Source organism: Danio aesculapii, chromosome 2, assembly GCF_903798145.1.
Source record: "Danio aesculapii chromosome 2, fDanAes4.1, whole genome shotgun sequence".
Classification (NCBI taxonomy): domain Eukaryota; kingdom Metazoa; phylum Chordata; class Actinopteri; order Cypriniformes; family Danionidae; genus Danio; species Danio aesculapii.
The window spans coordinates 29286470-29358558 of record NC_079436.1 but is presented as its reverse complement, the minus strand read 5'-3'; the positions used below and the strand labels follow the sequence as shown (position 1 = coordinate 29358558).

Sequence of the window (72089 nt, the reverse complement as noted above, 5' to 3'; positions counted from 1 at the left end):
GGAAATTTAGGCTTTGATGATGAAACTTAAACATATTTTGGAGTTTAGTATAAAAGTCTTAAGTGTACTGTAGTGACATTTCCTAATTGGATGCTCATCTCTGAAGACATGTTTCTTGTTTAGGATTGTGGCTTTTTTTGTTTTCTTATGGGTAGCAGTTTTTTGATAGTTTGCTTGGTTTACAACTTTGCAACAACATGTCATCTCACAGTCATTAAATTATTAGTAGATCATTGTCATCTTAATATCAGTAGACCCTTTTCACATTTCCGGGTTTCTCAGTAGCAGAAGGCAGCATGGGTAAACTCAGAGCGCAGTGAATGGGTACAACAAACAATTTTTTTCACAATCTTATTTGTTGAAATAATAAATTAAAAAGTAAGATGGTGTTATCAAGACATTCAGAAAGAGGGAAAAAAGTGTGAGACTGATAATGGCAGCCAGAGTAGAGAATAAAGTCAAATTTACTCTCAACCCCCATCAGGGCCGGAGTGGGACTCCTTTTCAGTCCTGGTGTTTTAAGCTTTAGACCGGCCCACCTCAGTTCACGACTGACTGTATTAAAATAAGGTCATTTCCAATTCAGTTTCTAATGACACTATCACGTCTTTTCGAAGGAAAGCTGCTTTAGAACTTCAAATGTTTTTCATTAATATGAGAACATTAAGGGGTAGCTAAATCTCCAACACTATTCTCTAAAACATCACAATGTCCTTTCCTGCAATATCTGAATATATATTCTGTGCAAAATTCTTCATATAAATCCAGTCCTTTGTAACGGTGGTCACACAAAAAAATAAAATAAAATATGTACACCTACATGAGTAACCCAAACAGTAATATGTCTTAACACTAAAAGTGAAGAAAAAAAAACAAAAAATAAATTACTCGGGTAAGGTTTGCACTACGGTCACACTCCGGTGTAGATCATTATAGATCATTTATTCAAACAACTTGACTGTCCTATCAGTGCCTGAAGCAGCAACAAATAATAAAACTAGCTACAGTAACTACATTTTAAGATACTAAAGAAGAAAATCGGCTTTTCTGATTGACTTTATTAAATGAGGATATTCATTATTTAAGCAGAACAATGTCTTTTCTGGCACATAAACAGTGAGTGGTTTTGAGTGAATGAACAGATACAATATTATTTTGAGTATAAGTCGTATTTTGAGTAATAGTATCAAACAATATTTTATTCATGACAAAATACAAAAAAAAAACATTAATTTATATTACAGGCTCAAAGAACTTGATCTTGAATACCGTTTATAATAAACTTGATAATTCAATGTTACATTAATGGAGAGAAAGATCATGGGCTCTGTTTTAACAATCTAAGTGCAATATCTAAAGCGCATAGCGATTTTGATACTTTAAGGACGGAAAAATATGCTTTGCACTGCGGCACATGGTCTAACAGGGTTGTGCTTATTCTCTTATGAGTTATGGGTGTGTTTTGAGTATAATGTGCATTAAACCAATCAGTGTCCCATGTCCCATTCCCTTTAAGAGTCAGTTGCTTCGCACCATGGCACATTTGCTATTTACAAGGTGGACTTTGTAAGTGGAAAAACTGAACACTTCTCTAGCGAGAAAACAGTTAAACAGATCATCTGCATCAAGAATGAGAAAGAACGAACCTTCTCAATTGGAGCTCTTTACTTTTTCTTTACTTTACTTTTACTGTTTACTTTACTCCTTTACTTTCGTGCAGTTTTCACTCCACGAAAGACACTCATCAGCCTATATATTTTATTTAGTTTGTTAAGTGCAAAGCTTTCTTTCAAAACTATTTCTAATTCTAATTTCCAGCAAACAAGTGTGAAGTGTGGTCAAAAAAAGGTATATCAAAACACACGTAATGCATATGCATATGTAATGCATATGTAATGCATATGCTTCCAATACTCAACACGTAATCAAATCTAGACTTGTTTTTATTAAAACAAATATGAGCATGCATATAATAAACAATACTGATAATAATAATAACATTATACAAAAGCAAATTGTCATGAATACACTGAAACCCCCCCCCCCCTCCCCAATGAAAAAGGCATGGAGGTAGTGGTTTTTATATTTATGTAGAAAATAATAATTCTCCTGATATTTTAATCCTTTACTATTTTTCATATGTAAAGATATTTGTGGATTGCTGTACATCATGTGTGTATTAAGCATTGTGTAAGCGTTTGGACCTGCATAGATGCATAACTAACGCGCTCTGCGCTGGACTTTAGACCTGCTTTTAGTTGGTCAATGGCGCAGTCTATTTCAATTCCTCAGAATAGTAATGCGCCAACAATGCACTTGGGGCAAAACATGAAAATTTGAGTTGCTCTGATCCGAAAATAGCCACAAATCTCGCCATCCATGTCTTGCGCCTTATTGTGCCCCATTTATTTTTATATGCAAAAAAGTTTTAAATTCATTTTAATGCATTTTTTTTGACAAGCTAACGTGCTCGAAAAGACCAGGCCACGCTTTATTTCTCATTGAAGGGCTGTTATAAAACAGGTGTGTCACAGGTGCACCTCTTGCTAAAACTGCTGTTTGGAGTTCAGCTGAATAAGAAAAAAAATCTTAATAAACGTGGACTACAGTTGAGTGCACAGTGCCACAAGAAAATAGACTTTAAAATTAGGTGGCTGCTCATGAAGGCAATTGGTGCTGCAGGTTTTTCAGAGGAATCTCTTTCTGCACATTTGGTTCCTCTGAGGGTAGAGAGAGCTCTTTGGATTGTGTGCCTGTGGAAATGTCATGTTCTGTATCTGCAGCGGCGTGGCAGGATTGCTGCTGTCTCTGGGATAAATCTCTGTTTTAACAGACCTGACGGAGGGAATGGGTGACAGCAGGGGACAGTGCTCTCTGTCTTCAATCTCATACCTAGGCAGTGTGAGTGAAAATCACTGAAGTGAAGGAAAACTATTTCGGCATTTGAAAAGTCACTGGAGACTGATAACATAAATAAGCACTATACATAAAAAATAAGAATCACTTTTGTCAAAGCAACAAAAAAGCAAATTGCAATCAGTGTTTTAAAGAGGTAATACAAATAAGCAATGTATTTTCATTGTTTATATAACAATATCAGTGGTATAAGTATTATCTTTTTGAATTATTAGCATAATATTACCGTTTTCAGTAACTGTTTTCCAATGTTATATTATTTTATGTATTTATTACCTTTAAATCAAAGTTTTGTTTTCAGTACACATTACTCCTGTTATCAGTGAAAATCTGTTTCTTTTTATGCTGGTAACAGCTATTTTGCTTATTCTTTCGTGGAAAACAGTTTACTTTAATGTTTTACAGTAAACAGTTTATTTAAATACATGGATTACCAGTTTAATAACATAGTTTATGATTTAATGGGTGTTTTCCCTTTATTTACACTTTGGGATTACAACCCCAAATCAGAAAAAGTTGGGGCAGTGAGGAAAACGCAAATAAAAAAAAGAAAGTAGGGTAACACTTTATATTCACCTTTATTTGTATAGCGCTTATACAATGTAGATTGTGTCAAAGCAGCTTCACATAAAAGGTCACAGTAAATAGGAACAGTGTAGTTCAGTTTGTAGTTATAATAACTACACACTATGAATCATTTATTAAGGATTAGCATCTTGTGAATTTATCATCTGTGAAGCATTAACTCTACATTATTAAACGTTAGTAAGCAGCTTATAACTGCAGCTACAAATGCTGTATTCTTGATTTATAAGCACATTTATAATCTGCTTAATAATTATACTTTTATTCTTTATGATTGGTTGATTATTCATTACTAAATTAAGTATTGCATTATTTACAAACCATCTGTATTTAAGAGTAGTTGGAGGTTTTTAAGATCATTAAGAATGAGTTAGTAAATGATTAATAAACTATTGAAATCAACATTTATATATCGTATTATTCAGTTATATAGTAATGGTTATTTGTATGTTAATAAATGCTTTATTAACCCAACTTCATGCAGTTTTGTGACCTAATCTAAAGTGAGGACTATTTGTGCTTTATAAATCCCTTATAAAAGACAATTAAAGGCTCAGTATCAAATGAACAATAATCTGCAATTTTACCTAAAAAGTAAAATTACTGTAAATTTTAAACATTGCTGAATAACAGAAGTGTCAAAATATGACATCAAATTGGATAAAATAACCACACTACAATAATGTAACAATATAAAAGGATGCAATGTTTACACTGTAGAGTAATTTTATTTTAGATAAGATTGCAAAGATAATTTTTTTATTTGAAGCAGTTTCATTTGTGTCTCTTCAAAATGAATAGTAATGAATAAAGTCGTTTATGTTCTTTTTTCCTGTTTAGAATTTAACCGAGCCTTTAATTGTCATTTATAAGGGATTTATAAAGCATGAATATAAAGCATATCCTCACTTTAGATTAGGTCACAAAACTGCATGAAGTTGAGTTAATTAAGCATTTATTAACATACAAATTAACTATTAATATATGTCTGAATAATAAGATATACAAATGTTAATTCGAATAGTTTATTAATCATTTAATAATGATCTTAAAAAGCAACCAACTTTGCTTAAATGACTTGTTTATTAATAATGCAATACTTAATTTAGTAATGAAAAATAAATCATTAACAAAGTATGAAATTACAATCATTAAGCACATTATAAATGTGGTTGTAAGTCAAGAATACAGCATTTGTTGCTGCATTTATAAACTGTTTACTAACGTTTATTAATGTAGAGTTAACGCTTAACAGATAATGAATTCATTATTTGCCAATGCTTAATAAATGGTTCATAGTGTGTAGTTATTATAAAGTGTTACCGAAAGGGGTGATTTCCAAATTTTTGAAACAGGAGATTTAACAGGTGACTGTAATTATGATTTGGTACAAAAGCAGCATCCAAGAAAGGTCTAGTCCTTTAGGAGCAAACATGGGCCGAGGATTGCAGTTTGCCAACAAATACATAAGAAAATGATTGAAATGTTTAAAAACAATGTTCCTCAAAAGAAGATAGGAAGACATTCAGATATTTCACATTCAATGGTGCATAATATAATAAAAAGATTCAAGGAATCTGGAGGAATTTCAGTGCGTAAAGGACAAGGGCGCAAGCCCAGGCTAAACTACCGTGATCTCTGATCCCTGAGGGGGTGCTGTATCTACAATCGTCATTCATCTATAAGTGATATCACCACATGAGCTCAGGACTACTTTGGCAAACCTTTGTCAAGTAACACAATATGTACATCCACAAATGCCAGTTACTATGTTAGCAGTGTCCAGAAGCGCCGTCGACTTTTCTGGGCTTGAAGACATCTGAGATGGACCATTATACAGTGGAAACATGAACTGTGGTCAGATAAATCAGCATTTCAGGTATTTTTTGGGAGAAATTGACGCTGTATGGACCAAAGAAGAAAAACATAATTCAGATTGTTACCAGCAACAAGTCCAAAAGCCAGGGTCTGTCATGGTATGGGGTTGTGTCAGTGCTCTTGGCAAAGATAACGCACTTCTGTGATGGCAACCTTTATACTAAAAAGTACATAGGGATTTTGGAGCACAATATGCTGCCTTCAAGAAGACATCTTTTCCAGGGACGCCCATGCATATTTCAACAAGACAATGCAAAACCACATTCTGCACACATTACAAAGTCCTGGCTGGAGGAAGAGGATACAGGTACTTGACTGGCCTGTCTACAGTCCCAACCTGTCTTCAATAGAGAATGTGTGGTGCATTTTGAAGCCTAAAATGTGACAATTAACACTCCATACTGTTGCTTACCTAAAGACTTGTTTAGAGGAAGAATAGGACAAAATTACACCTGAAACATTTCATCACTTTGTGTCTTCAGTCCCTAAACATCTTTTAAGTGTTGTATAAAGGAATGACAACAATTAACAGTTGTAAATGCTTTACTGTTTTGCAAAAGCCAAAGCCAAAATTGGAATACATGTTTATGTAAAAAAAAAATATTAAAAAAGATATATAATTGCATGTATATAATTATAAGGATTAAATAATATTTGTTGTATTGTCTGCAAGTCAAAGTAAACTTTGAAATCACAACTTCATTTTTATTTTTATTATATTTTTTCATTTTTATTCATTATTCATATTTGGGGCTGTACATCATGGGACATTTACATAACCAGACACTACAATGTATCATTTTAAACTATAAAAATAAAAATAAAAAAAGTGACTTTGATATAAAAAGTTGTCAGAGCAGAGATCAGGGTCCCATAATGCAATAAAAAATGGAATTAAAGTGAGAAACATCTAGAATCACAAGCTAAGACAACTGTTCATTTATATATTTTAGGGTATAGTGTACAATAATATAGCAAAACCCAGCCTGCTTTGTAGCTGACAGACTGTTCTGTACAAAATAAACACAAAATGATTTAGCAGTTATACTTATACTATTTTCTAAGTATACTATGGAATTTTGATTAAATTAAATGACATGCTTGCTATGTGTTTTACCACTGCAGGACTAGCCTGATAACTGTTCATATTTTGAATTAATATGAAAAAAAAAGATTTGTCATGACTTGCAGTGACAAACTACAAGAAAATCATTTTGGAAGGTGTTTGATATAATAGTAGTTGATCTGAGAAGCCTCAGTCTCTGTACCCATTAGCTACCATGTGCTTTCTAAACTGACCTAATTAGAGCAGTGACAGTTACTCAAAACTTTTGCCTAACCGAACTGTCATTCGCTTCAAAAGATTTACCCATTACCCATCACTGCACTTTTTTCCAATCATCACATATTTTTCTCTATAGTCTTTTGCATAGGTCACTGTCGTTTCACATACAGAACTCTGAGATGATCTGCAGATAACATTCATCACATACAAACTTTATATTTGGATTTCACACACACACACACGCACGCACGCACGCACGCACGCACACACACACACACACACGTATATATATATATATATATAAATATAGTTTATGTCTAAATATAGCAAAATGGCCGTTTATGTTTTTTTAATCACTGTTAGCTAGCTATAGCTTAAAGTTAGTTAGCTTAGCTATAATTTTATATGTTATATATAATTGTATACTGTATATTTAAATATATGTGCATATTTATAATTCCTATGGTTAAAAAACAAATTATGTAAACAGACATTTTTGCAATATATAAAGTATATAGAAACATATGTTGCATATATTACATATTTTATATATGTGAAAATATGAAGCTATATGTCATATAATTTGCATGTATTATGGTTTTTCCAAAATATAGCTAAGATTATTCAAATTACATAATTATTAACCAAAATCTATGCAAACTTCACTGACTCTTTTCCCTTTCGTGTTCATCTTAAATCGTAAACAAAAATGAGTGTAACTTTCTATGAAACTAGCTGAGAATGGCTTGATTAGCAACAACAAGATCAAGTGATGTGAGAGAATTTGATGATGACAAAGAGAATGCAACTAATCAGCAAAGTGAACAGTGAGGGTCAAACCCCTGTCTTAATCCCCCCTATATAGAGAGGGCATCAGCCAAACTATACAAGCGTGCTCATGTGCTGCAGTCAGGAATAGTTTACAATGGCTCCACAGACAGGCAGGTCTAAGCTGTAAGCATATCTGAATGAGTGTGAATAGTTACATTTTCTAATGTTTCGTAGTGACACAACAAGATAATTGCAAGCCGATGTCAAAACCATTTAGACTTATAAAGTGGCTAGTGGGAATACCTGAATTAGAGCCCACTGGATTGGTGGCAGAAGGCTTCTGTGGTGGTCTGGATCTCACCAGGTTTCCTTCACTTCCAGCCCTCATCAGCCTCTCCCCGATGACCAGCATGTGTGAGCGGTTCCCTGCAGGGTCCTTTCGGGACTGCTTTGAGGGTTTGACCAGCCGTGAAGGTTTGGACATCTCTCCAGGTTCTCCTGAAGCGCGCTTTCTTCCTCCTCTTCTTCTTTTTCGTTATCCAGAAGTATCGCTCACACCTCCAATTCTATCCCAACTTTGAATCCAACTAATTCACCAGCTCTTCTTCTTTGTTCAATTTCATTCTCGCTCTGAGGAATTCTGGAGAGTGAAACAAGTTGAGGAGTTGACCATCTGCACAGCTTGAGGCACTACAGTGAAGACACAACTGAACGCTTGAGAAACTGGACCATTGGAAGGGCTGTGGTTGTTTAACTCTCCTGCTATGCAGAAACGCTCAGCATGCTGATGTCTAATCACTTCTCCCGCTTTGGAGAAATGATCCTACTAATAATCCAGCACCGGGCAAGCATCAGGCTCTAATCTACTTGTGTAGTTGCTGGTGAAAACAAAGTGCTCTTAATGCAGCTGTAATCTCTGTGTTTAGTCGCCATGCAGATTTAACCAGGGAGGCAGCAGGGATGATCACTGCGTGTCAGTTGCCTTCCTACTGCTGTGCATGCAGACCAGAGCCACAGCTAAGCCACAATCGGGCAGAGAGAGAAAGAGAGAGAGAGAGTGGAGAGAGAGGAGAGAGATTTACTCCCATGTGCATGGCTGTGATAGGCTAGGAGTTCTAGTTACCTCCCTCCCTATTCCTATTCCTATCTATTCTTATATAGTTGGTTACAGTCTGTCTCTCAGTCTGTCTATCTGACAATACTCAAGTAGGCATAGAGTGTCTAAACATTGCTCAGTTGTCACTTACGGGCCAAGGTGTGGCAAAAATATCCCACCACACCATTACAGCACTACCAGGCTACTTTCAATACAAGGCTGAATAGATTCAATTCAATTTAGGTTTATTTCTCTGGCACTATTACAATGTAGATTGTGTCAAAGCAGCTTAACATAGAGTTCTAGTAAATTAGAACAGTGTAGTTCAGTTTTCTGAGTTGAAGTTCAGATTAGTTCAGTTCAGTGTGGTTTAATTTTCACTGCTGAAAGTCCAAACACTGAAGAGCAAATCCAACGATGCGCAGCTCCACAAGTCCCAAACCAAGCTAGCCAGTGGCAACAGTGGCGAGGAACAAACTTCACCAATTGACGAAAGTAAAGGAAAAAACCTTGAGATGGGGCCAGGCTCAGTTGGGCACGACCATTTCTCCTCTGGCCAAACTTCTTGTGCAGAGCTGCAGTTTAGGCACCGGAGGCTGAAGAACGCTGGATGATAGATCCATGCTTTTGTGTAGTTTCTGACATTTTTTGGCCCTACAATATCCAGGTCTCCCCCCTGACGTGAAGCAAATCTTATCAAAATATGAAAAAAAGAAAAAGCAAGTTAGGTATGTTGTCTAAACCAGAAGCTGCTGAGACTTCTTTTTTCAGTGTGCTGATGTACTGAAATAGAATATTGAGTAGGAAGCGGAGCTTTCTGTCTGCAGATCATTTTCTTGTAGCAAACTAATGGTAAGAGGGTGATGGTTGAAGTCTACATAAACCGGAAACTGTGACCATTTTTTCGTATTGTGATGCAGTTCCTAAAGAAATGGAATATTAAATGAGAAAACAGTGGGCATAGCTTGTTTTTTTTTCTAATGCGAGTTGAATGGGTAAGGTCAAGATCGGGTGAGATCGAAAAATGAGTTTTAGAAGAGTTATTACAACCTAACAGACACCTCCTGCTCACCATTTCTGTTTGTTGACATAACTGACAGTTGAAGGGACATGGTTAAGTATGTTAATCATGCCCAATACCTATGATATACATAATCTGACAATTTAATTGAAAAAAAAAACATGAAGTGCATTTAAGATTTTAAATAAAAATAACAAGGGCAAACTTTTTTTCTTAATGCCATGCACAGTTGGACTGTTCACCACAAAATTAGCAACGTGAGCTAACAAAATCATATTTCCTTTGTACTTTAGGAGTGCTTTCACACTAGCACTTTTGGTCCGCACCTGGGTTCGTTTGACGTCAAAGTATGGTATGTTTAGCTAGTGTGAGCGTGTCTTCTGAATCGTACCCTAGTTCACCTGAAAGAGGTGGTCTGGGGTACGATTCGCGCAAACTCTGGTACGGTTTACTTCTGATATGAATGCAATCGTACAAAATAACAGAAGGGAACCGCCAACTGTACAACAAACTATCGTTTTCACAACATTCATTCATGTGTGTTTGTCTGTGTATCGCCTACCTTGGTGACAAGTGGGACTGACCCAGTGCAAACGGTGATGTCTGCTTGTCTCCACCAAAAACGAATTCTGCCGACATCGCATGAGGTTCTGAACAATTAATGTTTTTGAAGCAGATAGACGCAAGTGGCTCTCTGTATTTTGGTTTGGTAACAAAACTAAAAAAATCAGTAAAAGCAGAATCACCTTTACATGCAGACCTCTCCATTTTGGCGCTGTGCTTTTGTGGCCGTCACACAGTCTTTATTTGTTCGAGTGGCTGACTGTAGTATTGGTAACCTAGTAACCAACAGCAAACAAGGCAAGCATAATGAAGTCACGTGGTTATAATGTCCTTTTACGCATAAATGCAAAGCCACTTCAAACAAGTGTAAAAGCTAAAGGATTTTTTTTATTTGAAAAATGTACATTGACACAGGGTGATGGAAACCTACAGTAGCGAATCCAAAAGTTGAAGCATAAATTTACTCACCAGGTGACCCTTTTTCAATCTTCAGCCGTACAGTTTTTGTTAGCTTTCTGATTTGTAGCCTCGACAACTGACAGGGCTTTTACCAGTGCATTCTTCTGCTGTTGTAGCTGATTGAAAGTTTGATGTGCTCTGCATTCAGAGATGCTCTTCTGCAGATCTCAGTTGAAATGAGCTTTTATTTGAATCCCTGTAACCTTTTGGTCGGCCATTCTGGCCAGCCTCTTGTGATATGAGGCTTATAAATGCAAAGGATTACCTAGGCTGCTAACTGTAAACATGTCTGTTGATCAATATGTATAGTAATGTGTTTTCGCGGTCAAATCTAATAATAATGCAAAAATACAAAGTTCTTTCATGAAATGAGTGGCTTGCTAATCCTATCCAATCTGTATTCAACTACATGGCGCAGGTGATTGGTTGCAGTCGCATTAGCAGCCAGTGAGCTTGCTCCTCTACATTTAAATATTTCATTGTTGCATGTTTTAGCAGCACGTTTTCTGATACCCTCCTCCACCCCAACTCCACCTGTGTGTAGATCTGCTATGGGGGTTATGCAGCAGCAGTCAATTATAATCTCCAACAGGAAGTCTGTTAATATATGACAGAACAGTAGCAATTCTCTGTTCTTGCTCTGCATCAAAAATCAAAGCAGCAGCAGGATAGCAGATCTATGTTGCCAAAAGCAAACACATAAACGGTGCCATATACTGTACATATTTATACTTCTCATTCTCTCAGAGAGTTGTGAAGACATAACTAAAGTAGTACAAGTTATAAACAGCGAAAGTCAGTCCAAGGCACTCGAAAAAATGTGGAAAAATATTGAAAAGCCTTTATTGACATGGCTATTCCTTTAAACTCCACCAACGCGCTTCATTGACTTTTGCTGCTATTCTAAAGAATCCCTTACCCAAAGAGCACAGATGCATTATTTAAGCTACACCTGAGCACTTTCTGTTTGACTTTGGATTGTTTTCAAACATAACTTGTATTACAGTGTTAGCCAGCCATTTACAGTTGGTCTGTGTCATTTTAAAATACTCAGACCAGCAAACTTGAGACATTCAAAGTCACTTAAATCCCTTTCCTTGCCTATTATGATGCTCGGTTTGAACTTCAGCAAATCGTTGAGTTGCTGATCAGATGTTTCTGTTAATGTGCAGTTGAAGAGGTTTACCTAATAAAAAGTGTATTTTTGTTGTATGACAATGGAATTGTTTAGCTGTTTTTATTGCATTTCAATGACAAATAGCTCCTCGTTTTTTTTTTTTCAAATGTGCCAATCTATGGTGTTGCAAATAAATTTGTATGTAAACTCACCGGCCACTTTATTAGGTACACCTTACTGGACGGTTGGACCCCCTTTTGCCTTCAGAACTGCCTCAATCCTTTGTAGCAAAGATTTAATAAGGTACTGAAAATATTCCTCAGAGATTTTGGTCCATATTGATATGATAGCATCACGCAGTTGCTGCAGATATGTCGGCTGCACATCCATGAGGCGAATCTCCCGTTCCACCAAATCCCAAAGGTGCTCTATTGGATTGAGAACTGGTGACTGTGGAGGTCATTTGAGTACAGTTAACTCTCTGTCATGATTAAGAAACCAGTCTACTGGAAGTAGCCATCAGAAGATTGGTACACTGTGGTTATAAAGGGATGGACATGGTCAGGTAGAACAATAACAATACTCAGGTAACAATACTCAGGTAGGCTGTGGCGTTGACACAATGCTCAATTGGTACTAATGGGCCCAAAGAGTGCCAAGAAAATATCCCCCATACCATTGCACCACCACCAGCCTTGATACAAGGCAGGATAAATCCATGCTTTCATGTTGTTGACACCAAATTCTGACCCTTCCATCTGAAGGTTGCAGCAGAAATTGAGACTCATCAGACCAGACAACATTTTTCCAATCTTCTATTGTCTAATTTTGGTGAGCCAGTGTGAATTGTAGAACTGTTTCCTGTTCTTAGCTGTAGGAGTAGTACCCGGTGTGGTCTTCTGCTGTTGTAGCCCATCAGCCTCAAGGTTGGACGTGTTGTGCGTTCAGAGATGCTCTTCTGCATACCTCGGTTGTGACGAGTGGTTATTAGAAGGTCAACTCGAACCAGTTTGACCATTATCCTGTGACCTCTGGCATTAACAAGGCATTTGCACCCACAGAACTGCTGCTCACTAAAAATGTTCTTTTTCGGACCATTCTCTGTAAACCCTAGAGATGGTTGTGCATGAAAATCCCAGTAAATCAGCAGTTTCTGAAATACTCAGACCAGCCTGTCTGGCACCAACAACCATGCCACGTTCAAAGTCACTTAAATCCCCTTTCTTTCCCCTTCTGATGCTCGGTTTGAACTGCAGCAGATAATTTTGACCATGTCTACCTGCCTAAATGCATTGAGCTGCTGCCATGTGATTGACTGATTAGAAAATTGCGTTACTGAGCAGTTGGAAAGGTGCACCTAATGAAGTGCACCTAAAGTGACCGGTGAGTGTAAATTTTGATTCATTATCTAAGATTTAAATGAGAACATAATGAACAAACAACAGAATCACTATCCCGTAAACGAGGTGCACAGATCCCCACTCTGAGGTACTCTATATTTAGCCATTAAAATTCATTTCGTTTTAGCACACTTAAAAATAGTGTTGTTAATGCTTACCCAAAATAAAGTGAGAGGTAATGTGACAATGATTCTGTTTTGCACCTCATGTTGAACGTCTGTAACATCACTCCATGCATTCCACACAGAAGGTTCATAATTGATTTTCTCACTTTTTTATGCTGACAAATGTCTGCCACCAAGTTTTAACACTAAGTGTACAGTCTACAACTTGTCCTAAAAAGCCTGAAATGCCCCAGCAGATATTGCAAACAATGTATCTATTACTCAAAACAATAAATGTTGCAGCAAGAAAAGCATTCCTCTGACTAAAGCTATTATTCTCTCCAATTCCCCTCTGGAGTGACTCTGAACTAACCCAGAGCAAGGGATGGAGAAGAGTGATGAGACTGCTGAATGATTGTGCTGCAGGAATAAGAGGGTCTTTAACAAGAACTATCAGCTTTTGGGGAGTATAATAATACAGTACAGAACCAACTCATAATAACATATGCTGTGTTTAGAGGAAAATTTCAGCATGAGCCAGTGTTTGTAATTTTGATGACTACTTATATGAGAGCTGTTCACATGTGTGTTTATATAAGCAGTGAGATATGCATTAATTAACAGTTTTGTTCTGTGCATTTGTTTAGATACTTCTTATATATATTTGTTTAGATACTTCTTACATACTCTGCTGCTGCAGTACCGATATGAATATATATTCTTATAAGGGTCTATGTAGTAAGGTAGTTTATCGGTAGTAGAACATAGCTACTAACTAAAATTATGTTTCCATGTATACTATATTCTATGCTAAAAGATTTTTCACGTGTTTAGTATCAAGCTAAATTCAGTCAGACCGTTAAAGGGATAGTTCATTCAAAAATGAGTATCATTTATTCATCCTTTCTTGTTTTAATGCTACATCCCCTTCCTCCTCCCACCAAAGGAACATTTTTCATGGTGTTATCTCAGCATGCACAAAAGAATGTTAAAAACATGTCAAAAATGCTAATCGAATAGATGTCTATTGACTACCTTGATGTCAAATTGACATCTAACACTGGCACCAAAAGATTTATTCAAATTTATTCAAAGATTATTCCTTGGATTTACTCAAATTTTTTTACGTTAAGGGGTTGTAAACAATTTATTTGGGCTGAATTTAAACAAACAAATTAAGTTGAACATTGCTCAATTTAATTTGTTTGTTTAAATTCAACAAAAATAAATTGTTTGCAACAGTTTTGCATGCAACACTTTTTTCAATGCAGGACTGTACATTTGGAATTGAAACTTTCAGATAAATAAAAAATATCTAATGTTAAAATAATTTTTGGTGGTAGAAAGGGCATCAATGTGTGGATATCAAATAGACGTCAAGGTTTTGACATCAAATTAATTTGCATTTTTGTGATTTTTATGTTGTTTTGACATCAAGGTGCCAGCTAGGATATAATTGCATAGAATAATAACCAACATTAAATATAAAGACCCAGAAGTATCAAAGAAAGATTACATTCAGCACTTGCCATACATTGCAATTCATAATATCCTGTCTTTGTGCAGTGGTTCACTTCGACTCAGGTAGACAGTTCAAAAATCAAATTAAATTGAAGCGTAACATAAACGATCCATGTATATACTTTTTTGAAGTAAATACCCTGTACACTATTGTGTTCATTAGAACAGCAAGTTCTTGGGTTCATCTGTCAACTGATGTTTTGATGTAATTTCTGTGGATTTCATTGCTTTAGAAACCATGGAATGTTTCTATTGCATAGAAAGTCATTCCTTACAATGGAAAAAAAGGTTATTTAAATTACCAAGGTGTTCATAATATGACAAATGGTTATTTTCTAGTGTATTGTAAAAAAAGAAGAAGAAAAAAACCCTACTCAAAACAGAAGCATCACAAATGCACAGTCATACACACAAGACAATTGATCAAGTCAGGATATTCTTTAAACCATACAATGAATTTTCACCAAACCTTAAGTACATTCTCAGAACACAAGGTATTCAGTGTAGCATGACTTTCATGAAAATATTATTGCCGACTGTTGGCTTTTTAAATTAAGATGGTGAGTTTTTATAGAAAGTCAGGGCATGCCATTAAGTTGCAGGAATGCTTTTGTAAATTTTTCATAACTGGATAACTATTGAATATTAAAATAGTCAAATAAGGAGGTTAATCAGGACTAATACAACCAGGAATGACAACAAATCTCACCTTTATTGATGAGTTTTTAACATAAGAGGTGGTGGCCAGTATCATAGGGTTTCCATGGCTCATGGAATTTCTGGAATAACATGAAATTTTAAAAGGTTTATTGCAAGGCATTGAAAATTAGGATTTTTTTGTCCAAGCCATGGAATGTCAGGGGCTTTTGTGTATTTTATATTTTAGTTTCCTTTTACCAAACTGGCATTTTTCTAAATCTTTTCATATTTTTGTTCATACTGTTTCAGAAGTTTTGCCTATTGCTCTCATGAGCTGGCAGTCAATTGTCAAATGCAGTCATCAACCTGCACTTGTTAACCAAGACAAAGTCCCTTGTTTCGTTTAATTTCTTTTCAAATTGTGAAATAAAGTATACTTTGTTGCTCACATGATGGCTATTAAATTCATGAAAAATGTTATGCAAAGCACAGCAGTTCTTCATCAGCCTCAATTCATTGTAGGTCATGAAAATTCAGCTTTTTAGTCAATAAAAAGTCTTGGGAAAGTCAGGGAAATTGACATAAGAGTGGGAACCCTGTAATTACCACCAAAATATGTAGAGATTCATACTCTGAACGTTCAACAGAAGCACAAAAATTTGGGGAGGATTTGAAGATCTGTTTGTGTGTGTGTGTTAAGCACATCCAGTTGTAAAAGGACATTGTCAAAAAGCCAACATTTCAGGTGTATAATACCACATGCAAGAAGAGATGGAACATGCAACATCCCGAATGTTTTAAATCGGTCATAGCCTGCAGCCACGTAACGTCTTGTTTCTCAGATTAAAAGAACGACAATCCACATCCTCCTCTGTCCAAAAATGCCCAAAAATACATCCACATGTAGCTAAACTCAACTCATAGATGCACCAAACTATCTTGTCGTCACAACAATTAGGTGATGCCCATGTCTCCCTGCCCCCTCTGGCATGTTTTTGTGTCTGTCATGGGTTGCTGTGCTCTAATCTGTGCCAAAAATATCTCCCAAGCACATGGTCCAGGGAGTTCATGCTGTCATGGTTCTCTGAAGAACAGGAATAAAATGGCTTTAATAGGTGTTTATTTTCAGCCCACCCTCAGTTCACTTGAGAGCACGCCTGAGGTCTAAAGAATGAAAGCGAACAGACGTGAAGGAACATAGGATACTATAGGTGTATACTCATCTCATGAAGGTTTGACTCGTCAGCCTGTCAGCAGCGGCTGGAGTTGATTTTATTCAGATGTACACATTGAGCAGTCCTGCCAGAACAGACTACCCATCAACTCTTCTGTCAGTGCTGTCATATCAGTACAAAACTGGGTGTCTGATTTTGTTTTTTTGCTATGTGGGTTAGTAAGAGGTCACAGAGATGCTGACCACACTCAATTTTTAGTCTTTAAAACATCTTACTTGTGGTGCACATGCTTCTCTGTTGATCCTGTTTGGCAAATGTTTTTATTGATGTATTTATAATAGTACAGAATGTTACATCAATAGGTGGCTACAAGTGACAAATACTCAACCCAGGCTCATTCTGAAAACTTACTGCTATACAGTATACATTTTTGGAGAGCAGCAAATATGTCCCAGGAGCTACGTCTTTTTGCAGTTTTAGTGAATCCGCCAGAGGCTTTAGTGAATGCTTTTTTGAGATCTCAAATTTCTCTCGAGAGTGCCGTTTGCGCCTACTGTTCTCACATAAATCCATCAGAGGCGCTGTTGACTGACTGACTGACTGATCGACTGACCCACTTGCCTTCTTCCATAAACCCAACTAATAGTGTTTTCAAAAGCACCGATTAACTCACCCATCCACTTCCCTAAACCCAACCAACAGTTTTAAAAAGCAATCCAGAAAAAGAAAAGCCCTTACCTGATTTTACCACGTTTTCAGATTTGACCACATTCTCACCCTGTTATTTACTTGTTTATTTTTGACTTCTGTTTTTGCATTACCCACTATCTGGAACTGTTTGTTGCGCGCACTCGAACACCATTGTCGTGGTGTACTCCAATCTGCGTTCAAGTTCACCGACGTACATGATAAGCTACTGGACAAACTGGTAACAGCGGAAAAGCCTTCCATAGGGGGGTAAGCATTCAGCTGCATAATTCACAATCTCCAGAAATGTATGTAGGGCTACATTTTCAGAATGAGTATGAGTGCTTTCATTGGTTCAATTGCCTGGACCGTACCCAAGTTCGATTGTCCCCCCTTGCCACCTTCTCGGTTAGTTTGTGTTCATATTGTCTTGTTTACTTCTGAACCCTGGTACGCTTGAGTCATCAAGCTGCTGTTGTGTGAACCGCTATTAGGTGACGGAGGAGACAAGCAGACATTATCACTGTGATTGCCCTGGCTCAGGCGACGCAGTAGCGCAGTAGGTAGTACTGTCACCTCACAGCAAGAAGGTCGCTGGTTCGAGCCTCGTTTGAGTTTGCATGTTCTCCCTGCGTTCACGTGGGTTTCCTCCAGGTGCTCTGGTTTCCCCCACAGTCCAAAGACATGCTTGGGTAAGCTAAATTGTTTGCAGTGTTTGAGTGTGAGTGTGTATGGATGTTTCCCAGAGATGGGTTGCAGCTGGAAGGGCATCCGCTGTGTAAAAACGTGCTGGAAAAGTTGGCGGTTCATTCCGCTGTGATGACCCCAAATTAATAAAGGGACTAAGCCGAAAATGAATGAATGAATGTGTAGAATGTGTTTGTAAAATGTCCACTTTCATCAGATGTCATTTGGCTTCTTTTCATTTACACTTTTATGAATACTATGGCTTACCTACTTTTTATATAGGATGGAAGTATAGGCATAATCAAACGCTATGTTTATGAGTGAATCTAAAAGACATTTGTTTAAATACACGTTATTATATATATTTCTTTCAGAAATGAAAGACGAAAATTCATTGAAATTCAAGTGGAATTGAATTCATAGTCATTGAATTATTCATTCAACTCACTGAAACCCCCCCCCCCCCCCCCCCCCAAAAAAAAACCCCACTTCTGCCATTTGAGATGCTAAGAGAAAAGCTTTTTTTCTGTGCTCTTTGTTGCTAACTATTTTAAGTGCAGGGCAATAACTAAAAAGGTACTATATTCTATTGCGTAATCTATAGTATTTGAATATTTTCTACTGAACTCTTTTACAATGTGCATTACTAAGCACTTAATTTAGGAAATTTCAAAGGTGATTTTCTCAGGATTTTTATTTTATGTCTTACAAAGTAAAATCGATGGAAAGCTTAAAGGTGCTGTATGTAAGTTTTTGACTCTTTTAAAGCATAAAAATACCATAATATGTTTGCAGATATTTAAGAAATATGCTAAGTAAATTGTTTATTTTAAAAACAATGCTAAAGTGAGATATTCTGCTTTGAAAATGTGTTTTCCGTGCTGGGAGGTCAGTCTTTGTTTTGGTTTGGGCTGCCTCAGAAATGAGATGCAGATTCAGAGTTCCACATGAGGTGATTATTAGTTAGCTAATAATATAAATATTACAAAATAAACATTAGGTGAGCAGGTTACATTGTAACCCTTTGTCCTAACAACATGCTATGTGACGAGGTTTGCAGTGATAAGCAATTTGGCTGTTTGCACCAGACAAAACATGACAGAAATTTAAATACAGCCATTCAGAAGCACAGAATAATGCACTTACTGCACTCCAACAAAATGATAAGATTTATAATCTAATTAATACATATTAAACCTCTTTAATGTTATTAAATGTATATGCTAAATAACTGATATGTGTTGGTGTGCACAGAGTCACAGTTCTGAAGTTCAATTTCAAACATTTGATTTTATTTTCAAGATCTGAGGTAAACTATTTGCTGCTGCTTTCAGTATGTGGCCTCACATGTCATGTAAAATTGCATTCAAACGCACATTATTAGCATTTAACATTGAATAAAGCACATGAGCTGTACCTGAGGTGATTATTAGTCGGTTTTTTGTTGTTCAGCTGCAAGAAATAAATTTCAGGTGTTGGTTAGAACAAAACTCCTTTTAACATGGAAAATATTCCTTCTATTGTGTTGTTGCTTTTTTTTAACATGATTTAAATCAGCCTTTAGGCTCGCTAGTTAGACACACTGCTGTTGGTGTCATCAATCTGGAATCCCGCTCTTGCGTGTGTTTTGAAACAAAAGTGCAATACCTAGTTTAACCACTGGGTGTCAAACTTACATACTGCACCTTTAATAATTCAGCTTTCATTTGATGTATAATTCTACATTTCCAATAAAACAAATAAAATAAATATAAAAAACTAAGTAAATACATTTTTGACCGGTTTGCTGGCCCAGGGTCAAGTTTATCAAGTTTTGTCCATAAAACGCAATTTAAAAAAAGATATTTTAGAGCTAGAAAGGGATTCTTTTGGCATTGATTTCAAGTTAACAGTTATTGATGCAGTGATTAATAAATGAGGGTCTTTGTGTTTTTGCTATATTTGATTAGATTTTTGGCAGATGTCTATAGGGTAATTTGAAATAACCAGAATCTTTCATAGTGGTATGAAAATACAGTTAAGACCAAATCATAACAGACCAGTGTTTAAATGATTATGCAATCGGAATAAAATTGTATGCTCGTCTAAGCACTGCAAAAAGGTCAGGACACTGATTTTCAGTTTGGTTACTGAAGTTTAGTTTGTGAAGGGGTTAGGCAAAACAAGAAACAGCAGCACCACAATTATATAGTTCAGTGAGCCACATTACAGATTTATTAGATCATTTGAGAGGTTACTTCAGGGCCGAGAGCCTTCCTGCGCAAATATCCAACACCATTTCAATTTGAGGGAAACATGCGTAATTACACACCGTCCTATTTCCTGCCTTTAAATCTGAACCAGTCTTCCATGATGACTCTCTTTCCCTCTTCTCTGTTTAAAGGGAACGGGCAGTTCTCCGTCCCTGATTGTCTAAGTAAGTTATCAGGAAATGAGTTTTCCTCCTCTTAATTTAGTTTGCCTTTGCTAGGAGCCAAAGGGTACGAACACGCACATACACACTTGACTGATCTTTGTACTTGCAGTGTGTGTCTGCGGAGGCACACGTTCATGGTGAAAGGAAGCAAGCGACTATGGGGTACAGACCTGCTTTTGGGTTATTGATTTTTACCAAGCTCTGCCATGGAGACAGATAGCCATGTAAAGTCCAGCAGGTGTCCAGAGGAAAAGCCACAGTGGCAGATGGAGTTCACTAGAGAGAAGACGCTGTCATCGTAGTCCTTCCTGTGTTTTTCTCCATTAGCCACAGTAATATAAATGTCACCATACTCACAGACAAGATAAAATAGAGCCCTCATTATCTCCTCTTGGGATGAAATGCCGAAGCTGTGTCATGGTCAAAAATAGGCCATTCTTGACTTCCCTGAGTAAGTCTGGATAGAACACTGAATTTGCTTAGAATATACTGCATGTCTCCTTCCCCAAGCTGCTTATTGTGACTACACTTGCCAGGAGACAAAAGTAATAAGGCATCACTGTAGCATTCTGTTCAAGATTTATAACAATGCTAGGGCAAAGGTTTCTTATTCTCCACTTTTTAATCTTTCCAGTACATGGATTAACAGTTTTGGGATTTATAAAGGCAGGATACGGGACTAATCTGAGGAATGAGGAAGGTGGGCACAAGTTGATAGTTTTAGGAATGATTCATGCTAGTGGGGTACCATCAGTATAAAAATCCATTTATTTTCTAAACCGCTTGCGCTGTATACGGTGGTGGGGAAGCTGGAGCCTATCCAGTCATCTCGGGATGTAGTCAGGGATATGTCACTACTAATCCAATCTTAACTTGTACTGAGTCAGATCAACAAGGAATTGGGAATGACCTGCCTTAGATTCTCATTATGATTGAAGTAGTTTACCATTTAGGATTGAATAAGAAGATTTAGATTCAAAGTTCTCCAAGTATGAATTTTCTTTCATTATTTGTTTTTATTGCTAAAATGCAGATCGTTTTAATGAAGCTTTAAAAAATGAGACATTCTCTGACTTCCGACACCGTAAAAAATATCTGTTAATTAACAGGTTACAAATTTTGTGGTTCACGTGGGGTTTTCTGTTTATTTATGAATGTGAATGGCATTATGGTTTTATGTCTGTCAAATTTTGATGTTAAAATTCAACACTGCATATTAGCAAAGTGACTGTCTGTAAAAAAAACAGAAAAGGTACACTGAAGAAAATGACTCAAAGATGATTCCTTGGATTTCTACAATTTTTTAAGTGGCTGTAAAAAAAAATTTAAGTAGTTGAACATTACTAAATTTAATTTTTTTGTTTAAATTCAACACAAATAAATTGTTTGCAACAATTTTGCAGACAACATTTTTTTCAATGTACTGGCTGTTTATTACCAAATTTTTGTACCATAATTTACAACACAAACACAGACAATATATTACATCAAACTTCTTTAAAATATCAACAAAAGTCACTTTCCAAACTTCTCTTAAACATCAATATACCATAATGAAATTCTAAGTATAAATAAGTGGGAAAAAAAACATGAATCACCATATAAGAAAAAGTGTTTATTTACAAATAAGTTTAGGTTGTCTAGACTGATTTTTATGTGAAGGAAATTTAAAAGAATGTGATGTTTTCACACACTCCCTAAAGCCTCTTGTCTGTTCAATGACACTGTAAACAAATGTTTAGGGGCAAAACCATACTGAAATGTCATTGTCATATAAAGGCAAATTATTATAGTCTACATAACCAGATTGATATTCAGGCTCTTTGCAAATACATGCTTCAGCTGAAACCACAAAAGCACATTCAACATATGACTGCTGTTTCTAGGTAAAATGAACCTTTTCACACTAATGATATTTACAGGGACATATTATTGATGAATAAAGAACTATTTATGTGCAATTATTTATGTGCTAAACACCAAATAGATACCACAAAACACTTTAATAGTGTGATTGATGTTTGATGTCTTACCTGTCTTTATCCTTATGGACAACATTTCTGATGTGGTCAGTTTGCTTGGTAGATCACTTTTTACAGTGTTGCAATTGTGATGCAAAGTTCTCTGGTTTGAAACAGCTGAAACAGATAAAATCATTGAAAAATAAAGGTTAAGCTGTGTTCGCAGTGCACTTTTTTTCTTACATTTGCTTTTGAAAACACAATTTGTTGGGTTTTCGAAATGCCCTGCCTTTATGAGGATGTGTATATGAAACGTACAATAAAATGAACCCAAAGTAACGTATTTTAGATTTGCAAAAAGGTATACAGCGGCCTCTAGTGGATTTGTCATCTGAAATGTGCAGTGTACGTACCTGGAGCAATGTGTTTTGCATTTCCAAAATGTTGGCTGGGGCACATTTTCAATGAAACTGGGCTGTTAATATACACTATAGTTTCAAAGTTTCAAATGTACTTTGTAGCTTTTGCAAACATATCCACATCACCAATCTACCAAAACTAGAAATAAACACGGCCACACTTTTAGATATTTTGTTCTAATTTTGTGATAACTTTATGGCAGCACTGTTACTGCAACTGCCCCTTTACAGTAACTTATAGTAAATGTGTTTTACAGTAGCAGGGCCCTGCCACAATTTCATTTTATAGTAAAATAACCATACCACAGCATATTTTTATGGTAAAATGCCCTTTACCACATTTTAATTTTACAGTTTGACAATTTTTACAGTACTTTTGCTGTTATTTGTTTTACATTAGCAGTACAAAACCTTTATTTTTCAGTATTTCATGTTGTAATAATTTTTCATAAATTACTTTTTTTTAAGAAAATCTTATTTTTGTCTTTAATTACAGTAGCAATACTTGATTACTTTGGTTACTGCAAATTCATAAAATGTATGTAGTAAGTTACTATAAAAGGTTTTAAATTGCCCTCAATGCAGTGCATATTACAGCTATGAACTGTAAAGAATGTATGTGGTAATTTACTGGCCGTTTTTGCAGTAAATAACTGTAAAAAGTCTAACAATGCAGTATTTCTCTACAAGGAAATTACTGTAATGCTGTTTCTGTTTTGCATTGGTTCTTGGACAATTATTTGTTTTGTACTTTGTTATGCACATTTTTTTTTTAGCACAAGCAATTACATATACTGTTATATTGTTTGTATGTACATTCATACAATGTGAGTGTAGGTGTGTGTGTGCGCGCAAAAAAATATGAACATTATAAGTAAACCTCAAGGAAAAAACCTTAATATTATGACCCCTCAAGGGGGTTTATAAAACTTTTTTAAAAATTCTAATAAAATAATATTCAGAAGTAGCCCTTGCCATGTATAATGTGCCGTTAATGTACATGATCCCTTATTGTAAACTGGACATTTTGAAATCGATTTTTGCTACACAGGTTCTCATAGATACTGCTAGTGGTGACTGTATGAGCTGGTTTGTTAGGTGGGCTGTCAGTGTGTTGAAGGAAGCCAAAGAAGTCCATTTTAAATTAACTGGACCCTATAATACCAAGTCCAGGTCACTCTCCCCCACTCTCATTTCTTCCTTTGAAGTCTATACTCCTACTCAGCCTGCATTAATATCCATGCGTCTGATGTTCTCTCCCACAGACCTGTGGTCACAGACGAGCTACGATGAGAGCAGACTGTGGGGGTTGGAGAAACAACCGTTCCTATGATGTTAGAAACACTTTAAATTTAATCTCTGAAAATGACTCATATCTGGTGGCCCATCATTAAAGTGAAAAGACTGATGTATTTTTAAAGAGAGCCAAATTGTCCAGAGACACAGTATAGCCAGCAGTCGGTCTACAGTGTATGACTAGAGCTCTATGGCGACTTGTGTCATGGAAAGGTCAGATTCAGAACTACAAACAGTGCTCATTAAAGGCATGTGTCAGACTCACAAAGTTCATCGGATACAAAGAAAGTCAGTGACTCACAATCTTCTGTCAGACACAAGCTAGAAACTGGAAAAATGCATTCTCACTTTTTTGTGACTCGAAAATGCACTTCCAAAAAATAGATTAACGTAGGCTGGGTTTCTGTAGTCACAAAAAACCTAGAAAGATCAGAGAATTTTTTAATTTTGTTCAGTCCTGGAAACTAATAAAAAAAAAATGTATCCGTACACGTTAGATCAGTGATAATGACATTTAACATTTATTTGGAAAACAATTTTAAATTAATTTTAAAACATTAAAATAAAGACTCCAGAGACCAAGAACCTATGAGCAAATGAAAAGCATACCACAACATGTACAGTTGAAGTCAGAATTATTAGCCCCCCTTTGAATTAAATTTTCTTTTTTTTAAATATTTCCCAAATGATGTTTAACAGAGCAAGGACATTTTCACAGTATGTCTGATAATATTTTTTTTTTCTGGAGAAAGTCTTATTTGTTTTATTTCAGCCAGAATAAAAGCAGTTTAAACATTTTTAAACACCATTTTAAGGTCGAAATTATTAGCCTCTTTAAGCTATTTTTTTTTAAAGTTACCATAACCTGCCTAGTTAACCTAATTAACCTAGTTAAGCCTTTAAATGTCACTTTAAGCTGTATAGAAGTATCTTGAAAAATATCTAGTAAAATTTTATTTACTGTCATCATGGCAAAGATAAAATAAATCAGTTATTAGAAATGAGTTATTAAAACTATTATGTTTATAAATGTGTTGAAAAAATCTGCTCTTCATTACACAGCAATTGGGCAAAAAAAAAAACAAGGGGGCTAATAATTCAGGGGGGCTAATAATTCTGACTTCAACTCTATATCGTAAGACTTATAACATCATTTAAAAGATCTTTGTAAGATCACTTAAAACATCTTGGTGTAACTATTAATTTAATAGTAGTAGTAGATAGTAGAGCTTTTTCAGTCAAAAATTTTATTATGTCATTAATTACTCATTCCAAACCTGAGACCTTCATTTGTGCACAATATACTGACACTGAGGAAAATAAACTGTTGAATGAAATTGATTTATGTTGAATAGATGTTTTATGTGTGCACAAATATTCTTGTAGCTTGACAATTATTCAGTTGAACCACTGAAGGCAATTGGTCGGTTTTGAAGATGTTTTTTTCTGGACTTTGAATGAGTCGGAAAATTGCTGTCTATGGAGTATGAGGGCACTCTCAGATATCATCTAAATTAACTTCACTTGTGATTAGAAGACAAACCAAAGTCTCAGGGGATTGGAATGATATGAGGCTGAGTAGTTAGGTTTAGGGTTAAGGTTTGTGTAATTATGCATAATAAATTGTAAATATTACAGTAAATCTATTTAACAATAACTACTTAAAATAGTGTTATCCATCTTTATATCACAATAAACAGTTTAAACACAAGTTCATAAGAGTAATTAAGAAATAGTTAATAACATTAGGCACCTCTAAGTAAAGTCATGAAGACATAATGATGCATTGACATCTTGAGTTCATGTTGGTGAAGGTGCACTTTTACAGTAATTAATATTCTTTCTCATAGATAAAGTTACATTTAACTTTAAATAAAGTGTTAATCAATGCACTAATTACCAAAAGGCACTAACAAATAATTAAGGCAGCCCTTATTTACTCATGAATTTGCATGACTCATGTTATACTCAAAGTTAGTTCTTGATTAGTGGGGTTGCACAATATTGAAATATCAGAATTGTGGATATAAGGATATCACAATGAATACGTAATTTAATATCAAAGTATCTTTGTTTATGTTCATTTGGTTACATTAATAAAATGTCTATATTGTTTTATGTTACAGTAAAACATGGCTGTTCACTTTCTGAAGTTATGGGTTCTTTTTCCTGAAATAATATGGTTACATCAATTTCTAAATTTATGTATCGCATAACGAAAATTGAATTATTTAGCATGGTATTATATTACACTTTTCTCTAATATCACACAGCCCTAATAAGTACATGCCTTATCTTACCATTAGTTTCTAATATAGAAATATTTAGTTCATGTTAGTATGTGATGTGATAAGCTGTTCACTAATGAGGATAAAACCTGATAAAGACCTTGTAGGTCGATTTTAATGATTTTCTTAGATGTGCACACACTGATTTATTTCTGTCAGATCACTTGCAATAAAAGTCTAATCATGATCAGTAATAGTGGTTCTTTTAAAGAGAAAGTTTTTTTAGTGTGTTAAATATTAAAATCAGCCACATGTCAATAAATGCTGTATCTGTTCATTCATTTGCTTACATTAGGGGCATCAATGGAGTTCAGTCAGTCTTTTAGTGTTTGTACAGTTTGTAGTTTGATAACAGATGTTGCACAAGCTCTTCCTGCTCAAACGGTTCCCATGAAAAAGCTTTGGGTCTAATAGATGAGCAACATTTCAGTTATACCTTGGCACATTGTTTTCATAATCAGCCACTGGCAGAGAACAAAGAACCTCCTTTGTGCTTAAAGCCATTAGTTTTAGCAGATATCAGCTCTTTGAGCAGGTTCTTGGCATGGTTTGATCTAAGAGCATTAACAGGATTAAAAAAACTGAGGGATGGTGGCCATTCAGTGAGAAATATCAGAACTAGAACCTTCCAACTCACAAAACACACCAGACTAATGAACGAATCTATCAGTTAAATCACAAGTGAAAACAGGAATAGTCTGTTTTAGAAAATCCATGAATGCTCCATCAAACTTATTTCAAGCAGGTTTATGCAATTTTTTAATCATAAATCGTAGATACTTCTCATTAATGTTTATTTTTTTGTGGGAAAGTATAGACAGTAATTTCACAAATGCAGTTTTTTCCCAACACATTTGCAAACATAATAATATATATATTTTTTTTGGCCTTTTTGCCTTTATTAGATAAGTCAGTACTTAGACAGGAAGCGAAGTTGGAGAGAGAGAGAGAGAGAGAGAGATGAAGGGGGGGGGGGGGTGGCAGGTAGGATAGGGAAATGTCCTTAAGCCAGGATTCGAACTCAGGACACCCTGACATGCTACTGCACCATATGTCGACGCGCTAACCACTTGGCTATTGCGCCGACAAACATAATAATATTAACAACATATTTATTCATTCATTTTCTTTTCGGCTTAGTCCTTTTTTTATCTGGGGTCGCCCTAGCGGAATGAACCGCCAACTTATTCAGCACATGTTTTACGCAGCAGATGCCCTTCCAGCTGCAACCTATCTTTGGGAAACATCCATACGCACTCATTCACTATGGACAATTTACCCTACCCAATTCACCTGTACCGCATGTCTTTGGAATTTGGGGGAAACTGGAGCACCCGGAGGAAAGTCAAGCTAACTCCACACAGAAACGCCAACTGACCCAGCCAAGGCTTGAACCAGCGACCTTCTTGCTGTGAGGCGAAAACACTACCTACTGTGCCACTGCGTCGCCTCACCATATTTATAATATATACATTTAATTATTTTTTGGTCTTTGCTATGGCAGTACATAATTTAAAGACTTAATTAGGTTAACTAGGCAAGTCATTAGACATCAGTGGTTTGTTCTGTATTAAATGGGAAAACGATCTAAGAATTTTTTTAAGTAGCTTCTGCCCCTCAGGCTGGTGTAGTAATGACATTAGCCAGCAGGGGTGACATGAGCAGCCTAATTTTCTTCACCTTTGGTTTCCATCCTGTTGGACTTTCTTTTAAGAAAACAAAACTTTGATAAAAATCATCCTTAAAGAAGTGACATTATTTTTGGTAAGCAAAAAGTTATTTTTTATATCTTAACTCTTATATCTGTTATGTTTTGCCGTGTGGTAAGTTTTTTTGTTATAGCTTGTTTCATTCTAAAATAAATCTTTCCTGTTGTTAGATCACAGTGTTTACATCCTAATCAGATAAATCAAATCTATTATTAGATCTGATATATTTGATATATATATTAGTTAAATGAAGTTAATTAGAATACTACATGGATCCTCAGATCTTTTACTCTTAATCCCAAATATCAGATTTAATCCTGTTAATCGTGTGTATTTTGTTGACATGATAATCAACAGTTATTAAAAAAGTATAAAGCATATGTAACCACTACACAATATAATATAATATAATATAATATAATATAATATAATATAATATAATATAATATAATATAATATAATATAATATAATATAATCATTCATTTTCTTTTCGGCTAAGGAATGAACCGCCAACTTATCCAGCATATGTTTTATGCATTGGATGCCCTTCCAGCTGCAACCCATCACTGGGAAACATCTATACACACTCATTCACACACATACACAATGGACAATTTTAGCTTACCCAGTTCACCTGTACCACATGTTTTTGGACTGTGGGGGAAACTGGAACACCTGGACGAAACCCACACAAACACGGGGAGAATATGCAAAATTTACACAGAAATGCCAACTTATAGCCAGGGCTTGAACCAGCGACCTTCTTGCTGTAAGTAAATAAACAATTAATGATGGGCTAAAAATCTGCGGAAATCTATGGAAAATCTGAGGGAAAATCTGCGGAATTCTGCGCGCGCAGATTCCGTGTGGGCCTAGTGAGCTGTGTATTGCAGTCAAAATAATAAAAGTAAAAGTATAAAATAAATATTATCTCCACAGACTAAAATGAAGAATATAATCAGGTGGAATAGGAAGAATCTGGCCATCTGCTGCCCTCTAGAGAAAACATTTAGAAATAGCAACATCTTACATTCTGAAATAATATCCATATACATTTTCCCCCCCAAAAAACCAGATCAAGATCCTGATATTTATTATTAAACAAAATTCGGTATTGGCTTAGTTGTTCTCACTTTCTCCAGGGTAAGGCTAAATCATCAGCAATAATCAAACTTATGCCATCTGCCACTTTAAACCTCTGTCATATGCTGCCAACTCCAACTAATTAATTTCTCTGTTTATTCAGAAGGGAAGCTTTAGCTTATGTCACCAGAGGCCATTTGTTAATATCTTGTTTTCCCCCTCCCAGTGGTGGGTTCTCTGGGGGCACAGTGTGTTTTGTTTTGGTGTCCTAACCAATCTGGCCCTGATTTGATCCCACGGGCTTCTGTGTTTGTTTACATCTACGTTTTGACTTTCAACCATCTGATGTGGCCAGTCACATAGTAGATCTTTAGTTCTTGATTAAATTGATGAGTTACAAAAAAAAAAAAAAAAAAAAAAAGATAAATAAAAAAAGCGGTAAGTGCTGGGCATACATTATATATATATATATATATATATATATATATATATATATATATATATATATATATATATATATATATATATATATATATATATATATACACACACACACCCAAAGTCTTATAAAGGCATTTATAAGACATTATTATTATTATAAAGAATGTTAAATGATTTCCATAAGGTTCTCTTATGTTTAAACTAAATTTAAGTAAATATATATATTGCTCCAATGAATAATTAGGGATAATTTCAATATCATAAAAAGGGACTAACTGGCAGCCTGCCCATTTCTGACTGCTGGGGCAAAAGAAAAAAAAGGCTACTGACTGTCCACTGACCTATTTTCCACAGTTTAGTAAATACAGGGATTACTGCGATTACTTCTGTGCCCATATTGATAACAAATTAATTAAGAAGTATGTAAATGAAGAGTCAATAATTATGTACTAATTGGATAAAAACAATGTTTAATTGGATAGAAATTGTTAATACAGTTTTAGTGTTATGGGTGTCTGAAATAGGCCACATTTAGTTGCTATACCAAGCCAAATGCCATGTTTTTATTTTATGTAAATGTATTTTATTTAAAAATTTGTACTTGTTTAATTGCCTGTTGGGTGTCACGATGGCACAATGGGTAGCACGATTGCCTCACAGCAAGAAGGTCGCTGATTCAAGCCCCAACTGGGTCAGTTGGCATTTCTGTGTGGAGTTTGCATGTTTTCCCTATGTTCGCATGGGTTTCCTCCGGGTGCTCTGGTTTTCCCCACAAGTCCAAAGACATGCGGTGTAGATGAATTAGGTATGCTAAATTTTCTGCAGTGTATTTGTGTGAATGAGAGTGTATGGGTGTTTCCAAGTGATGGGTTGGTGCTGGAAGGGCATCTACTGCATAAAAAAAGTTGGCTAAGTTGGCGGTTCATTCCGCTGTGGCATGAAATTAATAAAGGGACTAAGACGAAAAAAAAATGAATGAATTAATAATTGCCTTTTGTATGGAGCTAATAACATGCCAAAACAATCTGAATTATGTTTTTTAGAATTAATAACAATTGTAAATTAATTAATCAGAATTTTCATATGCCATTAAAAGATGTTTTGAATTAGAATTTCTTATTTTGAATTAGAATTTTTTTATTTACTTTTTCATCTACTCTTTCCTGTTGATGACCCCTGACCCACTTCCTGCTAATTCTGAATTTTACGATCTGAATTTCTGGTTTTGAATTTTAGGGTATTGAATTTGATGTTCTGAATTTCTTCATCTTAAAAAACTTGAAAACTGTATTTTTACAAACTGGTTATCTGCAGTCTATGAATTCAGAACACAAAAAGATCCGTCTATAAAAAATTTTGCCTTAAAAAATTCAGTTGTCTTAAATTTCAGATGTTCAATATTCAAGTTATGAAATTCAAATTCAAATTAAGAAATTCAGATTCAAATTCTTTTAAAATTCAGATTTATTAAATTACAATTGTCAATAATTAAAATTAACACAATTCAAATTCAGATTGTTTTGGCATATTATTAGCTCCATACTTTTGCTCTGGTTAGCAAGAATAACTCTTTTTTTCACGTTGAGATTTTTTTAACCAGTGGAGGGCAGCAAAGAGCAGACTTGTAGATTTTCTAACATTTATTCTTTCTCCTAATAATGATGAGTTTAAAAAAACAAACAATTTGCAATGTCACTGCTGTCAAATTGTAAGACACCGAACCCCTGCTTTCCCTCTAACAAAAGCCACACCATTTATCCATTTATGTTGTAGACTGTCATGTTGACATCTATAAATGCACAATATATAAATACATCCATTCGATGCATTTTAATAATTTGCATGCATTAGTGTCAGTTGATCAATGTAATGATCTCGTTGTGGTGTTTGAGATGGTTTTATTAGATTAGTTTGATGGTTGTAATGAATGGAGCTCATATAGTATGTGTGTAGCTCTGCAGGTTCACACTGGGGCCCCAAGGCTTCTGCCAAACGCTGGTTCACACTAAATGAATTAGGGCTGATTTTCATTGTCAGCTGGTGGGCCACGTCTTAGGGAATTTGTTGCTTGACCTGGCTTTAAAAATATACCCTCCAATGTTCTGTAAAGTTATGCCTGCCCCATGATTATGACACAGACCTGTGAAGTTATATTTAGATGGCATTAAAATGCTAGAAGGAAAAAACATGCTTAAAAAAAAGAGTATTTTAATCCTGATTTAACCCATAATAAACTGCTTTATTATAAATTAATAGATTATTATTTTAAAATTGAGTTATGAAGTTCAACAAGAAAACAATAGAAATTCCTAATTCAGTCATTTTCCTTCGGCTTAGTCCCTTTATTCATCAGGGGTCACCACAGCGGAATGAACCGCCAACTTATCCAGCATATGTTTTACGCAGTGGATGCCCATCCTGTTGCAACCCTTCACTGGGAAATATCCATACACTCTCATTCACACACATACACTACGGACAATTTAGTTTATTCAATTCACCCATGCGCAAACTCCACACAGAAATGCCAACTGACCCAGCCGGGACTTGAACCAGCGACCCTGCTGTGAGGCGACAGTGCTAATCACTGAGCCACTGTGTCGCCCCTGAATATAAATATCCACAATAATTTTTTTTAATCAAACATTTATACATATTTTAAAGAATTGTGTAATTGTTGAGTTTATAGTAAATTGGCAGTGAATAAAAACTTTTTTGTGTGTAAATATGTATATTGTGTAATAATTTTTGTAGATTTATAATTTATTTTTCAATAGGAAACTATCAAGATTCAATTTTAAGATATCGAAAAATGGTTTAGGTTTAAATCTTTAAGCATTTTGTTTTGAAATTGTACTGAAACTACAGAGTATTTTACAGCAATGTCATATAATGTACTTTTTTTATAAATGAATAGACAAAATGTACACCTTAACACCATAAACACGGATGATACTGCGTTAGTCTGGTGATATTTCACATTATGTTTCATAAAAATGTAAATGTGTAAACTCAATTTTAATATAACATCTTTCTCAAGCTTACAATGCTTCTGAAGTACAAGAAATAGAAACAGACATTTATTCTGTCCTTCTCCCCTTCATTAGGAAATGTGCGTTAAACGAGCACATCCAAAGACGGTTGCTCTCACTTTACGCCTGACTGACACTCAATGATGCACACGTCACTAATCATCATCATTAACCCTCTCGACTCTCCGCCTTCTAGAACAACTTTACAAAACAAACTGATTTACACCACATACAAAATGACGATCAGAAATTTCTAGTGAAAACTTATCTATCTATCACCACTATTAGCTCTTTGCTGGACTGAAGAGCACAGCACAGATTAATTAAATGGCCATATTGGCTTGCCTCGGGGCAGACTCTTACAGTAGAAGCAACGCGGCCTCCAAAAGGGGGAGGAAACATACCTAGAGTCTGCTGTTGTGGCTGCTTCACTCAGGCTATACGGCTTACACCACGCAGAGGAGTATATTTCAGTATCAGGGATTATGCCCTTCAAGCAGACTCAAAGAGATTATGCCATCTAGACAGACTACGGCAGACTAATCTATTTTAATAGACTTTTCCTTGTCTGAAAATGAAGAGTGGGCTTTTGTGATTACAGACACGAAAGTGCACAACAGCCCCCAAAATATATATTAAGGAGGCGGTTAATTTAAAATCTGCTGTTGTCTGTTTTCAGTCTGAGATGTGAACGAAGTAGAATTGCTTAATAAACAGAGATTTAGCTGTCGGGGTGAATTAGTGAAGCTGTTGAGAACTAATCAAGTGTAATAGGCTTGTGAATTTCACTTATAGTTTCATGGGTCTATGTGATTTGCTAACAACAAGATTCAGTATGAGTTTGTTTAATCTCTCAGGGTTAAAAGAAGTTTTGTTTTTTGGTTGAAGTAACGTGCTATGCTACTACTAAAAATGTTGAGTTCTGCACAACTTCTTCATGTTGTCCCAACACAAATTAATTAAGTTAGCCCAATTGTTTTTACAAATTTAGGTTGATTATTTAGATTGAACAGCAAAAAATCTGTTTTTTTTGAGTGAAAACGCATTCTGCTTAAATGTGCTTTAGGTGATTGTCTTCAGATACATTTTTGTTGTGCTGCTTGAAAGTCTCTTCACATTCAATTAGTAATGATTAAAGTAAATTATATAAATGTATAATTATGTATTTTTATATTCTGGGTAAGGCGTAAGACTAAAACATGTTCATCCAATTAAAATTGGTCAGGCCTATTCCCATAATTCTGATAATTAGCCCAAACTGTCAACAAATGTAGATGTGTACATCTGCACAGCCATTCATGCAGATCCACGGTTTGTGGGTGCACGCACGCTGAGTTCACGTGCACATGAGATAGTGACAGCTGTAAAAACAAATGCTTAATCAGACCTTTTAAAAATCCTGAATCAATATTGGAGTTACTTTTTCATGCTGGAGGAATGATGACACCATGGCTGAAGTATTTCTTTTAGACAGGTAATGTTATGTTTTAAAACTATTTAAGTCACACAAAGCTGATGTAGATTTTGTTGTTACGAATGGGTGATATGCACAGAAGTGTTGTTCAGCCACTGAAATATTTCAGCGAAAGATTGATGTGACTATTCAGTTTCATAAAGTTCCTTTTACAGCATCGATAATGTAGATTTTTATTTAGATTAACAACAAACCATAGGCAAATAGCGCTATTCCGCCTAGCCTGCTTTACTGAAGTGAAGTTGGTTATATATCCACATCACATTGGTTCATTTTTGAACAATGACAACCTGTGACACAGTCTCTATATTGTTTACCATGCTACTTTGAATATTCTGTCTGAAATAGCATGCAAGGATGGCTTAGTTATAAGCGTAATTCCTGCACCCTGCCAGCCAACCACTAAGCATACAGTATACTGCTTGCTTTAGGACAAAGGGCATGAGAGAGTGAGACCAGCGATCCTTGAATGCATGAAATATTGCACATTATGACAAGTTTTGCTTGCTACACAACTGAAGACCTGCTAGATATAATACAGTTTTTCATTCGGAATTGTAATATTATAAAGTACTATAATGTTTTTTAACTGGCGAATGACATGATCTAGTGGGTTCTACTGTCATCTTTAAGGTGTGTGTTCGTGTTTCAGGAGGCATGGCTTTGGACAGCAGGGGTGAGACTCTGTTTCAATGATATTATGCTAACCAGTTTGCATTTTGGCAGATCACCTACTGCACCTTTAAGAACTGTATGGTGTTATATTTGAATGTAATCATTGTTCTGTTAACTGTTAAAAAAAGAGTATATTCTGTACACTAGTCAACAACTGAAGTGGATCAAAAACTTTTATTAGGACTGTCCTAAAACCAAAATGTGTACTCATTTTGTTCTTAAGACAACTTGTTTTAATGGGTTTTAGGACAACCCTAATAAATGTTTTTGATCCACTTCAAATGGTTATTATGAATATGGGCAGTCTAAATGAAATTTTGATGTATTACACTTGCCATGTTGACATTGTCATGACTTACCTGTGTGTTAATTGATAATTTTGACACAGTCAACTAATATGGCAAGTTGTTTTAACATTTAATCTAGAAAATTTGCATTTATGCTTATGCAACTAGTACTTATTTTTAAGTGTCATTGACATCCGTGAAGCTGGCACCTCATAAATATCCCCAAAACTATGCCATTTATTTGTGCTACTTTTGTGCTGGTTTGGTGTCTGAGAGGGGGTGACATAGTGGCCCAGTGGTTAGCACTGTCGCCTCAAAGCAAGAAGGTCACTTGTTCCAGTGTCGTATGTTTGTGCCCAATTTGTGGGGATTTGTGCTGTTAAAATGAACATCAAATCTGCTTTTGCCACCAAGCTGTTATACTGTAATGATTTGTTGTTTACTTTAATGATATGTAGACCATACTCGAAATTAAGTTTTTGTTCGAGTAAATTACATCCAATCAATGCAACCACATGAAAGAGGCTATCTCCGACCATGATGCTTAATGTATAATGTGTTTGCTTTGAAAGTGCGGAATTCACCCCATTTGCATCTATAGCACAAGTTGTGTGATTTATTTACTTTTGTATAATGTGTGTGGCCTGTGTCATGTGGCATAGTGGCAACGCTCATTTAGCCAAAGCCTGTTTGTAAAAGGCTAAGTGCATTGTATCAATCGCAAAACCTTAAAAGGTGCAGCTTATTCCCTCAAGCATTCTCTCTATCTCTCTCTTCAAATTTTAGTACTCCCCCCCTCCCAAAATGGGAAACAATCTTATCACAATCATTTAATGATTTGGTAGTGTCCGGTTTAATTTTCTCGGCCTCGCAGTTTCACAGGGTTTTTTCGTGCAATTTGACATGCTTTTTTTTCCCCCACGCATTGTGTTCTGCCATTGTCAATCAATCTTCTCTATGCTGTGTCTCCAGTACAGTACAGAATATGTTCAGCTTGCCAAATCTACATAAATATTTTTTTGCAAGTTCTCCCCACAATATCAACGAAACGTTCTGCTCCATCAAAAGCACCTGCGGTAGCGCCCAAAAGCAGAGGAAGATGCTAGCCATCGGAAAAGTCTAGATCGCATATGTAGCCGGCCGGAAGTGCGATATGTACATCAATTATAGTAGCATTTTTTATGACACTGTATAACAATAATTAATATTTTTACAGTACTGTAATGGTTGGGTTTAGGGTTGGGGTCGGGGTAGGCGTTAAAAAATACCATTTATTGTGTAATTTAATAGATAGCATAAATAATACTCTGTACAACTGCTGTTTTTACATTACTGTGATGGTTGGGTTTAGGGTTGGGGTGGAGGTAGGCGTTAATAAAATACAATAATTGGGAAAAGATAATAAATAACATAAATAATTCTCGTTAACTTCAGGCCGCAACCATATCTAGCAACAACCTAGCTGCTGAAGCCCCGTGCACGGTTACTACTACAAGAGCATTGCGCATGTGCTCTTTTTGAGATACATGAAGTTTACAAAAAAACGAAAAGAGAGAAAAAACATAAAACAAACAAAATGTCCAATACTGGGTGGCATTAGGTTAAAGAAAATAGACTTGATAACTTGCTTGCACAAAATAGAATATTTACAATGTAAAACGCAATGAATTTACTTTAATATGGGGCATAACTATTACTAAACGTGTAAGTACAGTATGTTATTCGAGTCCAGCTCGGCTCAGGTTGCAGAGGGAGTCGTTTTACTTTTTTGTTGAGTTACTGTTGCTACAGCAACCGTTTTGCACGGCAGAAATCTGTACAACATTAGGCATATTTTGGGCCAGAGCACTTTATCACACATGGACGCAGTCGAAAAGAGGATCGATAGCATTGCGGATGAAGCCGAGGATGCGCTGATTTCACACGAGATTGAGGAAATACATCGGTAAGACGTTTTGTTGATGTTGTTGCTTAAACTAACATTACCTTTTAAACAAGCATGTAAAGTTGTCTATGACCAGAACCAAGACCAACAGCTCAAGTTTTGCTGGTGAACTGTGATGATCTTCCAAAGTTCTTCGCGCTCTTTTTGCCTCGTCAGGTATTCTCTGTCAAATCAGCTGAGGACAGGTTTGTTTGGACAAGATGGCTGTATTCAAACCGACGAGTCAGAGCTGCCAAATATAAAAACTCTCGCTGCCAACGCCGACGAGCTCACGAAGGTCAGTGTCTGCTGTAGTTACATCAATAGTCAACTTTAATCTCTGCATAGTACTTAATTTTTTTAACCACAAACATAGGAAGTAATCTGTCGCTGTCAGTCAAGCTTAAACGTTATAAATGCCAGTTTGTTTTGCTTTCAAAAAGACGCGGATAGTCAGTGCATTCCGCTAGATACACTGGGTGAATTCATTCATGCTGCTGGCTTTTCATCTTATTAGTTAAGTTTAGCTCTGAGTGGCTCACTGTGGGCTGCCCAGGTCACCCGCTGAGAGGGCATATGGTGGCTTTGTGGTGTAGAACAGTGCCTTCACAAGGAATCCTCTAGCCTGCAGAGTTAAACATATTGATTAGCAGGCTTGTGGCTGAATAAGTGCTCTAAATGCATGTTCTAATTCTATCACTCACACTTTAGAATGGTAAAGACTTCCTTTACATTCATGTGATGGCCGCATTAAAATCGAAAACATTCATTTATGGTTGAAAAATGAATCTTCTCCTACTAATCGAAAGAAAAAAGAGAGATACTTATTTGAGTGTAGAGTAGAAAGGTTTTGTTTGCATTTTTTTTTATTGATTTTGAAGATGATTTTGTCAGTTTGAATATAAGTTGTTGCTAGTGCAATATATTATATTTTATATTATCATTAAAATCTTATATTTTGCAGTTCTGTTACACAACCAGTTTTAACATATTTGATTTGATAACAGGAGATTTGTGTGTTAAAAGAACACACTGAAAAGAAGCTGAAAATGATACAGTTTCAGTATGAGACCAAACTGCAAGAAGAATCAGATGCCCTATATGAAAATTTGACTGACAAGATCAAGAATGTGGAAAACTGCCATAAAGAGGTTTGTATACATTGCTGCACATATCTTGTTATCAATAATTCTGTTGTTTTCTATTTTATTGACGATTAATACTGCATAGGGCGCAGTGGGTAGCGCTGTTGCCTCACAGCAAGATGGTCGCTGGTTCGAGCCTTGGCTGGGTCTGTTGGCATTTCTGTGTGGAGTTTATTAATTTTCTTTAACAATAACGGGAGGCACGGTGATGCAGTAGGTAGTTCTGTCGCCTCACAGCAAGAAAGTCGCTGGTTCGAGCCCCAGCTGGTTCAGTTGGCATTTCTGTGTGGAGTTTGCATGTTCTCTCTGCTTTCACGTGGGTTTCCTCCGGGTGCTCCGGTCTCCCCCACAGTCCAAAGATATGCGCTTTAGGTGAATTGGGTAAGCTAAATTGTCTGTAGTGTAAGAGTGTGAATAAGCGTGTATGGGTGTTTCCCAGTGATTGATTGCAGCTGGAAGGACATCCCCTGTTTAAAACATATGCTGGATAAGTTAGTGGTTCATTCCCGTGTGGTGACCCATTATAAATAAAGGGACTAAACCGAATGAATAATACTGCATGGATCCTCACTTCCATTTGCTGTCTTTTTTATTTTCAGAAATTATCTGTTCTTCGGAGAAGCTATCAGCAGCAGCTCTCTAATGCTGTTCAGTTGATCAGAGCCAGCTATAAGGTGAGGTTTTAATGAATGTGGAATATCAACAACAAGTGATTGTATGATGCAAACAAACATGATTTTGTGATGCAAAGTTTAAGATGAAAGTTACTATGAAATCTTGCATAAGAATAAAGATGAGGTGGATCTGGATTGTGATGATACTGATGGAGCTGAAAAAGACCTTCTGAATGAGCTTCAAGAGAAGAATCTGAAGATTGAGTGCATGAGCGAGCAGCTGAAGAAATATGAGGTACAAACTCACTGCTGTACAACACAGAAAACAGTAAACCATTTAATTTGTACACTACCTGAAAAAAAGTCTTGTCCTTGATCACAGTTGTAAGAGCAACAAATAATAACTTCTATAATAACAAATTTCTAGTTAATTATTTGGAAAAGTGGCAGAAGGTTGATTTTTCTGATGAATCATCTGTTGAACTGCATCCCCATCATCACAAATACTGCAGAAGATCTTCTGGAACTGACATGGACCCAAGATTCTCACAGAAATCAGTTGTTTGGTGAAGTAAAAATCATGGTTTGGTGGTACATTCAGTATGGGGCTGTGCGAGAGATCTGCAGAGCGGATGGCAACATCAACATCCTGATGTATCAAAACTTGTGTGCTGCCCATTACATTACAAACCACAGAAGAGAAGAGAAATTCTTTAGCAGGAAAGCACTCCTACAGCCTCCACATCAAACTTCCTGAAGCAAAGAAGGTCAAGGTGCTGCAGGATTGGCCAGTCCAGTCCAGTCACCAGACATGAACATTGTTGAGCATGTCTGGAGAAAGATGAAGTAGGAGGCATTGAAGATGAATCCAAAGAATCTTGATGAACTCTGGGAGTCCTGCAAGAACGCTTTCATTGCCATTCCAGATGACTTTATTAATAAGTTATTTGAGTCATTGCAGAGATGTATGGATGCAGTCGTCCATGTTCATGGGTGTCATACACAATATTAATTCTTTTTCCACTGCACCATGACTTTATATTCTATACTATTTCTCTTAAGTGACAAGAATTTTGTCTAAGCAAAGTCAGACCTTACTGTCCTAATGAAATAATTAAAAATAAAGGCATGATCATATTTTATTTTGGTAAAATAAGTGTAATCCAGAGGCCTTTGCTTTTCATATAAGCCACTTCTGATACCAAGTGATCAACTAGAAGTCAAGTTATTATTTGTTGTTCCTAAAGGTTCTATAGGTGACAAGACTTTTGTCATCTAGTGTATAATGGAGAATTGCTAAAAAAAAGCAATGAAAGGATACAGTAAAAGTAGTTGTGTATTTGTGTAGCAATTAGTGTCGCATCCTATAATAATCATTCTGTTAAGATGGTTTACTGCTCAATAATGTTTTTTAAATATTTGTTTCATATTTGCTTAATCTGATTAATAGGGCATTATGGTGAGTTTGCATGTTCTCCCCATGTTCCCATGGGTTTCCTTCAGGTGCTTCGGTTTCCTCCACAGTCCAAAGACTGAGACTGTGGAGGTATAGGTGAATTGGGTAAGCTAAATTGGATGTAATGTATGTATATGAATGCGAGAGTGTATGGATGTTTCCCAGTACTGGGTTGCGGCTGGAAAGACATCCTCTGCATAAAACATATGCTGGATAAGCTGGCAGTTCATTCCACTATAGCGACCTCTGATGTATAAAGGGACTAAGCCGGAGGAACATGAATGAATAATCGGATTAATGTTCTTGTTTAAACTATGGTATATTTTTCAGGGTTTTTCAGGGTTTGCTTAATGTTCAAAAGAACTACATTAAATTATTGTGAGGAGAATCTGATCTGAGGAGAATTTGATCTCTTACATCATTGTAATTTACCATCCTTGTTGAATAAATTAAATGTATTTCATGCAAACATATATTTATAATTTATTAATATGTGATTACACTTTTTTCATTCTTTAATGAAAGCCTTGGCATTAAAGCATTGCTTGGCCAGTGGAGCTTTTATAATAATGACGTCAATATGATTCTTGATTGCTTAAATCTCATCCTGCTTGTGTTGTCATTGACCGTCAGGATGGTAATTATTATTTAGTCGCCTACTCTAGTATGGCCTGAAGTGCACTTGGGAGTGGCCCGGCCCATGACAATACACTTAATAAGCAGGTTCTTGCTTTCCACAAAGTGAAATCAATTACTCACCTTTATGCCCTTGAGTAAGGGGTTTACATGCAGCATGAATGAGCTATCAGGTGCCAATAAGTGAGGTGTCTATTATTGGCCTTTTTTAATAGACTGGCCCTCACACTCCCAGCCTGAGAGAGATATCTCTCACCCTTAGTGTCTGAGCTCTGTCCAACCAAAACGGCTCCTTGTGTAGGCAGATGGCCGGGAGAACAGCCATACAAAACCTGCCACTCAAAGTGTAACAAATGAGCGCAGCCTGGCGGAGTTTGAGCTTTGTTCATTGTGCTAATGAGAACTCTCACAACCACAGGAGAGATGCATGGATAATCACCTGTAGTTCTGGTACTGCAGCAGATGGTGGAGCCAGAGTTAAAGGTTGGGGTGTTCAAACAGGTCAAGGTTTTTTTTCCCTCTTTAAGTAACTTTGAATGAATTCATAATAAGTTTAGTATATTTTCCTCTTGAATTTGACAAAAAATGATGGCAATGTAACAATGACTAATATTTCTGTCATGTTGTATGCACCAATGTCCATACCTGTTTGTGACATAGTTCTCTGATTGATGACTACATATTGTCATCATCGTTTGACTGTCACGCTTTGGGACTCGCATTGATAACTAGGTATGGGACGATACTCGTTTCAAAGTTTGAAAAAGTCAAGGTTTTAAAACTGCAAAAATGTTCTGCTATATCGTTCATAAGGTATCTGTAAGGGTTTTTATTATTATTTTTAAGTTTTTAGTTATTTTTATTTTACTTTTTTTTATGACAACAGTATCTCCAGCAGAAAAGATCTCCAGAGATGCTTTTTTAAATTGTAAAGAAATCTGTGGACAGCAGAAGTCAATGATTCATTTGAATTATTTAGCATGACATGTTTACTGCTGGGTGTCACGGTGGCGCAAGAGGGTTGCTGGTTTGAGCCTTGGCTGGGACATTTGGCATTGTGTGGAGTTTGCATGTTCTCCTTGTGTTCACGTGGGTTTCCTCCTGGTGCTCTGGTTTCCCCCACAGTCATAAGACATGGCATAGGTGAATTAAGTTAGCTAAATTGTCCGCAGTGAATGTGTGTGAGTGAGTCAGTGATGGGTTGCGGCTGTAAGAGCATCCGCTGCGTAAAACATATGCTGGATAAGTTGCCGATTCATTGTGCTGTGGCAACCCCAGATTAATGGGACAAAGCAGAAAAGAAAATGAATGAATGAATGAATGTTTACTGCTCCAAAATATTTTAAATGTTTTTAAAAATAAAATATATTGTGTTCAAGGGGGGAAAAGTTTTTGTATTTGACCCAGACAAATAAAAAGAAGATATTTTTGAGCAGTAATCACAATACTGTGAAACCTTGATATTTTTTATCCAAGGTTATTATATCGTCAGAAAGTTATGCCTATTGATAACATTGACTATATTTGGGTTATAGGCTAAATCTAAACCTAAAATAAACATCTGGCTTTCTTTGCTCTGTTATAAATTGGAGCTTTTCATTTATTGTATCCACTTGTATGCATCTTGCCAAAGCTTATATGCTATTCACACCAAGGACTATAAATAGCACCCAAAACTGAAAATTCTGTCCTCATTTACATATTCTTTACTCATCTCTAACCTTTACAAGTTTTATTTATGCTGTTGAACAAAGAGGAAGATTGAAAAAAAATTGACTACCATAGTAGGAAAACAAATACTGTGGAAGTCAATGAATACAGGTGTTTGGCTTTTTTTCAAAAGAAGAAACAAACTCATAAAGTTTTGGATTCACTAAAGCGTGAGTACATTTTTAATTTTGGCTGAACTATCCCTTTTATTATCCCAATTAATATATAAAACAAATGCTTTGATAACAATAAAAAGCTCCTTTCTAACATCTATCTGTAAAAACTCTATACTGTATTAGGCTAACTGGGACTTGTTTTTGTATTTTCACATTGATACTGCTCTGACTACTTCTATTACTTTAATACTGATTTCTACTATTACAAACTAGTGAGTCACTTTGGATTAAAGGTTTTTCAAATGGTCAAATGTAAATGTAAAGCACTCAAACAGTTAAAGGGACATTTATATCATACCAACAGGCGGCAATTGCTCTTCATGGGGTTTGCTTGGGTCAGTGTGGTACCCCTTGTTGGTGTTTGTTGGCATTTGTTTGAGTTTGTTTTCGCTGAATTGGCACATGTTTGGTTTAGAAGTGAGGTGCTGTAATCTTGTGATTATGCTTGTTTGTAGGCGATGTGAATTGGCTTTAAGTGACAGATGACTGCAGTATGCATTATTATAAACAGAACATTACTATGCGTTATTGTGAATGCTAATATAGTCATTGTTCTTGGTATGACCGTGCCTTTATTCAAGATCCCACTGAATGCGACAAAAAAAATGCAAATAAACTTATACCAATCAAAACCTCCTTATGATTGGAGTTTACTTTCCTCATGAATGAAAGAGAGAGAAGAAAGTGCAAAAAGAAAACCCTTTGAAAGCCTTTGAACGCCTGCACAATCTTAAGTGTGACAGGCATGCAAAGGCCCTGTTAATGTTCAGGGCATGAATGGTGGATGCGGTACAAAGTAGAGGGCCAACTGCGTGGATATCACAGGAACCTGATGGGCTCCATGCGGCTCCCAGTCTGCAAACTTTAGCGCGCTGACATGTGATGTGATCCTGGTGACACTGGCAGCGCTGCTACTGAGGGACAGCACAAAAGCAACAAGCCCCCCCCTGGAAACAGTGCTCTCTGCGAACCCCCTGGGGCTGCTCAGCCATCCTCCAGTCCCCCCTCACAGCCTGCCTCTGCCCAGCTTGTTAGAAAGCACAGCCCAGACTGTGGGTGGATAGGCCCCAGCTGCCTTCCCTGACTTCCAGAATAAATTGACCTGAATGACAGGGGCACACAAACAGTATGATATGTATTATTCCTGTCAATAAAAATGTCCCCATGAATTATGGGCTTTGTATGTAATGTACTGCCGTCTTTCTTCCGGGCAAGAAGAAAAGGCCGAAAGGGAGAGGAGGAGAAAAATAAAAGAAGAAGAGATCGCCTTCTTCTAAGCGTGTTTGCTTTTTTTTGTTTCTCGCTTTTTATTATTCAGGGGGAAATGGTAGGAGGCAGAAAGTTGTACGATTGCTTTGTGGCTGAATGGCACTCATATTTGCCACGCAGCTTGAGCGGCGTGGCTTTTGTTTTGCGCTGTGAAGGGAAAGTTAAAAAGGACTTGTGTCATTTTTCAGATCGCCTCTGAGGGAGCGGAGGACCCTGAAAAAAGCAGACTGAAGTCGGAGAATGAAATACTGAAAGATAACATTGACTCGTTGCACGTCGAGCTGGAAGAAATTCACCAAGTTCTGGAATCCAAAGAGCAGAAGCTGGGTAATGTGTCATTTATTGGTTGTATTTAAAAGGGGTAATGAACTCCCCATCATTAAGATATTGGCTGTTTATTAGTACTTATAAAGTATGATCTTATTCTGCATTCCTAATCCTATACCCAATATCCAAAACTCAGCTTCTACCTTATTAACTATTAATAAGCAAATTAGTAAATTAACAGTGTTAATAGTCTAAAAGTTATAGTTAATAATTTGTTAAAGAGCACCTATTATGTATTATTAAAGGGCATATTTTGGTTTTGGGGGTCTCCAACAATGAGCTGATATGCATGCAAGGTCAGAAAAACCCTTACTGTCTATAATATGTATATTTATTTATTTTTACCTAATTATCCTAACGACTCCCATATGATTCGTTTAGCGATTCATTTGTTCCCAAACCCCTCCTTAGTGTGATTCTAATCTGCACTGATTAGTCTGATGACCCAGTCTGTTGCGATTGGTCGACTGTGTTCAGTGTGAGACAGAGAATCCCCCACCCTTATCAACAATTTTAAAGTAGTCAGAGTGCAGAGTGTATGTGTGAGCCCAATGCAGGAGTGCATTAAGCAATGCAGTTAAACACCTGCATATTCTCTATTTTTAACTATAAGTAAAAACAGTGACACACATTCAGTATTAATGCACACAGTGGCAAAAGCTAAACTATTTTGAAACTTGATCGCAGCATGTCTGTAGGAACAGCTGATGGTGGCCATCGCAACGACAAATGGCAGAGGATCACGAGCTTACAAACGCATTTAAATCTGTAAAGAAAGCGGCACATGTCGCGTTTTAGACATGGTTTTAGACGCGATATGAGAATATAAAGAGTTAACCAGATACAGTACAAGCCATGTGGAGCAATTACAAGTAACAAAACACAATTAAATACACATTTTGCAAGCTAGAGAAAACAAGGAGGCAACCATTTTAATCGCACTTACTTACACTTGTGAACTGGAGGAAGAGACTGATCCATGAATTGTGTATTGATAAAGTTCCTGTCAAGCTCTGACAAAGTCCCATAATTTAAAAATCTTTTCTGATCCTTCCTTTAACAAACGGCCAACGAATCCCCCATTGTAAGTGTGTAGATTGCTGTAGCACTCATTGGCACAAGGCTGGGGCTATAATGCTGAGGTAGTTTTGCAAAAATAAACTTCAACCACTGACTTCTTACAGCCTCATATTTGGGTAGGGAAGGTAACACTAACTTTCCCTCACACTTCAGAGCACAGTTTCTGCACAGAGCACATGATTCAACCATGATCTGCTACAGTGTCTGTCTTCTTTTTCTTTTTTGCTACAGTGTTCATGGGTGGGGGGTTAAATTTTCCCGGGTCTGCAAGTGCAACAAAATGGGCGGGGCTTAAGTTCTGAATCAATGTCACAACGATACGGCTAACGATTTGCTACCCCGATGATTTATTCAAACCACTCTCAGTCAATTCTTTTATAGATGAATCAATAGTTTTACACACGGCACACTTTCAGATTTAAGCCTTAGTTGGATATTTCACTTAATTTTCAAAAACCCATAATAGGGGCTCTTTAATAGCTAGAATTGCACCTTAAAAAGTTTGATGAAGATTTTTACATATTAATAAAGTTTGAAATATTAGCCTGTTTGTTGTCCTGTTTTATCTTTCTTCATTAGATCACACAGTACAACGGAGCATGGTGAATTGACATGGAAAAAAATGCTCACTGATATTATTAGCTAACTCTTTGCATTTTTAAAAATGGTTGATTTCTGTAAGTTTTTTTTTTTTTACCTGCATGCTTAAAAAACAACATTCTTTATAGGATGCTGCTGAGATTTAGGTCAAAAAAGCTTAAATATTGAATACATATCCAACAATCTGGACCAAAAAACAAGACAATAGTGACAAGATAATAAAAACACCTTCTCAATCAGATCCAGTATAGTTGGCACAGCATTTTCCAGCAAACAAAAGTTAATCCACACTGTTCTAATGTCGATATTAGAAATATGGCAATCCAAAGACTTACCACTGGACGGCGTATTGTTATAGTTGGTTTATAGTCTATCCGTTTGGCATCCAGAACTAAACAAAACATGCCGTTGGTAATCTAGCTACAGGATAATGCAATAAAGTGACACATTCACAACTTCTCATTTTGGTAGATATGCCTTGTTTTTAGACTAACAACATAGTTTTGAGTTCTGAAACGTACTGGATGTTTTTAATAGCAGAGTGACCTCTCATATGTCAAAAGATTAAGGGAATTTTGACTTCTCAGTTCATGACCCCTTTAAAAATGTTTCCAGTGGGTTTTGGGCCAAAAACAAACATTTGTCACAAATGCTTGTTTTGGAAATATAGACTTATTCCCTTATCTGTGTCGGTGTGTGAGGTAGTTCGCATTCAGAGCGCAATGTTTGAGGACACTTGTCAGGCCATAGCTATCATCTCACACTCTGTGGGAGCCTGAGAGGATAAAGCAAACACAAGACAGGTGTATTCTCAAGGGTCAGGCCTTTATCTCTCATAGTGTTTGATGTTCATTCATTGCATATGTAACTTTGGTAACCGTCTGACTATTTTACGCCACTGTTTTTGGTGATTATGCAGGAACACGTCTATTTTTGAAATGCGATTTATTGGTACATAAACTCCTTTTATGTATCTTCATTCAGAATGCGAAGAACCATCTGCTAAAACGTTTCGCATTGGCTGTGACTAAAGATAAGAGCTGTCCAGGTCTTAAGTCTCTATGGAAATAAAAGCACTTGGGCATTAACACACACTTGGCCCTTGAACTTATTGGTTTGTGTTTGGTCAGTGCATGTGAGTGGACGTGTCAACAGCAGTGCTCCAGGTCAGAAGCTTGTCAGGGCCTGGAGCCCGAGCAGGTCATGCAGGCCAGGACTGGGCTTCAGTCCACTGACCCAAGCTGCAAAAGATGAACAAAGACAATTGGATGACCTGTCGTTGTGCTCCTGATGTCAGTCTTTGTGTCTTTTTTTCAAATATTGTGAGAAGTTGGGGGAGTAAATATTGCACTGGTTCATCTTTTCAAAACAAATGTTCTCTGTTTCTTTTGTTCAAAGCTCTGAATTTGGAACAGCTCAAACTAGAGGCAGATGACAGCAAAAAGGCACTTCAAAAGGTATGATACACAAAGCCCAAATCATCCTAATTAGCGTATTGTTTTTGTTTTATTTATAGCATGTAAATTTTCATTTATTTCAGATGACAGGTCAACATGAGCAATTAAAAACGGAGTTAAAAGTTGAAAGAGAGAGCTGCATAGAAAAGGTGAGATTTCATATTGTTATGGGGATATTGTGGATTGACTACAACTTAGGCTCAATCATTTGTGTATTGTTGGTGTTTATAATATAATATGACAATTATTGTCTTAAAAATGTTATTAAAATGGGGAAAAACTAAATGTTGAGGTGCTTTCTCGTTAGTATGTTGTAGTCAAACAACATTCAGGTTAACATAATGTTACTGTGCACTGGAAAAAAGCTTCATCTAATAAATAAATTAGGGTAATTGTTTACATTTTATCACTTGACCCAATGAAAAATAAATACATTGCTTTAAACAATATTTTCTATCTCCATGAAAACGTTTTTTTATAACCTGGTAAACACATATTTGTCTTTTGTTAAAGAAAGTCAATTAATTTAAGTTCTCTTGTTGTTCTAAACAAGAAGATATAGCTTTAATCAAAACAACAGTTCCCATAAAATGTTTATTTATCCAATTAAAAATAATAGTAATGGTTTCACATTTAATAATTGTTTCACATTTAAATTTGTTCACTTGAGCCAATGAAAAGTAAATCATTTGCCTTAAACAATATTTTTTTAAGTACATGAAAGTACAAAGCATGTTGTAATACTTAAATCACAGAAACCAACTCAAACATAAACACACATACATTTTATAACAAAACAACCCATGTATTTTAACTAATATAACGCATAGGGCCCTATCATACACCTGGCACAAGAAGGTGCAAGACGTGTTTGGCGCGATTTGATGCTATTTTCAGACCAACGCAACCCTAATTTTCCCATTTTGTGCCACATTGTTTAAATAGTAAATTCATTTGTGGCGCTTTGTGGACTCATGGGTGTTCCGGTCTAGAAAGGAGGTGTGTTAAGGCACATTGTTGGCGTGTTGCTATTTTGAGGAGCTAAAACAGACTGCGCAATTGATCAGTTAAAAGCTGGTTTGAAGTCTAGTGTAGAGCACATTAGTTGTGCGCCTTAAATGCATACACATTCCTTAAAACACACATGATCTATCTTCGATCGGGCAAATATCTTTATAAATGAAAGAGAATTAAAGGATTAAAATATTACAAAAAATATTATTTTCTACATAAATATAAAAACCACTACCTCCATGCCTTTTTCTCGGGGGGCTTTTTTCTGTTTATTTATGACAATTTGCTTTTGTATAATGTTATTATTATTCATTCATTTATTTTCTTTTCGGCTTAGTCCCTTTATTAATGTGGGGTCGTCACAGCAGAATGAACCGCCAATAAATGTTTTACGCAGTGAATGCCCTTCCAGCTGCAACCCATCACTGGGAAACACCCATACACGCTCATTCACACCCATACACCACGGACAATTTTAGCTTACCCAATTCACCTATACTGCATGTCTTTGGACTTGTGGGGGAAACCAGAGCACCCGGAGGAAACCCACGTGAACGCAGAGAGAACATGCAAACTCCACACAGAAATGCCAACTGAAGCAGCTGGGGCTCGAACCAGCAACCTTCTTGCTGTGAGGCGACAGCACGACCTACTGCGTCACAATGCCTCCCGTTATTATTAAAGAAAATTAATTTAAAAAGTTTAGATTTGTCCACCTGTTGGGTTTTGTAGACGTATGTATCACCATATGGGGTATAAGAATTCAGACACGCCCTTAATTCTTTTGTGCCATGTGCTTTAGACTTAGATCGTGCCTAGATCGTTAAAATAGAGCCCATAAACTAACTCTAAGCCATTTCCCATGATGCACCTTGCTATAGTTATGTGGACTAGGTCATTATTGTATGAGTAACCTTAAAAAAAACCCATTTATATTTAACCATGTTTTAAACTTAAAATATACTACTTGAAAAAGTAAAAAAAATATTTAACTAAAATGAAAGATATTTTTTTAATTGGATGAAGTACTGCTTGATTTTTTTTCAGTATGGAAACCTAATATACTAAACTTTTCTGTGTACTTATTTATAATTTTGCAACTTTTGATAAGCAAGGCTTGTTGTGCAATAGGCTAAAACAAAAGAAACTGTGACTTTATCTAGCAGTGTTTAATTCTGAATTTAAATGTTACAATTGTTTGAACTTAAAAACATAATTGCAATATATACAATGCATATGACTGGACTAGTCATATGCAGTATGTCATACTATATGTCAGTTATAATATAATGTCAGTATATTATAAAGTATGTCAGTATGTAAAAAATCTTTCCACTGATGTATACATTTGTTAGTATATGAACAATATTTGGCAGATATATAACTTTTTGTAAAAATTGGAGTCTGAGTGTTCAAAAAAAATCTAAATATATTGAGAAAACTTGTAGTTAATATATCTAATTAAGTTCTTAGCAATGCTATTTGATATAATGTAATTAAAAATGATCTTTATTTAATTTTGAACCATTCAATGTATTTTTGCCTGTATACCCATTCAACATAAAACTGTTTTCAGAAATGTCAGATATTTACTCAGAATTATATACTTTTACTCGCAACAGGCCACTTTATAACCAGTCATGTAATATAGTGTTTTACTCTAACCAGTGTAGCCATTCTCCTCTGACATATTGCATCAACAAGGCTTTGCTCCCACAGAACTGTTGCTCACTGGATATTTTCTCCTTTTCACACTATTCTCTGTAAATCCTAGACATGGTTGTCCGTGAAATTCCCAGTAGGTCAGCAGTTTATGAAGTACTCAGACCAGCCCGTCTGGCACCAACAACCATGCCACATTCAAAGTCACTTTAATACCGTCCCTTCCCTATTTTGATGCTCAGTTTGAACTGCAGCAGATTGTCTTGACCATGTCTACATGCCTAAATGCATCGAGTTGATGCATTGGCTGATTAGAAATTTGCGTTAGCGAGCAGTTGGACAGATGTACCTAATAAAGTGGCCGGTGAGTGTATACGTACAAATATTGAAATTCTGACTTTTTTCCCTCAAATTTGAGACTATCTCACAGTTCTATTTCTATATTTCACAATTCTAAGAACATTGCAAGAAAATGAGCAATTCTGAGAAGAACAAAAAACACAACAAATGTTACAATTGCAAAACAGCATTTAGAAGTGTAAGATAAAGTCAAATCTTCTTGTTTATTTCATGTTGTGAAAACTATTTGTCATTCTTTAATACATTGTTTTATCAGGAAAAAGCTTTTGTTTTTTTTAAAATAATAACCTTCACATTTCTCCTTTTAAATCACTTCCATTACATACAAACTGCTTTTCCTGTTTCTCCCAGGAAATAATTCTCCTTGGTTAATGAAATGGTTACTAGAAATGGTTACTGTGTGACATCTAAGATAAGTAGGGCAGCATATGTCAAGTTTACAGCCCATACAATGTTGTCCCTCATAATTTTGCATGTTTTACTCGTGTATTAGAGAGAAGCATGCCAGCGGAGCAAATTACCATGAATTAAATACTATGCAGCAACTGGTGCATGAGGGAGAGCTAAATCATTTTATGATATGTGACCAAGCACAGCTGAGCATATCGAGCTGACATCGTCGCATGTTGATATTGGTAAAACATTTGGCGAATGGACGTGGCGCAGCGTTTTTGACATGGATTGATATAGTATTGTTTATTTAGGGTTTTATCTTTTGTGCAGTAAAGATGAAGTGTGTGTGAAGTAGCACTGCGTAGTGTTAAGATTGGGGCCATGCCAGAGCTTTTTATTAGTGCATTACAGTAAGAAACCATGTGATCAGAGAGCTTTTGTTGTGCATTTTGAATACGCTCTAAGTTGGACTGTTGCCTTATATTCATCAGTTCTAAATTTAAATTTAAGCTTTATTTTACCATTAAAGCTTTGCATTTAATTACAAATACCTTCAAAATGCACAATTCTTCATTTTAAACACTGACCAAATATGCAAGACTGCGCTAAGTTCTTTTAACACAGGGTTTGCGGTTGATTGCAAGGAACAATATGCACCAAGTTCGTCCACACAATGGCTGGAATTAAAATATGAACACAGAGGACGACGTAAAAGGAGTGTGAAAGACTCTATGGTACTCAGCCATTCAATTCGGCCACACAGAATCTAGAAGGTTAAAAGTCTCCCTCTGGCCTTGCAGGGTTGCTGGGAGACAAACAGCAAGGGTCCTGTCAGAGCTGGCATAATTTACCCTGCAATCAAATACTCATATTAGCACAGCTCTTTGGCGGATTTAAGGAGAAAACTTTCTTTATTTAGTTTGTTGGTTAGTTAATTTTACTTGGGTAAAAATTATGCAGCTGAACTTAAGCAAATGCACATAATAAATTAATACAAGTGAAAAAAAGCTATTACCATTTAAAATTACTTTACATTTAAATTACTTAATAAATGATCAGTGATTCTATAATAATAAAATATTTATATGAAACATATATTTATATCTTCTCAAACTAAAGAAATTGAACAAATAAATTTAACGTGCATTTAGAAATTAATCATTGGTATATTTATATTATATTTATAAGAAATTCATACAATAACCATGGTTTTTCTTTTTAATTTCCATCGGAATTAGCATAGTCATAGACATACAGTATTCACAGTCTATTTACTGGGACTAAAATGCAGTTTGGTTACAAATATTACATAAAAATAATTGTAATGTTTTGCAAAAGAAAAAAATAACATGAAGGGCATAAAAGTGAGTAAAAGATGAGAGAATCTTCTTTTTTTTAAAGTTGGTAATTACTTTTTTGTTATGGAAATAAGAAATTATTTTAGTGAAATGAAATGGCTAACTTTAAAGGATCACGTAAGTTATAAAAAGCTATGAAATTGTGTGAAGCAATAAAACATCAAGTTTGTGTTTAATTTTTATTATATATATTTAACAAATACACTTATATATTTCCCATATTCACTGAGAAATTAATAAAAATATTCATTTTCAAAATGGGGTGTATCAAAACAAAAAAATTGTATTTATATATATATATATAATTATATTTATTTATTTATTTATTTTTTTTTACTGTCGCCTATTCTTATATGTACATCTTTTGTTTTACTTTTTTCTTTGTTTCTTTTCGTTTTTACCTTTTACATTTTTTGCTCTTTTTTTGTATAAATACCTCATAAAAGAGGCGTATTAGTTTCAGATCAATAATGTTGTTCCTGCTCTTCACATAATACACAGTGGACACAAAACCAGGATTGAACCAGGAAAGAGACTAATGGAGCAGGTGGTGGCCAAACACACTCTATGTAGAATCCCTGGTTGAAACCACTAATGAAGACCTCCTTAAAGTTGTTTGAGCCACCAGGAGAAAAGGATTATCCATATTTAGTGTAGCAGTTAAGATTGGCCTCTTTTCAGTCTTGCACCCTTTGTTGAGCGGCCCCTTTGTGCTGTGACTGACAAACTCAATGTTAAGGTCTAGCCTGTTGGCTATGCATAAAAATGTAAAGTGAAAAAATGACATTTTTCTCCACTTTATTTTGGTGACTTTGATCAATGGAGCAGAAAATCTGTTTTCATAGCCAGAGGGCTGTAAGAAAGACCTATAATAAGTGGCTGAAGCCCAGGCCAGAGTGGAGTGTAAAGCTCAGCTGGGTGTAAGCTTTGCCTCTGTGAAAAGATGCCCAAATGTGTGGCCTGTCAACCACACAACCACACTTGTCAACTGCATCATACTCTGACCACTTCTGAAGTTTTAACCTGGGCGTAAATACCCCTCAAACATTTACGAACATCTTGACAACAGAATTATTATATATATACTGCCAAAAATGTTGGGACATCTGTATCTAATCTACAACTAATGACATCCTAATTTTAATCCATAGGGTTTAATATGAAGTTGACCCACCCTTTACAGCTTCAGCTTTTCTGGGAAAGCTTTTCACAATGTTTAGTAGCGTGTTTATGGGATTTCTTGATCATTTTTATAGAAGTGGATTTGTGAGGTCAGACACTGATGCTGGATGAAAAGGCCTGACTCACAATCTGCACTTTAATTCATCCCTATGGTGTTCAGTCGGGTCGAGGTCAGTACTCTGTGCAGGCCAGTCAAATTCCCCCACACCAAACTCATTCATACATGTCTTTATGGACTGCTTTGTGCACTGATGCGCAATCATGTTGGAGCAGACATAGGCCATCCCCAAAGGGTTCCCGCATATTTGGGTGCATAACATTGTACAAAATAATTTGGTATGGGGCGACACGGTGGCTCAGTGGGTAGCACTGTCGCCTCACAGCAAGATGGTCACTGGTCCATCCCCGGCTGGGTCAGTTGGCATTTCTTTGTGGAGTTTGCATGTTCTCCCCGTGTTTGCGTGGGTTTCCTCCGGGTCCTCCGGTTTCCCCCACAGTCCAAAGACATGCGGTATAGGTGATTTGTAGTGTAGTGTATGTGTGTGAATGCAAGAGTGTATCTGTGTTTCCCAGTGCTGGGTTGCGGCCGGAAGGGCATCCGCTGTGTAAAACATATGCACACTGCACACTGCTCTATTCTGAAGGTGACACAAAGTTTGGAAGTCTGTGTCTACTGACTCTGCAGAAATGGCCACTTCTTTGCACTGTGAGCCTCAGCATGCCCTGACCCCAATCTGTGATTACACTACTAAATTGACTTTAATCAATGTACTGGAGCTCCCGACGGCAACCCAATCCATCAGTGATTCTCTTCACAAATAGATATGTTTACATTCATATATGATTTTATTTGAAATATAAAGGGCTGCCTCCTAAAATCCCACAGCCTTTACAATGGTTGTATCATGTCACACACGTCACACAATTTTTGCTTTTGTTTGTGAGATGATGTTTTCATTTTTCTTTGCAGATAAAACAGCTAAAGGAGCAAATGGAGAAAGAGATTGTATTCATTCAAGCAGCACACATGAAGGAGGTGAGTACGAGGCTACGAGCACATGCTCAGATATGGCACAGACTCGACACGAGTCCTATCTGTCTCAGGATGTTTGGAGGTCCTGAACTCTTGACCAGAGAATGGTCGCTCCATTACCCCAGACATCAGTGGCCTAAATCAAAGATGGAGTTGTATCGATTTCAGCCATGAGTCTGTGGTTAAAGATCAACCTGAGCCAACAGTGAAATGCTGTTGATGGCTTTGAGTGATGGATGGCAGCTCTCTTTCCCTTATTTAAGTGCAGACATTATATTGAAACATCTCAAATGTAAAATGTGTATCACAAATGTGGACTAACTTAAGAAATTTGAAAATGTAAGCAATTTATTCTCTTGTACATTACCCTTGAAAAGTCTGGAGTCATTTAGTTTTTTTGTTTAAAAGAAATTCATACTTTAAATGACTTTTCAGATAATAACAACCATAAATATTTATATATATATATATATATATATATATATATATATATATATATATATATATATATATATATATATATATATATATATATATATTTTTTTTTTTTTCTATATATAAATAATAATAAAAACTGTAATTATATATTATTATACTACAATGTAGTTTCACTTTTGGAATTTTTTTTGTCCAGCTGGTGAATCATAGGAATATTTAAAGACAGTCAGAAACCATTCTGCTTCAAGTGGTATTTTTATATATTTAAAGAAACAGATGACTGAACTACAGTGCATTATTGTGATCAGCATGGACACTAATATATTTATTGTATCAGGCACTAGTTGTATCTGTTGGCATTTTCTTTTTCGCTTGAGCTTTTTCAGCTCATAAAACATGAAATTTGGCACACAGATCGAGGACAATTTCAACAATACAGCAAATTTGTCAAAAATTCTAACTCAATCCCTCTAGCACTAGACTGTTTAAAGTACACACTTTTTACAGTATGTTCACAACGTTTGACCTAAAAAAATGAAACCTATTTAATTATAACCTAATTAAGCATTTTCCCCCTCTGATGTCACATTTCTGCCTTTTGAATTTATTTTAAAAACTACTGTCTTGACCATAGTTTGATGTTCACCAAAATTGTACCAGATCATTGTCAAATCATGCAGATCTAATTTTATGCAACTGAGGTTGGATGTGAAGTTACACCTTCACAACTCAAACTTGGTATGTGTTGAGACAACCATGATGTGAGGTTATCTGCAAAGATTTGACACAGTGCCACCTACTTCTCAGGAGATATATGGAAAATGGCTATTTTTGCCTATTACTGAGCAAAGTATCATTAAGTATTGCAAGACTGATATCTTTAGAGTAAGAGAAGCTAGTTGAACATTGACCGGTTTTCACATGTCCTTTATTTTGTGCATTAGCCATATTTATTTGGCATAAAATACTATAGAACTTGGTATATGTCTTCTGAATTTTGTACTAAAGGTGTTTAAAAAGTTTTGGGGCTGTGACACTGTGCATTCAAAAAGGTAATTAATAATTATTAAATAATTTAAACAAAATCTTTTAAACAATTTTGTCTACTATCATGGGAATGATATTAATAGATTCATTCGGTTGTATCAAGTACACTGTTGCCAGTTTTGCCATAAACAGCCAAACTTCTTCACTGTCTGCCATGTTGATTTTCTTTGGAAACCAACTTTTAGATTTCAAATCCAGTCATAAAACTGAGTTAGCTGTATAAAATGTAATAAGTTTCATGATTTCAATTGACTGGACATGCTTTTTGATCACAAAAAGATAATCTAACTGCAAACAAATGGGGAAAAGCACAATAATGAAGACAATTCAGTAAAAAAGAAAAACTCAAACAGATTTCATAGTGCCCTACATTAAATTAATTGCAGGTCAATTCAATTCATCTTTATTTCTATAGCGCTTTTACAATGTCGATTGTGTCAAATCAGCTTAACATAGACGTTCTAGTAAACTGAAACTGCGTCAATCCAGTTTTCGGAGTTGAAGTTGTATAGTTCAGGTCAGTTTAGTTTAAATTTCACTGCTGAAAGTCCAAAAGGTTACAGGGAAAGTAATTTAAAATGTTTCTATTAATTCAAAGCTCCTAAAAATGATCACATTTTCCACATTATATGTAAAAGCATGATTGTTTTCAGCATTGATAAGAAGAACTAACCACCTAATTAGAAAGATTCCTGAATCATTAATGTGGCTGACCCTTTATAAAAATGACCATAGTATCACGGCTTCTTACAAACTCTTTTTATTGGACTTATTAATGGCTTGTTAAAGCTCTTTTGGGGGTAGTTGGATGCGGACGATGACTCTGTCAACAAGTGTACCATGTAGAGGCGGTGGAGGAGGCGTCCGGTCTGAATCCTGGCCTCAGAGGCTGGAATGTGGCATGCAGCTGACACAACACACTGACAGGCTGGAGTGGGTGATGGGGTACAGATGAATAGAAGTGGACAATAAGCCCGGTTTAAAGTCCACTTCATAAAGGGCACTCTTACAATGAGCTTGGACACTGTAGTGGCTAGTTATTATGGAAATGTGGAACTCTTATCTTTTTTTTTTTTTATAATGCTTAAGCCTCTGTGTTAACTGGCACGTGTCTGGCCCTGTATAGACAGTGACTCAGACTTAGATAAAATGCGCAAACAGTTTGATTTATGTAGCTTCGCAAACAATAGTTCTTTAAACATGCGGTCCGTGCTTGAATGATTAGATGCACTATTCTTCAAAATCTTGTCATTTTAATTGATACTGTCTCACTCAAATATAAAAGTTAGGGTAGTAATTTTATTCAGTGAGGAATATTATATGTTCAAAATTTAGGTATGTACACTACCGGTCAAAAGTTTGGGGTCAGTAGGATTTTTTTGTTTTTTAAATGTTTTAAAATAAGCTTATCCTGCTCACCAAGGCTGCATTTATTTAATCAAAAAAGCTGTACAAATTGTAAAATTGGGAAATGTTATTGCACTATAAAATAACTTCAAAAGTAGTTTATAATTTAATAATTTATTTCAGTGATTTTAAAGATTAATTATCAGCTTCATTACTCTGGTCTTCAGTCACATGATCCTTCAGAAATCACTCTAATGTTAATAATAATAATAATAATAAATGTTATTCTTAGTTATAGTAATAAAAGCAATAATGACTGGAGTGATAATTTCATTTGAAACTTTATACAATAAGAAAGCTGTTATTTAAATTTTTTGTAAATATTTAACAATTTAACAATTTTTTACATTTAATAAATGCCGCCTTGATGAACAGGATAATTGTTTTTTTTTTTAAAAAAAGCCCGACACAGTGGCGCAGTACGTAGTGCTGTTGCCTCACAGCAAGAAGGTCACTGATTCGAGCCGCAGCTGGGTCAGTTAGCATTTCTGTGTGGAGTTTGCATGTTCTCCCTGTGTTTGCGTGGGTTTCCTCCGGGTGCTCTGGTTTCCCCCACAGGTCTAAAGACATGTGATACAGGTTAACTGGGTAAGCTAAATTGTCCGTAGTGTATGAGTGTGAATGGATATTTCCCAGTGATGGGTTGCAGCTGAAAGGGCATCCACTGCGTAAAAATGTGCCGAATAAGTTTGGAGTTCATCCCGCTGTGGCGACCCCAGATTAATAAAGGGACTAAGCAATGAATGAATGAATGAAAAAAAAAAACACAAAAAAAAAACGGACCCTTTTTTGACCAGTAGTGTATGTTTTGGGTTAAAATCACACTAAATTCCATTCATCCATCCATTTTTAACTTCCTATCCATTTTTATGTATAATAATATTTATATATAATAAAACATAACATACATCAATTTAGGAACATGAATGTCGAAACTTTGTATTCAGGTTATGATCCTAAATTTGGGAAAAGTCATGAAAATAAATGTAAATAAATAAATAAATTTACTCACTGTTTTCTCTCCCTCAAGTAGTTCCAAACCTTTATGAGTTTCTTTTCTCTGTTGAACACAAAGGAAGATATTTTGAAGAAAGATGAAAACCTGTATTGACATCCATAGGAAAAACAAATACTGTGGAAGTCAATGGATACAAGTTTCCAGCTGTCTTTTTCTTTTGTGTTTAAAAGAATAAAGAAACACATACATGTTTGAAACAAGTGAAGGATAAGTAAATGATGACAGAATCTTAATTTTTGTGTGAACTATCCATTCAAGCAGTATTTCTGTCAACTCAAAAAACGAATTAAAGCGCTACAAAAATAATTAAACTCTCAAAGAATTCAAAAATAAAATGCACAAAATAACAGAACTATTTTCAACATATGTTACAACATGATTGAAACACATCGGACACATTTGAAAATGTATTAAAGTAGGAAATACTTTTTTAAATTGTAAGAATATTTCAGAATATTACACTTACTGCATTTTGAATAAATAAATGCAAACGTAAAACATTTAAAAAATCTTAAGCACCAACTTCAGCATTTTGAATAGTAGTAGTAATAATAATAATGATAATAACAATTAATTTATTCATTTTCTTTTTGGCTTAATCCCTTTTATTAATCCGTGGTCGCCACAGTGGAATGAACCGCCAACTTATCCAGCACCTGTTTTACGCAGCAGATGCCCTTCCAGCCACAACCCATCTCTGGGAAACTTCCATACACACCCACTCACACTCATACACATACACTACGGACAATTTAGCCTTCCCTATTCACCTATACTGCATGTCTTTGGACTGTGGGGTAAACCAGAGCATCCGGATACCCACACGAACGCAGGGAGAACATGCAAACTCCATACAAAAACACCAACTGACCCAGCCGAGGCTCGAACCAGCGATCTTCTTGCTGTGAGACAACAGCACTAGCTACTGTGCCACTGCGTTGCCCCTATAATAATAATATTAATTATAATAATCAATTTTATTTATAATGCGCTTTTCTCAGACCCAAATCGCTAACAAACATTAACAAACAACAAAGCACAAAATGCACAGTGAGGATAAAATATCACAAAATAAAACAAAAAATATGAATTTTAAGTAGCTTCTTAAAACAGTCCAAGAAACCAGCATTCCTAATGTTTGTAGGAAGAGCATTCCATAGTCTGGGTGCACAGTAAGAGAATGCTCTACCTTCCATGGTGCTGAGTTTACAATGAGGCTGAAACAGTAATATATATGTAATGTACCAAAATTCCAAAACATTTTATGTTGAAACTGTAAATTTGTGTCAGACAGTAAGCAAACAGACTGAGGTATAACACGCCTTCATTAGTGTCTGTTCTCAGTGTAAAGCACCACACTAAAACTTACTCAACTCACCATCATCTTGTCACAAATCAACACCTACTCCTTTTTTTTGCACACAATGGCTTTTTGAACAAACCGGCAAAGAAACTTTCTTTCTCCCATTCTCTTTTTTCTTTGGTCATGATGAAAGAAAAAGGGTGGACTGACATCCTCTCTGTGTTGGGTTAGACTAACAACACACTCGGCACCCACTCTTACTAACAGAGACTTAAAAAGGGACTCCCACGTTCTGTTAGGCCTTTTTGGGGGAACACGGGTGGAAAAGTGGATGTCCGAGCTGACCTGAGGTGACCTGACCTTCACACTGCTCTGAACGTACGCACTCAATCAGCCAACATGACATTCCTCAAAGCTGTGTCAGGCCTTGATTGGACATGCCGCACAAAGTGGACATTTGGTGGTAAAATGACCCTTTGTGGGCCACCGATTGATATAATGACTCTCAGAATATGGCCCTCCATTTAAATCTCCATTGGAAAAAACAGATAAAGCTTCAAAGCCGTTTCTTTTCTTCTGAACTGAGGTGGACACGCACATGAAACGTGGTGCTGGAGTTAATGGGTTTTCGCCAAAATGAACATTCCTTCAACATTCATACTCTTTATCCTTCTTTAAATGAGCTATCCTGTGTGTAGCGTGAAATTAATTTATTTTTAGAACTTTAAAATTTACACAAAATTAATCTGCGCTGAATTAAATATTCTTGGTAACACTTTATAACAAGGTTCTTAGTTAATAAACACACAATGTTGTCTTTATATTTATGATTGTTTATGTAGCACTGTGGTCCTGTGAGAGACAACATTTCATTCCACTTTATGTCCACATATATAGCAGAATGACAATAGAGACTTGACAGTGTATTCACTGGCATAAACAAACAATAAACATTGCATGTGTTAAGGTTTTATTCAGCTTTGTTAATGCTAGTTGATGAAAATGCAGTCATTTATTGTTCGTTTTTGTTTGCTAGTAGTGCATTAATTTTAACAAACGCAATATTAGATTTTATTCATTCATTCATTTTCCTTGGGCTTAGTCCCTATTTCAGAGGTCACCACAGCGGAATGAACCACCAACTATCCCAGCATATTTTTTACGCAACGGATGCCCTTTCAGTCATAACCCAGTATTGGGAAACACTCATACACACTCATTCACACATTCACACACACACACACACACACACACACACACACACACACACACACACACACACACACACACACACAAACTATCATACACTACAGATAAATTTCATTCATTCATTTTCCTTCGGCTTAGTCTTTTCATTCATCAGGGGTCTCCACAGTGGAATGAACTATTAACTTATCCAGAATGTGTTTTACACAGTGAATGCTCTTCCAGCTGCATCCCAGTACTGGGAAACACCCATACACACTCATTCACACACACACTACGGACAATTTCGTTTATTCAATTCCCCTAACCCGAATGTGTTTGGACTGTGGAGGAAACCGGAGCACCCAGAGAACATGGGGAGAACATGCAAACTCCACACAGAAATGCCAACCGGCCCAGCCGGGACTCGAGCCAGTGACCTTCTTGTTGGGAGGCGACAGTACTAACCACTGAGCCACCATGCTGCCCAAATAAACTTTAGTAATACATTAATAAATGCTGAACTTTGATTATAAAGCCTGCACACGTATCGCTTAATCTTAGTTTATGTTAGTCAATAAATTAGTTGACATTAATAAATGAAGCCTTATTGTAAAGTTTGACCACATTCTTTATAATGACAAAATGTTCTTTAGAATATAAAAATGTTCGTCACAAAGAAGAAAAAAAAGTGTTTAAAAAACAGAAATCAGTTCTCAGAATATACTATTTGTGCATGTTTTATGGAATGGTACTTGCTATCAATCAAAGATGATTAGAGATTGTGTCACCTCCAGTTTAAAGCAGTTTTTTTTATGCTGATTTAAAACGGAATAGACATTTACATTGACACTGTTGGATTCTGCTGGAATAAATTCAGTCTCATAGAATAGATGGTCCTAAACATGTTGGTTACATCCATCCTTCTGATCTATTGGAGATGATGAGTAAATTAAGTTTATACCTCTTTATTATACCTCTACTTTTAGCTGTATTCATCCACCAGTAAAATGCAAACCTTCCCTCTAATGAAATAAAGCATCTAGGGATGAATTTTCAAAACTAGGACCAGTGGGACAACATTGGCCTGCAAAATGGAAACGTTCAGTTTTAGTTTTCAATCTCATCAAGTGTACGTGTCATATTATACAAATGCAAAAGATTTAAACTCAATTTTATTTGTACTCCTGAAACACAAATACTACAGTAAAGCATCATCTTAATTTTAGTATGTGTTTGTGATTCTCTTGTTGTCAGAAAGCTGCCACTGAAAAGAAGCTGAAGAAGGCAGAATTTACAACCATGGAGGTAATCTTCAATTTGCTGAAAAAAAGCATACATCTAAAAATAAACTTGAATGAATAACTGTTTTTTTTTTTTCCAGCTTGTTGGTGATGCAGAGCTGGCTCTAAAAATAAGAGAATTTAAAAAGGCTGAAGCATTGCAGAAAAAGGAGATTGAAAGGTATTTAAAAAAACTTAAAGAAAAAGACACTGCAGGTGAATAGGGTAAAAAGATATAGTTATCATCATACGTCACAAGTCGATTGATTGCATTAAGAGTTACAAATATATATTGTAAGTATGCACTTTACATTACAAATACAAGCATTACAAAGCATTACAAATACAAGCATTACAAATACAATGTATGATAAATTGCTTTTCTAGTACAAAAAAAATTTAAATTGTCAGCTTCGAAATTCTTGATACATTTTTAGTACAGTCTAAGGTTTTACAGAGGAGATTTTTGGTATCTGTTTTGATCACTCACTTTTTCTAGAATAAAATTATGCATTTAATTAGATTGTGTTTAAATATATTCCTCAGTTTATATTTTATTATTTTTGTAATAATACTAATTTACTAATAATTTGTTGTTGTTATTATTTTGTATTAAATTTAAACCTGTTTTAATAATTCTTTTTAAAATAATTTTAATTATTGCTTTTTCTATTTATTATATTTATTCTGTGATTATTTTATGATTCTTTTAATCCTATTGTTGATTTAAAGCACTTTGAATTACCATTGTGTATGAAATGTGCTAAATAAATAAACTTGCCAGGAAAATGTCAGTATTCACATATAAATAAAACTTTAAAGTTTGGTGTATTTAAGTGCTGCTGGAGTAAATATTAAAGGGCACCTATTTTACCCCTTTTTGAAATCTAAGATAAGTCTTTTGTGTCTCCAGAATGTGTCTGTAAAGTTTCAGCTCAAAACACCCATCAGATTATTTATTATACCTTTTAGAAGTTTGCAATTTTCTGCTCTGAACACAATGTAGCTGTTTTTGTTGCCTTTGGCTTTAATGCTAGTTCTCCCTGCCCACGGTTCCCTCGTGCCTGTCAAAGTGTGCCTCAATCTCCACCTCGGCTGCATCAGATAAACAGCACAGTGACAGACATGAAGGAAGCAGATCTCACGTAAAGTTTGTGAGAAATACTACAGGAAGAACTTTCCCAATGATTATTTGATGTATTTGTTGTGGAGTTAATTCAAGCCTTTCGATAAATCACACACAGTGTCGTTACAAAGTTCACGCGCACACAGACTCAAAGACACACACAGCGCACACGTTTAACTTTGCACTGTTTTTGCACGGCAAATGTGACAGGATGCTCATTAATATACACTGCTGTATGGAAATCCATTATGTTAATGTACAAAATAAACCTGATTTAACGTCCACAAACCAGGAGTGAAGCATCTTCTTTTATAATCTTATATCGGTAATTCATTACAAACATGCACTGTTTTAAAAACATTTTAAACTTGTGAAACTCATTCTTGATCACATTTGATAATGATTGATGATCACAGAGAACTGAATAGGTCTTTTAATCCCAGTTGCTTTGTGCACGTCCCGTCTTGTTGATATGATTATACGCGGTACTATGAAGACATGTTAATACACGGCTGTCAATCAATACGGTGGGCAGGGAAACTACACTCCTACATCACGTTGCGTTGGGCCTCAAAATGGGAAGGATTTGGATCCTATTTCAACATCAGGAAATAAAAAATAAGAAACCTATTGTCTTTATATAATCCCAATATAACTGTGGACACACTATACCTGAACACAGTTCTGTCCAAACAGCTTCCAAAAGATGATTTTCATCATAGATGTCCTTCAATGACGTTGTAATTGTGATCTACAGACAAAAAAGTGATCAAGTGTGACAAAAAACAAAAGTGTGTTTGTTATGTTTTCTTTACATTAGACAGAAAAAAACACCTTATTAAAAGCCAAAAGACATAAAAAATGGACAAGTGCATAAAAAAAAAAACATTTGTTTACAATGTCTTGCTGTAAAACAGAACAATCCCTCAGTACATGTTTGTTCCACTTTTTCGTTCTAATTGTTTATTTATTTCATCAGGCTCAATAAGCAGTTGTGCATGTCCAATCAGGTGTGGGAGAAGAAATTTGAGATTTTAACACAAAAGTACTGTATACACCACAAACTTTTATTACTCAAAATGTTTCATCAGGCTTAATGAACTCTTCTACCTTGACTTTCTCCTCTTCAAGTTTTCATGCCATCAAGGACGAAATGTTTTTACGACAGACACTGCAGCGTCAGGAAGCCATTCTGCACAATGCTTCAGTCAGCTTAACGGTCAGTAGCATCTCCAACAGCGCTACAGTTTTGTTCACTTTTAATATACACTGTCTGCCATGATATTTACTCCAGACATGTTGTTTTCATCATCAAAGCCACTCTAAAAGGGTGGACAGGAGCTTTAATCATGTAACCCTTAATGAAATGTGCACCTGTGCCCTGTCCCACACACACACACACACACACACACACACACACACACACACACATACGCACACACACACACAGCACATATACAGTAGAGTTTATACAGCACAGACTTTAACAGGTGCACGCCCATTAAACCCCTCATCTCTGGCCTCAATTGCTGAAGGCTAATGAATATGCATAAGTTTTGTTTTTGTTTTGCTCTGCACCCCACACCCCCTTTTAGAAGACTCAGTTCACCTCGTTGAGGCCTGCCTGTGCTGGATGCCATTTATTGCACAGAATACAAAGCTGAGAATGCCTTAATGTGCACACTTTTTGAGATTCTGGTCACACTTTATTTTAATGTACAGTTTACGCTATTAACAAACCATTAACTAAGGCTGTTAGCTTAATAAAATACGATTTAGCTGTTTATTAATTGTTAGTAAGGTAGTAGTTGGGTTCAGGGATGTAGAATATGATTATACTTTTTGAGTACTAAAGAAACGTAATTATTACTAAGCAGGTAATAAGCCGATAGTTATATTTTGGTTTGTGACAAACTAAAGTGTTTCCGAAATTCTTTGTTATTTTTGTCGTATGTAGATTTCTGTTTAAAGTCTGTACAATTTTTAATGCTTTTGGAAGTAGTTTCTTCTAATCAGGGAGGCTTTATTTAATCAAAATTGCTGTAAAAATGACTATTTTCATATTTTTAAAGTGTAGTTTAATCATGTGATGTCAAGCCAAATTTTCAGCAATCATTATTTCAGTGTATTAATATTATGTAATCTTAACAGGGTATCCACAGGATCTGAAAAAGTCTTAAAATATCTTAAATCCCAATATCAAAATTTTAGGGCTTAAAAAGTCTTAAATTTAATTGAATTTTGTGTTGTAGGTCAAAAAATAAAAAAATCTAATAAAATGAATAAATATATATATATATATATATATATATATATATATATATATATATATATATATATATATATATATATATATATATATATATATTTATTTATTTATTTATTTATTTATTTATTATTATTTTTTTTAAACAAGTTTTAATTTTACTTTGTTCATGTATAGCTAACCAATCTGACCAACACATACAATCACCCATCATCCATTTTAATAAAACTTTTAACTTTTTATTTAAAAGGGTAATTTTTAACTATTTATCTTAATGGTTGAATTATTTTCCTTACAATAACATTTGTTTAAAAGTGATCTATGTATTTTCTGCTGAGAACACAGACCTGTAACTTTTAAAACATTTGTTTATTTATTTATTTATTTTTTTATTTAAAAGCAAGTTTATGTTGGGAAAAAAGTGTATGGATACAAGTAGAGCTTGCTTGTTTTTACACAATATTTAAAATATTTAGCAAAGAAATATCTAAAATATTTTATTTTTTATTATTAATTTATTATTGTATTATTAAATGTATTACATTATACTATTTAATTTTGATAGGGCAAATAATCTTTTTCGTCTGGGCCATTTGAAAAGTTCCTTAGTCTTTAGCCTTTTAATTTCATTCATAATGGTTTCAAATAGGTCTTAAAAAGTCATAAATTTAACTTAGTGAAACCTGCAGAAACCCTGCTTACAGAAATCATTATAATATGCTAATTTTATTATTATTGTTGAAAAATATTAAAGATATTTCTTATGTCACAAAAAGCTTTATAGTGTGAATTCTGTTTTGTTTTAGTTTCCTGTATATATGCTAAATTAAAAAAATACATAAAACTTCATTTGTATTAAATATTTATTGGCATTGGTTATTAAAAAGTTGATTGTTGAAGAACAGCTGATGATCAGAGCCAATTAAATCCTGCAAATCCAAACAGGATTGAAAAACAAGGATTAAAAAGTACATTTAAACTGTAAGACAATGACAAAACTGTAGTCTGTGAGGTCTATTCAGGTGTATTTTACCATATAAAAATAATCTGCTTAGGCTGACATAACAATGAATTTCAGTAAATATAAATATGAGATTTTATTTCAGTAAATGTAAATATGAGTTAATAATTTACAACCCCAATGGGCCAAAGTGTTGGAGATCATTTAAGCTGGACATGTCATTTTCAAAAATTGAGGCTGACAGGCAAAAGAGATTGCTCACCCAAAAACAGAAAATTACTCACTGTTTACTCAACCTTAAGTGTTTCCAAGCCTTTATGAGATACTTTCTTCTGTTGACCACGAAAGAAGATATTTTGAAGAAAGCTGGAAACCTGTAACCATTGACTTCAACAGTAGGTAAAACAAAAAATATAAAAGTCAATAGTTACAGGTTTCCAGCTTTCTTCAGAATATCTTCTTTTGTGTTTATCAGAAGAAATAAAGTCAAACAAGCTTGGAACAAGTAAAGGGTGAGTAAATGATAACAGAATTGAATTTTTTGGGTGAATTATCTCGTTAAGGCATTTCCAGCAAGTACCCTAATGTCATCAAAAATGTGTCAAAGATGAAAATTGATTTGCCGTCAAATTGACATCCATGCATTGATGCCCCTTTGATGACCAATATAACAACACAAAAAGTCTTAAAATATAAGAAAAGTTTTATTAATCTGAAAGCTTCCAAATTTACACCAGATTTTCTATTCCAATTTGATCTTACATTAGCGTCAAAAACTCGTCAAAAATTGATTACAAGATAATAACCTCTTGTTGACAGAATTATTGTGGCTAAGTAAATCATGGTAAATATTTCAAGATGTTCTGTTTAGTAAAGTGAGGTCAACAAATATACATTTGCTATATTTCAGAAGTCTTTTTTTCGCTTGCAGATGGATGCTCCATGCTCACCACAGAAGAGTCCTGCAGATGGTGCTTTTAAAAATAGGAGATACAGCACTGCGGCTCCACTGGTAAACAAGCTTATTGTTGAAACTATTCTGCTTTTGGTGTGATGGACATTCGGGCTTACATATCCCTCTGTTGCAAAGCCACGTATAGGTGCTAGACGCCAACACAAGATGAACATCAGTCAACAGAGAGAAAGAAGGGCAGATGTTCTCCCTGGCTTAGGTTAGTGCATTTTCACCTGAAACAGATAACATTGACAAAATGAATAAAATTGGAACACTCCAATTCTTTTTTGAAAATATCCTCATTTTACAACTCCCCTAGAGTTAAACAGTTGAGTTTTACCATTTTTAAATCCTTTCCTTGGGCCGATATAGGAAGGAACTACTGTATACTCTTATTATGGCAGAATAATCAAGGAAATTTGCTGCCCTACCATGGCTACAGCAGGTGAGATAATATTATGGAGCGCCTAAAAAAATAGTCCTTGGTGCTGAGGAAAATAATCCTCAGCACCAAACCCTACAATTGCACCAGCAGTTACAATTTGCATAATATCATTACACCTGATGGAGCCTTGGTATGGCAGAAAGGTTCCTAGCCATGATGCCCTACAAAATAGTAACTTTTCATTTTCTGTAGGTCCATGATGTAGCTACAGAAGAGTCAAGCTTTAAATAACACAATTATTGAAACTCTTTTTTTTTTAAAGTTTTTTATTGAGATGCTAGTGGTCTAATCCAATTCAATGATTTATGCTAAACTAAGCTAAAAGTGCTCCCACCAGACCCGGAGATTGACAGAATGGATTAAAAAACTGTAAAACTCAACCGTTTAACTGTGTGTTTAAAGTGTGTGCTTTTTTAAAATAAAGTGTGTGTGTTCCTTTAACACCTGTCTAAAAAGTTCCACATAAAAAGTTTATAGGGTGTTTAAAGATATTGATTTGACTCTGAAAGGCTGCCTTGTGCGCTATTATCATATTAGCAGTGACACATGAGGAGCAGGAATGAGAAATGATGGAGAGAGTCGTCTTGCCTCAGCTACTTTTTAATCTCTTTTTTGCCTATTATTGACTTTCTGATGATTGGGATCTGGGTTAATGAGCTTAGCAGGCATGACTTGGCTAGATAACAGACAGACTTAATACCCTCTGTCAATATGGAAGCTCTCAGACACAAATATCTGATGCACAGAAGCAAACTAATCAATCTGGCCAGATTACACCACTGTGTGTGGACCCCGAGAAATGTGTCATTGCTTTCGTATTAGTTTTTTTATTACATTTGTTGTGATTTTGTCTCTTAGATTCACTTTGAATGAATGTGATGTTGTAATGTATTCATGCACTTATATAAAAGATAGATTTAATATTTAGAATTATTCAGTTATTTCAGTCTCTTGTGGATTTATTTAATTAGATTAAGTCTGATATTATAACATACTATAAATGCACTTATATATAAACTATATCTAATATTTTAGATTATTTTTTATTTTAATTATATTCACACTTTCAGTCAAACGTTTGGGCAAGAATTCATACTTGCATTTTGCAAAGATCCGTTAAATTAACCAAACATGACAATAACAATATGCACAATGTTACAAAAATTTAGTTTTGAAAAAAAGTTCTTTTTGGACTTTCCATTTCTAAATCAAATCTTAAAAATGTGTTGTATTTTTCCACAAATATATTATTATAGATATATATATATTATATATATTATAATCTTTGCCATCACAGGATTTTAAAGTAGAATATTTCCTCTAATATTATATATTTACTATAATTTTGAACAGTGTAAACATTAAAGAAATCTTACAGACAGATTTCAAATGAAAGATGTATTAATAATAGTATAACAATGTTAAATTATTGTATAAATAAATAAATCATTAAATAAATAATTAAATATATAAGTATACTTTCAAATAAGATTGTATAGGGAAAAATGTCATTTTATTATAACACATTTTATTATCATTTACATTATTCCACACATAGACAATGTAGACAAAATATCTAAATATATATATGGACACATCATGTCTAACACTCTGGGTATACGAGATCCCACTCTAGAAATCTGTGTACAAGCATGTTGGTCTGTGAATAGAGATGTCTACAGCCACTGCCACTGCAGTAGTTTATGGTGGGTCACTGGTGCTCTGTCCAGAGGGCCTGGCCGGTGACCTCTACAACTGCTGGCTGGCCCCTAACTAAACCACAGGAATCTGCTCCATACATCACCACTGACACCCAATAATTGAGACACTGGAGATAAGGCTCCGGCTACTGAGGGTCTTGACACTTAGAAAGAGTTGGCAAACATTGTCGTCACACAGCAGATTATGTTTATTCAGTGTGTCACCAAACTAAGATGGTGTGAATAATTTCAAGCTTTTATGGCAAACCACTTTTACAAGCTTGTATTCGGACGTCTGAGCCAAGCTAACGCTGCATGTCTGTCTGTCTGTTAGCCGAGCTTCATTTCTATGATTAATTAGATTTGATGACATGATGTTTGATAAGGAAAAATTCACAATTTAAAAATAAATAAAAATCATATGCTGTTCACTATAATGATGAAGGTTCTAGAAGTTCTAGGTTCTAGGTTCTAGAAATCATTCTAGATATAAATAAATAGCAGATTATAACAATAACAGCCCATAGAAATTATACAATCAAAATCATATTCAAAAACAGCAAATCAGAATCCATCGTGATTTAATGAGCACAAACATTTAAAGCGCAAAATAGTAGTGCATGCTTTTAATAAAATAAATAAAAACATTGTGGTGCTGACAGTAATATAGTTAGTGTTGTAGTTATCTTTAAAGTTATTTTTATTGGTGTGAACAGGCCTTAAGTAGCTATTAAACTTTTTAACCAATTAACAATAACATTGTGTTTACGTGTTGTAGTTTACCTTTAAGATCGCTTGAGATCTTAAATGTTAGGAAGAAGGATTCTAATTGATTAAGGCTTCTGATTGGCTAATTGTCAAGTTTTTTTTGTTAAACTGTTAAAAAAATATTTGTGTCAGTAATCTTTGGAAAACGGGCGATGCAGTGGCGCAGTAGGTAGTGCTGTCACCTCACAGCAAGAAGGTCGCTGTTTCGAGCCTTGGCTGGGTCAGTTGGCATTTCTGTGTGGAGTTTGCATGTTCTCCCTGCATTCACGTGGGTTCTCTGGGTGCTCCGGTTTCCCCCACAGTCCAAAGACATGCGGTACAGGTGAATTGGGTAGGCTAAATTGTCCGTAGTGTATGTGTGTGTGAATAAGCGTGTATGTGTTTCCCAGTGATGGGTTGGAGCTGGAAGGGCATCCGCTGTATAAAACAAATGCTGTAAAAGTTGGCAGTTCATTTCGCTGTGGCGACCCCAGATAAATAAAGGGACTAAGCCGAAAAGAAAATGAATGAATAAATAATCTTTGGAAAACAGTTGGGCAGATAATTGAATCAGGTTCTGTTCATGCTCAAATGTTTATTGGATGCTCTTGCACAATAAACCGAAAACTCTGGTAATAAAGAAAACTGTTGCTCTATCCTTCTTACTTTCATTTATAATTCTTGCCAAAAGCACCCCGTTACAATAGCTTAAAACAGTTGAATGTGGAGAAAACTATTACAAACAAACTGCGAAAGATTAATAAATGTAAACACATTTTATAAACACAAAGCTTAACATATTAACTCTGGAAAACTTATACATTTTAAAATAATTTTCTACAACATTAATAGTCATTTCAATTGCAGTTTTTATTTGTGGCATTATTGCTATGATATGAATTGAGTAATTGATTTATTTAAAAGTTTTTTTATTATATTATACTTAAACTTTATCAGTAAAATGTTATTATAGTTAATGTCGTTGGTGTGAAAGCAGCATGTAAAAAAATCTGAAAAAATAAAAGACTGAAATGTTCCCTTTTTAATATGGCTAGCGCATGGCTTCAAAGTCATTCGGCAAATGATCAAAAGAAGAGGGGACAAGACTGCTCGGACACAACCATAATAAATTTAGTTTTTCTTTTTCCCCTTTTTGTTCATGAATACGTCTGGCCCATATGCTTTTTCTGCAGATCTATTTGAAAGAGGCATTTACAAACCCAGGCCCACCACATTAAACTCCATAACAATCTTCATTCATGGTAACTTATCAGACTCAATTAATCAACCTCAACAATGGCAATTCTGATGTGTTCAAGCAACCCGAAAGGCCTAGGTCAACACTAGGGCAGTCCCAAGCTTGCCTTTTTTCTGCACTTAAAAATTCATGTTTTTATGATTAACTTTTTTTTTTTACCTTATATTTAGACTAAACGTAAAAGAAGTTAAGAAATAGATATATTTAAAGAAAACAACATTCAAAACGAGCTTTCTGTTTTTCTTTCTTTTTTTTTTTTTCTCTAAAAGGCTACAAAGCCTCGCCGTTGATAAAAAGCCTCTCAGTCAGTCTCAAAGGAGCATGTCTTCTCTGCTGCAATGTGAATGGTATTGTTATGGCTATTCCAGTGGGCTGAAAAGGGGTAACCACTGGTTTGATTCGGTTACACGGTGTGGTTAAGTTCTCCCTCCCACCGCCTTGGTGTCTATGGAGGGTCCGTGACCTGTTTTGAATCGGCCAGGGAAATGTCATGTTGCCCCTCCCATGGGCAGTACTCGCATTCACTTGATTGGTAGAAAAAATGACTTGGGTTGGTTAAAAACCCAC

General features: G+C 35.5%; 1 protein-coding gene across 1 annotated transcript; it reads left to right on the top strand.

Annotated features, from left to right (window-relative positions):
- The first annotated feature begins 36839 nt into the window (after positions 1-36839).
- On the top strand, positions 36840-69594 carry c2h10orf67 (chromosome 2 C10orf67 homolog). The gene is made up of 16 exons (XM_056465199.1): positions 36840-36932; positions 37089-37209; positions 37919-38062; positions 38656-38730; positions 38843-38965; positions 44106-44244; positions 47323-47381; positions 47465-47530; positions 54321-54386; positions 62039-62089; positions 62166-62245; positions 64170-64235; positions 64322-64409; positions 67349-67429; positions 67508-67589; positions 69488-69594. The coding sequence occupies exons 1-16, from the start codon at positions 36847-36849 to the stop codon at positions 69592-69594; spliced, it is 1434 nt and encodes a 477-aa protein (XP_056321174.1). The 5' UTR covers positions 36840-36846.
- The last annotated feature ends 2495 nt before the right edge of the window (positions 69595-72089 follow it).

Excerpts from the sequence above, each read along its gene's own strand:
- c2h10orf67 (XM_056465199.1), top strand. The coding sequence starts at position 36,847 with ATGGACGCAGTCGAAAAGAGGATCGATAGCATTGCGGATGAAGCCGAG. Across the intron at positions 44,245-47,322 it reads ATCCAAAGAGCAGAAGCTGG|CTCTGAATTTGGAACAGCTC; the intron begins GTAATGTGTCAT and ends TTTTGTTCAAAG. Across the intron at positions 62,090-62,165 it reads CAGAATTTACAACCATGGAG|CTTGTTGGTGATGCAGAGCT; the intron begins GTAATCTTCAAT and ends TTTTTTTTCCAG.